Genomic DNA, 72,089 nt, shown 5'->3' with positions numbered 1-72,089 from the left:
CTTCGTGATTTCTGAGAGAGAAATACCACTCCTTTGTCGAAGCGTTGGATCAAACATGCCGGTGTGTGTGAGTGCAGCCAAGAGGTATTCTCTTTTGTTATCTTTGTTGCAGGCACATGAAGAACGTCGTGGTATGGGCGCACATTCCAAACATGAGTTACACAACCTGTCCCTTTGACACGGCCTTCTTTGTGAGTGCATTTCTTCGAATAGTTTCACTATATTTTGTGGTGATAAACCAGAACACGGGTGACGCAAAGGCAAAAACAATTGCAGGGATATGTTGACGCTCCTCCAACGAACGGAGTGAAATGTGCTTAGCATTGAATTAATTAGTGCCGATGTTGAAACCAGCCAACCTTCGACTTCATGGGGACACTGAAGTGAATTTGTCAAGGCACCGCTTTTGCTTGCACTGCGTAGACTGTCTCACAAAAACCGCTTGTCATCGTTTGCCGTAGCCATAAGGGGGTATTTTTTTATAAAGCGTGAAAAACAAAAAAAACTACCATGAGCGGTTTACGGCGGCCGCACCAACTGACAGCCATGACAGCCATTGCTACGTGATTAGATGATGTCCAAGAATAGCATTCAATCAAGTTTCGGTTTCGGTTTTGTGTAAAAACATGCTTCGCATCCGATGTTATCGTTGGATGGGCATTCTCGATATCTCAGTAATCGGCATACCACACTTCTGCCATATTGTTGGCTGTAAAATGCGTCAGATAAGCCTGCCAGGATAGCTTGGAATCGTAGCAATAATTAACTGAGGCGTACGCAGCGAATGAACGCCCTTCACGCCACTGCAGACGCTCAAGTGCGATACGCTTTTGCTCTATCTTTAGAGCTTGCCTGGTTCATTCCTGCACCGTAAAAAGCATGTTCGCACAGGCTAAGGGTCTGAAGATTCGGGACTGTGCCCACTGCCCACAAGCAGTCGGTGCTTATGGTAACAGCACGCCAAAGAGAACTCGCTAGCGCATCAATGCCAGTCTGCGTGCATTTTACGAACTCGCTCGGGGAGCAAGGAACGTCACAGGGCATAAATGAATTCAGTATAGAAAACATCAGCCAAAAACAAAGAAAGCTTAAAAAAAGCATGCACTCTCGGGGATTCGAACTTGCGACTTGCAAAACAACCTATCTAGCGCTCTAGACCACCCTGCCACGTGCGAGCGCTGTCTTAGCGGAAATATAATGTATATATTGTATAGTCAGTTGACAATTTTATTTATTTTTAGAATTTCAAGCAGCTTAGATGACTACTTCTTGTATAGCGCTCGGGATGTAAGCGTCCCCCAAATAACCACCATATCTCACGGCTAGCGACTGCATTTCTCAGACGGAAAAGCGTTCGCACGAGTGCTACTGACCGCTGTGCTTGTTCACCCAGCGCAAAAAAAGGCTTCCTGCACCCTAGTTTTACGCTGTACGATAAAAGGTTTGGGTGATTTTATTTCCTTAGTACCCATATTAACTTCGCCTACTCTTAGCCCGCCTTTAATTGGCCTTGGATTTTCCTACTAGCGTACCAGTCGGCGAAGCGTCGCATGTGCGCTTGTGCATCGCTTGTGTGGACCTGGACTTGGAGCTTGAGAGAGAGAGAGAGAGAAAAAACTATTTAGAACCAAAGGCGGTTCAGACAACCCAATTACAGGTCGTCCTCAGTGAATGCTGAACTCAGCTCTAGTGCGTTTTTGATGTATTGCACTAGAGCTAGCTGCTCCTCGATGGAGGAGGCGAGAGTCAGCCACGTTGGGTCAATAGGATATGGCAGCTGCGTCGGTGTGTGTAAGTGAGGAATGCTGGGAATAGTGTAAGGGCATTCCAATAGGACACGTTGCTGATTAGGATATCCAGCATAGTGTTTGCAGGCTGGTGGTTCTTGTGCTTTTCCTTTAGAGAAAAGATATCGAGAAAAGATTTAGAGAAAAGCTGGGGTGCATGTCCTGTTAGCCTGTGCTTGTCTCAGTAATACTGATTGCTGCCTGTCTAGGTTAGGGTGAGGTGGAGGTAATTTTCTTCTGTTCAGTGTAAGGTCTATTAGTGTATTATTCATTATGCCACGCCAATTGGACTTCTGCAGGGAGATGTTCGGTGCCCGGATACTTAACTCACGGGCGAGCGTGTCTGCCCGAACGTTGCCAAAGATCTCCGCCTGGCCAGGTGTCCAAATAATATCGTAGTGGTGATGGCAGTGACTATTTAATAAATCTGCTGCATCTTTATTCATGTTGTTCAGTATAATTTGCGTGCATGCTTCTTGAGAATCTGTTAAAATGATCACCGGGAGTTCGTTCTGTACCATTTGGACTATGAAGTGTGAAGGTGTCGGGGTATCTAATGGCTCTGGCGATGGCGTGGAGTTCAATGCCTGCTGCATTGATGTTGGCGCCGCTTTTGAGAATACAGGCTACTGCCGGATGTAGGTCTCTGTTCAGCACTACGATGCTGTGGTTGGCTCCGCTGGAACGAATATCTACATAGTATATTGCTTGGCTTGTTGGAGATCTTTTCACAAGATTCTGTAAAAAATGAATTCTTTGCCGTCTTCTGTCCTCATTTTTTTGGGATCCATATTCCTAGGTAAACGGGCGACTTTGAGTAGGTCTCGAGTTTTGCTGTCGAGAAATGCGCCCTTGACTTTCTGTGGCTCGTTTCGAGGTGTGGGATCAAAATTGAGGCTGCTGAGGATGTTCCTGCCGTGCTCTGTTGACCGAAGTCTTTGAACGTGGTTTGCTAAATGAACTGAAACGATCTCATCAATCGTATTGTGAGTACCTGTCCTGAATATACCCTCGTTGCTAGTCGACATTGGTACTACTAAGGCAACCTTGGTAGCCTTTCTGATGAGCGCCTCTAGCTTAAGTTTTTCTGTTTTTGATGGGTTTAGGTAAGGGAGGTGATATTTAAACCTGGAAATTATCAAGGCATCCCTCAGCCACAGGGCTTCCTTCTCCTTCAATCCAATAGTATCGTGTGTGATTCTTTTCATCATGTGAATGATCTGATTGCCTTGCTTCAAAAGTTCTTGAGTTGTTGGATATGACCTGCCATCTTTCTGGGTGCGAAGCTCCAAGGCATAAATTTCCGCTTTTTGTGGGATGGGAATTTCCCCTAAGGTGAGATTCACTTTTCCTTGGGGGTTTCGTTTGATATGCCTCGTTCGGAGAAGAACCTATGATTTGGAAGGTGAGCAATGGAGGCCTTCTCTTTTAGCCTCCTCTTCGATTGTATTTAGTGCTACTTGCAGCGTGCTTTCAATGTGCCCCAAAGAACCCTTAGTTATCCATACTGTAATGTCATCCGCGTATAAGGTGTACTTTGTCTCGAATTTCATCGAGTTTTCTGGCGACTCCACACATGGCTAGGTTGAAAAGCATGGTTGACAGGACCGATCCCTGTGGGGTACCTCTGCTTGGGTGCTTTCTATTTTCTGATGTGTGCGACCCAAGGACAATGCGTAGAGTGCGGACTTTCAAAACATTTCTCACGTAGTTGTAGATACGGTCACCGCAGTCAGTTTTTGCTAGCTCTTCAAGGATGCCGTCATGTTTGACATTATCGAATGCTTTGGCTAAATCGACTGCTAAAATGGCTTTATTTTGAGCTGCGCTTGGATTGTTGATCACGTGTTCTTTAATCTGAAGGAGGGCGTCATGGGTTGAAATATGTTCCCCGAAGCCAATCATCTGAAACGGTAAGCACTTCTCGTTTAAATATTGTTCTAACCGCTTCAAGAATATGCATTCTAATAACTTGCCTTGACATGATGTTAGAGAGATGGGTCTCAGATTTCCGATCTCTATAGGTTTTCCAGGTTAGGGCGAAGGTAACTATGGCACCCTTCCACTCCTGCAGCAATGTTCCACTTTCCCAAGCCTTATTCATCACCTGTCGGAGATACTCATAATCTGATTCATTTAGATTGCCAAGAATAACGTTGCCAATTTGATCTGGCCCCGGAGCTGAGTGCCTGTTAGCTTTAGCAATAGCTTCAGTAAGCTCTGCCCTTGTGATTGGCTGGTTAAGGTAGCACGTGTTGTTTGCCTTGCCGTTGTAGTCTTTGTAGGCCAGATAGTCTCTTTTGGGAAAATAGACATTCGCTAGTTCTTCTAGCTGGTCCTCTACCTTGTTATAGTTAGCTGCTAACGGGTCTAGACGCTTGTTTAGTTCTGTTCTGGAGTTTCCGGGTTGTATCAAATACCGAATTAAAGACCAGGCTTTTTTCAGGTGAAGATTGCCATTTAGTTGGTTGCATATACTGTACCAATTGTTTCTTGCGAGTTGAGAGGCGTAGGGTTGGATTTCTACATTTATGTTTGTTATTCGTTTTTTCAGCTTCCTGTTCAGTTTGTTTCTTTTCCAGCTCTTGGTTTTATCCTCGCCTAGCTTCCAACAGGTGCAAAAGATGAGAGACTATTTCCGGGTAATTATCAGACATTTGTACACTTTTAGAGCACGACTCCACATCTTGTATTATCCGTGCATTCCATTCTGCTAGGCTGGGGCTTTGTAACGTTCTCGGTCTTTTACGGAATTTATCCCAATTCGAGATGCAAACCTTTTTATTTCTGTTTTTAAATTTGGATATGGCAATGTCTCTGTGTATGATCGTGTGATCACTGGTTAGAGTTTCCGCTTTCGTATGCCAATGGCATAGAAGCGATCCCTTGACCAGTGTCAAGTCTGGGCTTGTGTCCTTCGGAACTGAGTTGCCTTCTCGGGTGTTTAAGTAGGGGTCATTTAGCAATGCAAAGTTTTTCCATGTGGATTAAAGATTCCAGCGCTTTACCTTTCAAATCACACTTCTCGTAACCCCACGTTGTGTGCTTTGCGTTAAAATCCCCTGCCACCAGGTGCGTGAAGCGTCATCTTGGTCTTTGGAAAATATTTGGGAAAAATGGCATCCTTTTGCCTTCGGAAAGTTTTATAGGTTGGTAATGTATATTTTCTGTTCATCGTGTGGCTTACTTGTAATTGCAGTTACCACCTCTATGGTCAAAAAATGCCTATGGGTGTCCGTGTTTTCAGCCATTAAACGAATAGCTAGATCATTTCTGACTAAAGTGGCAATTTGTTTGCAGGGATCTTGTGGTTCATAAGTTGTGTATCGAGGAATTGTTGGGGTGCGTCCTGTCTCTTGGAGTAGAACAATATCTGGTTTGAATTGTGCCATCTGAATGTATTGAGTTAGGAGACCTCTCTTGTTACCGAAACCACTACAATTCCACTGCCAGATGTTGAGGCAGCCCGTGGATGTGTTCTTGTTTGAGTTATTCATCGTTGTTGACATAACCTGAGGTTGCAGGGTAGGGTCTGGAGCGCGAGCTGCCCGCTCTCCTTATAGAGGATAGCTCTCCCTCTAGCTTTCTTATGCGTGTCACTAGAGACTCAACCTGTTTGGTTAGTCTCGAGAATCCATTAGTGAGAGCAACTACCTCTTCTGTTACCGGGGGTGATGGCGGGGCTGGAGTAGGGGCGGTTAGTTCAGTTAATCGTTTCAAAATCAGGTCGAAACGCTTTTCACTTTCCTGCCTGAACTGGACGAAGTCGTCAGCTAGTGATGGAGCCGTTTCTTGGGCAAGTTTCGATTTTTTATGGAGGGATTCCCCACTGCCGTTCCCCGTTGTGTTTATACTCCTATCGGCGGTTGAAGCGGTTTGCGGTAGGACTGCGAAGTGCTCCATATCCATGATGTTGCCTGTGCTTCCCTCCTCAGACGTAAAGGTGGGGGGGGGGGGCTACTCGCTAGACCTTTTTGATTTGTATGTGAGTGTGAACTCTGGATTACAGCTTGTCGATAACTGAGCGCTGCTCTGTCTTGCCTTTGTTGTATATCTCATTGATCCAACGTGTTCTGACTCACCTGCGAATTTTTCTTGGATTCCGTGTTTTGCTGTACCCCGGGTCTTCTTCTTGATCTTGTTTTCGCTGCGCCCACGATAGGCTGCCCTGGTCTTGCTTCGACTGTGGTCCCGGCTTGTGTGGCGGTTGCTGACAACACTGCTGCTTCGGCTCTGGCTTCCACCTCGGCACATTCTTCCATTCGCAAACGTGTCGTGTCTTAGTTTCAACTAAGTGAACGAACTGCGTCGACCCGTCGGCTGCCGCGGGACTAAACGCTGGGCCGACTGACTCTGCCGGAGGGTCGGCGAGGCGCCCAGTAGTGCAGTCAAGCCAAGCCACCTCTTTGTGACGTCATACGAAACGCCACAGAAAATGGGCGGGAATGCAGAGAGGACAGCATTTTCGAATAATTTTTCTAGCGAATAAAATTGCTTAAACGCAGCCAGAGTGGTCGAACCATAGCCTAGAGATTCCAGACTACAATTTGCGCTGGTAATGCCGCAATGTTTACAAATGGCTTCAGTGTCCTTTTAATTGTGCTTTTTAAATGACGCGTTAAAAATGATTTTCATCCGTGCTGTTTGCCTCCCACCTCACTAATCCGCGCTTCGAAGCTTAGCCAACCATTTTTAGAACAAGTAGATTACGTTGCAGCGGCATGCGGGCCGGCAGATGAATGCGAACTCCTGAGCCTTGAAGCTACCCGCAGCGCCTCAGTTTGCTAACATGTACATTAACTTTTTATTCGTTTATTTGGTTTTGCAGCATCCCGTTTCCAAGCGCATTATCTGAGCCTGTTAACCTCCGCATGATCTCCCACTTTCTAACCCGCTACTGCGTCACCGCTAAGTAATTACACCAACTGCAACACACCCCAATGAGAACGATTATAAAGCCTAACGTTGTAGCAGATGCATTTGACACGTATGAAAAAGCCTTGCGGTTGGCTTGCGAAGGCACTGGCCGAGCTTGCCGTCGCCTCTCAACGTGCCTTTCAGAAGCGAGGATTGGCGAAGCCTTGCAGGCTATGCGAGTGAAAAATGTGTGCTTTCCACCACAACATTTCATGCTACGGTGCATGAGCTCACTGGCGGCACAAGCAGGAGCTAGAAATTAGGTGTGGTCACAGATTGGTCCGATGCATCTAAGGGAAGGGAGCTGCCCGGTTGTGATTGAATAGTAGGTACTCAATCATTTTGCGTGTATAAACATTTATCAACCCTTCCTAAAGAAAGTTGAAAGACGCGCGAGGGCTTGTTCACATTAAACTGCGTCAGAAGTGTCAAAATTGCGCCGAAATCTTAGCTAAAAGACCGTCCAACTCCAACGTTCGCTGTAGGGAAGCCAGCAAATGGCGGATATAGGTCATTCGTTTTTCTTTTGGTCTTGTTGTTTTCCCTTGACTGTTTTCGGGACCATTTCTAACCCGTTTATGTTTTTCCGGGATTCCAATACATAATGCACGTTAACCATAAGCTCTAATATTGGGACAGGAATACTAAGGTTTTTCGAGAAACAAGTCCATCAACCCTTCCTCAAAAAAGTTGAGAGAAGCGCTAATGATTTCTCACATGAAAACTGCGTCCAATGTACGTCAGAACCTTTTCTAAATGAGCGTCCAATCGATCGTGAAACTTACGTTGATGTAGTCATCTCGTTTTGTACAATATTTTAAAAGAAAATTGATGTGTATTTGCTGCAGCTACAATGAACAAGCTGTTTATGATATGATATGCCCCAATATTACTGTTTAATATCCCTCTGTGTTTGAACTTTGTGTTCTTGTGTATACTTGGGGTGCCAATTGTTAAGTAATACAAATGAAATGTATACTTGCTTTACCTAAAGGTTGTATCAAATTGAGTTCAGGATTTCTGTACTATGTTTTCTGCGGGTGACAACGTTGTACATTGTTACGTCGCGGCTAGATTGTGTGTTAAGGTATGAGGCCAAGTGGTGGTGAAATTTAAAAAAAAAAACAATGTAGAGTTTTGGTCTACATCGTAAACATGTTTTTAGGCCCATGGGATCCTTATATAGTATGCCCTATTTTTATTGATATTTTTATTTAAAAATTGTATTAAATGTGGGTCTCACGCCAACACCCATAACTCTAATTTGACTCCATGAAAACACAATTTTTGGTAGTGGTATAGGGGAGGCTCTGGCCTGTGCAATTAACCAACGGTAATGAGATCGGATGAATCCTCGAAGCATAGTGATGAAATAACCAGAAAAATAGTTTAAATGTGGTTTGCCTTTGTGTAAAAGGTCGCCATATCAACACTTTTGGCTCCAGCTCATTTCTTGGGGTTCATTGCACACCAATAATGTCAGGAAGAGTTGTGCCAAGTTTCACTAAAAATCTTTATTAGGAAAAAAGTTATCACTATTCGCGTAAAACACCAAAAAATAGGATCTGAGAAAATAACCAAAAAAGATTTCAAGTAAGAGCAGCGCTTACATAAGATGACCAGAAGAGCTAAAATTTTCTGAATTTGTAGCTACTTCCTTCTTGGATCTTGCTCGGGTCTGATTTGCACATGTGGCACGTCGCCTTTTTTTAGCTTGCTTTGCAGTATCAGTGTTTTGACGGGATGCCAGTGGGATGCGCACCTGATCATTGGGTTTTGGTATTTGGTTTTTGGTTTTGTGAGTCTTTGCACTCTAAATTTCCCCACACTTTAGCTGCCAGTAAGAAAAAGTAAGCCACAATTTCCGCATACTTTTTCTGCCAGTAAAAAAAGTCAGGGACAGAGAGTAAACACATTGAGCAAACAATCCAAAGCACCTTTGACGTGCGCACGAAGGCTCCAGAACGTAAACAACACGTGCGAAACACCGCTCATCTGCCTAGTTAGAGTTTTGATTTTAATTTATAAATAAAGTGTTGAAAACATTATTAAGGCATTAATACATTTTTGCAACTAGTACAATTGTAAAAACAGAAAGTAAGAACTCCAAACCAAGGCATTTTTGTGTCGCACACAAAACTGGCAGTTTCAGTGTCGGTTGCGTAGACGCCTAGTGGGTTTACATTTTTTATGTATCTTTTGAAAGAAATTGTGTAGGAAGAAACTTTTTCAGCAAAATGATGCTCCATAAATTCCACATCAAACAGACACCTTAAAAACGGGGGAGGAGGAGGATGTCGCTTTTTCAGGTAATTTGTTTCACTTTTTGACATGCCCGAAGACAACCACTTCGGTGGTGTTTACTTTGTGTTGTTTATGATGTTTACTTCTGTAACATCCCACTTGTAATTCTTTTTTTGCTTATCTGAAATAAACATTCACTTCACCTCACTTCATTTCAAAGACCCAAATCGCAGAACAACAAACCCGTGCTACAAATTCTCCCGCACTAAGTAAACACATCTACGGACGATCCGAATGTGGGCCGATACTTGGTGTATGAGATAAAAGTATACCATTTTACCGGGATCGATGCGTGTATCGTCTTACTTAGACGCGTTCCCTTTTCGCCATTTTCTAGTAACGGTTTTGACAAAATGGAATCCCAGTTTCACGCACGCGCCTTGCGTCATAGAGAGATTTTATCGAAGCTTTTTGGTCGACAAACCGGTCTACTATTAGTCTTCTGACAGGACGCCATCGGTTTATATAAGAAAGCTTTCAATTTAATAATTGATCGTGTTACTGGTGTTGCAAAGCGTCTATTCAGAAAAAGAGAGACGGGAGAAGTAGCTAGGGATAGGGGAGCGGCAGGGGCCCGTCCTAGTCTTGTAGAATGGATTTATTTATCTTACAACAATGCGTGCTCAATCCCCTTTCAGGCGCGCTGGTTCGAGTGGCTGAGGAGCAAGCCGCTGTCGGTGGCCAACAAGAGCCTGCTGACTCTCAGCATGGCCCCCCTCCGCTACCCGATGCCAGCGGACAACGAAAACCGCGACTGCTTCCACAGGCCGTCGGAGAAGCACCCGATGAAGACTCCGTTCGCGCAGGTGGGGACCAACAATGACTACACATTGGCTACAACGTCTAGACAAGAGACAGCTCGGGTAACCCGTGTGCTCTGTGCTTTTTTTTTCGAACGGTCGTGCCCGATTGCCACTGCCACGTCCCCATCTTTAAGGCGAACGCGTGACCAGCACTTTTGATGTGACAATGGGGAGAGCATTTTAGGCCTTATTGAAACTCCGTCGTTGCTATGGTTACGCGGTTGTGCCATTGCTATGGTGCGCCGTTGCTATGGTTATGGAGGAGTGACTCGGCTGTATAAACGCTCGAGGTACGCTGGCCAGGAGCGAAGATGGTTCGGATACTAGCGTGTTGCGGCTGTAGAATCAGTTTTGACGGCACCGGAAAGAAGTTCACATCCACGAGGATATGGGCCAACATGGATGCGGTGGTGACAGAGTGAGAAGAGAGGGTGTGTTATACGTAATAAGCCGACCCAAAGACTTCGTCGACCAAACCACGAGGTATTGCTCAGAGAAACTGAAGAACGACACCGATGTTGTTTTATAAGCGCTACTTTATGCAAGTTTTTATGAGCACGAGTTGTTTTATACCAGTATCGTTTACCTGAAAATTAAGAAATTCGTTCTCTTGGCCTACTTTCTTTCTTGTTTCGGGTAAGCAAATGGTCTCAGCGCGTGATCGTTTCGCGACTGGGATAAGTGCGGGTATGTATAGCCTGGATATAAACGTAACACCCGGATAGACACCCTGGAGTAGACACGCTAAAATATTAACGAACGTATCAGAGAGGGAGCAGGGGCTTTTTAGCGCTAATTATTTATTATGCCAATATTTGATGTTTCTGACAATTTTTTGCACTTTAGCGAAATGTTGCATGAAATAATCTAGGAATAGCAGGGGCCTGTTGAGACGAGTTTATTATGTCGGCTCCCAATAGGGCAGTTCGTTTGTAGCACATATTCTTCGATCAGATGCTTTTGCGAACGCTGAAAGAAAAAAAAAATGAAATATATGCGTAATGCGAACAGACGCGATAATTTCTTGCAAAGCAGATTTTACCATCCACCTCAATGCACCCGCGCAGCTATGAACGGACTCTTTGATTGCCTCCGATGAGAAATGTGTGGCATCCTCTTGAAACAGGGCAAATTTTTCTGCAACTGTGCAGTGTCTGGGAAAGCTGAGGAAGTGTTATAACTGCGACTTCTTTTCTTCATTGTTCCACTAATTTATTAGCTTGCACTTGTGGGCACATAAATACACATTCAAATAGATTCTTTTCTACTTCATGTGCGCCTTTGTTAAGCCACAGGTGTTCTCCAGATTGCTCGCTATTCGCTCTATAACTCCCTTACGATTGACACTGATCTGGGAGGGGGGACCAATCAAAACCTTTTTATTGCGTCCGCAGTAGACAGCAATGTCGGCAAAATTTCCGCGTTGCTCTGTCGTCAGAGCGGGCAACAAAATTACCCTAAACAAAATTAGCTCGGCTATGCCAGGATACACGTAGCGTGAGCTAAGGTTCAGCTGGTTATTACCAGGTTCTCTGGTTGTCTAGGATTAGCTGATTATCATGCTTACTGCTGCTAAAACGATTTCCAATCCAATCCAATCCAATACAATTCAATTCAACACAATCCAGTCTAGTCTAGTCCAGTCGTGGCGGCGGCGGCTCCAGCGTGCCAGCTGTGCGGCGCGGGACGTCACTGCTTCTCCCGAATGCGCAACACGGCTCTCCAGGAGTCACGCGAAACTGCTGAACCTCCGCCAGTGTAGCTCACGCTACAATAGAGTGGAGTGGTCGGGTGGAGCGGGCTGTATAAGCGTAGGAAAGGCTAGCCTTCCCGCATGATCCTGGCTTGGGCACTTTCCGACGGTGAGCTCCATACCACTAATAAGAGGTCGAACTAGGCGTCCATACGTTATACACGCGGCGTGGCTTGTGGTGACCTGAGGTCAAAGAGGTGGTCCTCACGTTCAAGCCTGTGTTTGGCGTATCTGTGCTGTTTGTCAACCTTGATTTATACTATGGAACGGGGTGTGCGGCAACTGCAGGGCCGAGTAGACGTCTAAAAAAATATAGAAATATAGAATGTATTTTGAGACGACGGTGGGCCGAAATGGCTGAAAAACGGAGGGAGCATGAATTCCGGTGTCTGAGTTTAGTTTTTTTCTGTAATAACGTAATTACTGTATTTTTCAACGCGTCGTGACTAAATGGAATGTACAATTTCACTCAAAACACTCGTGCACGAAACTCTGTGCTAATAATACTCACATTCCTCTCGTGCCGTCAGTAAAACCAAGCATAGCGAGGAGAGCAGACGGTTGGATTCGCAGATAAATACTACGGCGAAACTCCAAAAGCGTTTAAATCGGTTTAAGTCTTTTATATACTTAGTTATCATAAGCGAAAAGTGAAGCCCACACGCAGATGTCACAGTTGGCGCACCATCCTTGACGACACTGAGGGAGAGGGAGAGAGAGAGATAGATACGTTTTTTTGAGCTTTCTGAAGTGCGAATGGTTCCATAGCTCCGGAATTCACCAGGTGAGCAGAAAGCCTTCGCCCTGGATGCCACGAGTTGCTGGACGACCGGATGGCCGCTGGTCAGCAGGTTCTCCCACAGCTCAGCGGTGGGAAAAGGGGATTGGAGAGACGGAAGTTTGGGATAAAACTCACAATGTATTATGATAAGAGGTAGAGTTCCGGGTTGTGCACGGAACTGGCATTCAGCAGAGTATTGACTTGGAAACATACAATGCACGCGAATTGGGTGAGGAAACGTATTAGTTTGTAGTCTGGGGAGTAGCGATTCTTCTTCCTTGGAGAGTGCAGGGTGACGAGGAGGAAAGTGTTGTCTGTCGGACCGGTAATATTGCGTTATGTCTTGATATGTTACAAGCAGGATTGACGATGTGGTCCCCTCGGAAGCCTGGGGAGACAGGGCGCAGGCTTGCTGATGAGCATAGTTGTTGCCACTCAGTGAGGAGTGGCTAAGAGTCCAGATGATGTTAACTTTCTGTAAGGGTTGATGTGGCAATATAGCTTTAAAGTGGAAGGGGGCTACCTCCATGCTAAGAAGCTTCTGCAGGCCGCTTGGTAATCGGTGATAATGATTGGGTACTTCGTATGTAGGAGGGCTAAGGCGATAGCTAACTCTTCAGCAACCTAGGTTCAGCATGTCTTGATTGATGCACAAGGGATGACTGTTGTAGTGACTGTTGTGGTCACTGTTGACTGTGTCTACTTTGCGTTGACAATTAGGCTAGGCACTGGCATCCGTATAGGCGACTGTTCTTTTTCCATAAATATTTTCATGCACTTTGCTTCGGGCTTGTCGGCGGCGAGGTGGAGGTTAGGGTGCATATGTTTGTATAAAGGGCGAATCAGGAGGTGACTTCTGCCATGGCCAGAGAGGAGCTGGGAGGCAGTCGATTGTGGGCATGCGATATGGAGTCTGTTTAAGCGGGCCAGTCCTGCAGGTGTTTGTGTTAAACGGAGCCGTTTACTTTATACGCGGCCTTCGATAAGCTCGGATGCAGTATTGTGGAGGCCAAGTTGTAGGAGACGGGCCGTTTATGTGTTCATGGGCAGATTTATTACTTGTTTAAAAGCTATGCGGATTAATCGATGAATGTATTCTGTATCACTTTTGGTGAGAGTAAGTTAAGGTGTGACGACATACGCGACTTGTGAATTCAGAAGAGCTTGAACCAGTCTTTTTCACGCCCCGTCAGCGGTTCGAAACGCGTCGAAGCATGTTACCGACTTGGTGAAACGCCTTTGAGAGTTTGAATAAAGTTTTATCATTACATGTGTTGGCCTGGATGATAATGCCTAAAATCCGAAGTGAGGAGCTTGGCCGTATGGTATGGCCGTCGAGGTGGATGCAGGCAAGTTCCGTGTAGAGCAAGGGGATGTTTACGAACGACGATAAGTTCCGATTTTTGTGGCAAGCATTGAAGCCCGTCTAATGAAGCATATTTGTTAGCGGCATAGGTGGCCTGTTGAAGTGAGTCTCGCATGTTTCACATTGAGTCAGTGTCTGTACATATTGTGATTTCATCGGCCTAAAGCGCGTGATGTACGCGCAGGACGGCGTAGAGTTGATGGGGTGAGTCCAGGAGGGCCAGATTGAAAAGTAGTGGAGAGAGGACGGAACCTGGGGGTGCACCCCGATCGCCCAGGGCAATTGACTAGGACTGAACGTCTCCTACCCGGATAATAGCGTGGCGTTGAGTTAGGAAGTCAGCAATGCATGCGTAGGTGCGGTGGCCGCAGCCTGCTTGATTTAGACGGGGTAGTATAGATGAATTCGAATCATTGTCGAATTCCCCTTTCAAATCTAAGGCAGGAACGGCTGGCGGGGTGTGACGGGTGCAGCAAGGACCTCTTCTTTAATTCGAAGTAGAATATCCCGTGTAATGAAATGCTTCCTGGACCCATACCTGGTGTTGGGGATGAGGCCGTTGTTTTCGAGGCAGGTTTGTAGGCGCTTTAGTAGTAATCGTTCAACTAATTTACCCACAGAGGAAGGTAGAGAAATAGGCCGCACTGAGCGACGAAGCGCCGGTGAAGCACCCGTTAAACCGTTGCCTCGTCACGTGGTAGCCCATTGGCGAGGCTTCGACAAAGATCAGCTGTGCCGTCTCTCCGCAACGAATGGCAAGGTGTGTCGACGCAGCCTCCACACTTGCGCTTTATCGGTTCGAGGTCATTAAGACGCGATGAATGACATTGCGAGACAGAGTGCAGTAGAGCTTAAAAAAGGAATTGTGCAGGATGACACAAAAAAGACAAACACAAAAAATTATTCTAGTGACTTTACTCTACAGTACTACTTCCACAACATACAAACGGGTCATCGTACTAACTGTGCTCTGGTATCGGCATGTGCTACTGAACACCCCGCAATGGGCTTACAGGTGTGCTTAAAAGTTGAGGACATGACCGTGGAGGAACCTGGCACAGCGACATCGTGCCGCGTGTACCGTGACAAGCGGGGCTGTTACCTCACTTTCTCAACGAGGGCTCTCAACGCAATCGTGAGTATGGCTCACTACCGCGCCAACTTTGGATTTTACAAATTTATTTCGCAAAAAGTCGCGAAGTTCGGGCTAGGAACAACAAGAGAGCGTGCAACAGCCCTTTTTGTGGTGAGTATCCGTTTCTGTTCGTACTTGGGTGTTCTCCCAATCGCAAGAAATGCACCAAAACTCGAAAACACTGATTCAGTAGCGAATCGGACTAATGTACAAGGGAAACAAGGTTGCAGTATATATATACCACAATGCAAGTCGCAAAGGCTAACAAACACTAGGTGTACAATAATAAAAATGCACTTCAATTGGCATTACTCGAAGGGACGAATAACCTTGCTGTACAGTGCTGTAGCAAAATGGTTTCACTACGCGCTGAAAAAAACTGTTAAACACATGCCTGGTTCCATCAGCGTGGTCACCGTAAGGGAGGAAACAAGACTCGCGGCAGTCCACGGCTCGATCCGGCAAAGAGTCGCGTCTGTTTCCTGAGCTGTAAGGTCTCAACCCCAGTCAGGGAATCAAGTGACAAAGATTCACAGAGACAAGCAGGAAGCAAAACAGCAGAATCCTATTTCTGGACCCCCGGAAGACATTTCTGACGACGTTTCTTGTAGGGGTCACTAAATGTTACTAAGAGAGGTGTCTCATCACCTGCTGTGATATATCGCAGTCTATAGGACCACGTGATATGGGGTGATTTTGCGTGGCTTTGATACAATAATGGGGTTACCTAGGCGGAGCGGTTGCCGGCAGTTTTAGCAAGGCGCAGTGCGCCTCAGCAAACGTAACACACTACTACTGCGGAATACAATTTTTTTTTTATATTTCGTACATTACGGTAAGCAAAACTTCGCGAAGGATGAGAACCAGACCACAAAGAAAGCGACCAGACACACAGGGCGCAGATTAGCAAATAATTCTTTTGGAGTGACCGATGGCGTCCTGTCCGAAAAAGCTGATGCCTTTCCACAAAGACCTATTAGCCGACCGAAACACCTGATAATATCTCTGGACATACGGCGCGTGCTGAAACCGGGATTCGATTGTGTGACAACGGTTACGTGAGAATCGCAAGAATGAACCCTTCCGGATAAAACACTACACACATTGATTCCGAAGAAGGAGTTCAAAGGGTACCTTATCTCATAAACGACATATCGAAATACATTTATATCGTTCGTAGATGCGTTCACTTAGTGCACGAAAAATAGTCGCATGGGTTGGTTTTTAGTTTGAGAAGTTAGTTTTGATGATGGATTGATGATGGAAGGTTTGATGATGGATTGGGCGCACTTTCAGCGAAGGTTTAGCGCACTTTTGACGCAGTTTTGACGTCAGAAAGCGTCTGTGCTTCTGAACTTTCTCTGCTTTTTGAATCAAGAAAAACATCTGAACGAAAATGCGTTCCACACATGTGCGAAAACAAAGGCCAATAAAAGCAGAAAAAACATATGTCTATACTCGGTGACAACTTAAGAACGGCACCGGAAGTTGCCGCTGTGCCTTATCACCGTAGCCGGGTGTTTCTCCGCGCGGCGCAAGTAGGGCGTTACTGGGAATATTTTGAACATTTTTGAGCCGTTCCCGTGATTTTTTTGACTTAATATGCTTATAAACGACTCCAGTGACGACAAACAAACTGCGTGAGACAAGGCAGACGATATGACGCATTCATAGCAAATCCCTTTCAAAACGCGCGCGCGCTGACGTCACGGGTCCGGCGCTTTGGCGGAGTGATACACTACATGAGGTGGTGCTGTTCTTGAGTTGTAACCGAGCATTACCACCTTTCTCCGTCCCCGTCTTCCATGCAGTTTTCTTCCTTGTCCTTCTGCTACAATGCCCTTATCTTTCGGTCGCATTTTACAAAGACTATTACTAGGTTGGTATATGCAGAGCACAGTAGCAAGTGCACCGTCGAACCGTACATTCGGTTTTTATGTGCAGGCCGAGGTTGTGAACAGGCGCTTCCAGAATGGCTTGGCCGTGGTTGACCTCAACTTCGACGATTATCTGGGGGTCTGCGGCGAGCGACACCGGCTCTTCAACGCCCTCTACAACGTCATCGACGCCTCATGATTAGGGAAGGCGCCCGCGCCCTACTCTCGTATATGGCGGTGTGCTTGCAGAAGGCGCCAATAAAACGCCACCCAGGAACACTTCAAAATGGTTTCCTCAGGATTTCGAGAATATATAGGTGAACGCGGTAGGTGGAACGCTCTTGGCTTCAGCGTGCCAGTGTAAAATATCGTCGTTCTTTCGTTTGAAGTATTATCACCTTGGCTCGGTAGGCCTGGCTGGGTTGGCTGGGTGTTAGTAGCAAACTACGGACCACAATAGCGATCCGGTGACACTACATGTAAATTGCCTCAGTGCTTACGGCACCTATATTTTTTGTGGTAGGGTTACCGCGCTAATACAGCGGCAACAGCGGGAGGAATAAGCATCCGCTAGTCAGGCTCACAGAGGTTGCTATGGTTTTAATGACCTCTAAAAACATTTTTTCGTGACCCTATCAAGCTGGTTCGACACCATATAAGTTAAATAAATGTACATTACTGCAGCCACAACAGAGGCAAATCTTTGGGCGCGCAGAAATCCTGGGAATACTTTGATCGCAGTTTCACTTTAGGAACCTCGTAACTTTGTGCGCCTGGTGGTGAACACATCAAACACATTATCATCAACATTGTCCTAATCATGAGTCTGGTTATGCTTGTTATGCCCACTAAAGTACGAAATTGTGTTCTACAGATCTCCCGCCATGTCTAACGAGTCCTGGCTGAGTCCATCCATTCCTCTCAAATCCTGTCTTTGACCAACTGCTATTGTGTTTGCGGTCTATTGGCAGCCCCTCAGTTAAACAAATGGTCCACATGTTGTCTGTCCCTCATGCATAAGAATGAATAATGCACCCGCCCATGCCCATTTTTTCTCTCTCTTGATTTTAGGTATAATGTCAACTGTTGAGCAAACAGTACATTGTAGGAACACTTGCGGAAAACAATTTATTGTTGTTGTTTTAAATCAGAACTGGAAATACAAGAACCAAGAAAGAACCACTAAACGGACAAGGAGTTGTTTTAAAACTTTGCTTCCCGTCTATTTTTTACTAAGCTCAAGCCAAAGCGCTTTCTAATAATCTCATTCGGAAAGAACAGTTCGAGCGCTGTATCGAACCAGCGACGCAATCCACCTTTCCGCTGCACCCCACTGTACGGAAGTGTCTCCGAGTAGCTTCAGGTTTTATAAGCGGTAACTCAGGAGTCCTTGCTACAATATATAGAGACATTCTACGGCGCTGCAATAAAGCCGCATAATGATTCAGTCCCATTTCCACGCCCCCTCTGCACAATCCAAAATGTTTTCGTTCCATGTAAGCGTCCAGAGAGTGAAGCCGTTGCTAGCCGAATCGTGCGCAGAGGTGAGTATTGGGAGGCAGGCAAGGCGATGCTGTTCAACGCGCCCTCCAGAGCTCCCATAGCACGCAGCGCCTTCCCCCGCACCGCACGGGCTCGCAGCAGATGAAGTTTGCGGGGCAGTTGTCGGTGCAGTCAAACACATGGCACGCGTCAGGCTTCGGGAAGAGCGGGGCGCAGCTTAGTCGGGTGAATGTCTGGCAGCGTCGCCCAAACGCTGCTGGAAATGTAGCGAGCATACGGTGTACGAACAAGGCGGCGATCAGGAAGTTAAAAGGAGTGCATATTTAATATGAAAATTATGAAAATACGAGTTCTACGCAAAAAATACGAGTTCTACGCAGCACTGTGTCCGTGTTTCCTTCCTAAGTCCTATCGTTTTTTGTTCAAGCTGAAATTTCAAGTCGAATTGTTTGGGGTCGTACAGCACTGCGGTCTTTGCGCGCTACGTCTCAGCAGCGATAAATTTCACTTCACTTCACAACGAAGAAAGGCAAAGTGAGCAAAGAATGAACTGTGGCTCTCGCCAGCGCTGAGCGAAGGGGATTTTCCCGGCAGGTCGCCGGCAGCGGCAGCGGCTCGCTCCGCCTAAGGACCTTAGCCGCCTTAGCTCCGCCGATCTCGACGGGACGTAAGCGCCGCTGCGGCCGGGGTACGAGTTAGGGCCGCCTCCGACGGCAGAGTTTTCAAACTGGCCTAATCTAGAAACGTTTGTCGTAGCGACTGCGCTGGTTTGTAAGCGTAGCGAGGCAGCCACATACCAAGCGCCTTAAAATTTGTCCATTCTATTTGCCCAAATTTGGCCGCCGCAGTTGTAAACAAGTAAGCAACATTGTCTATAGGCTCAAGAAAAATGACGTCACTTCCTCCACACTTTTCGCAATGCATTGGGATCCTAGGGGCCTCTTCTGAGTATTCTTTCCTCCATGGAACGACCCGATCGTTTGCGCGGAGGCGCTGTGATTTCGTCAGCTCATCGGGCAGCTGGCCACGACCAAAGTTCTACAGCGATTCCAGGCACTCTGCTTCTATTACTTTTTATTTACATTGGGCGAGAAAACGCGCCGGAGACACAAAAAGCCCACTGAGTCGCTGTGCAGGCGGTCGCTGTGCAGGCGGCGGCCACGGCCGCGAAGTGGCCCAGGCCGGCGCAGGTAGCTCGAGTGATAGCTTGTTACCACTGCACGAAATTGTACCCAAGTGGCCGCTTATATGAGAAAGGAGTTAATGATGCGATGGCGGTTTGCATTAAAAATTGTCATCAGCACCGCTTACGAGAGCGGCAATCGAATATCCGCCGCAGTGCTAAGCCGAACACATCTGTAGGCGGACCTGTAGGCAGACCAGCCGGCTGCTCCCAGCGCGCGTCTTGCCACCCACTGTCTCGAGCGTCGCGCGTCGTTCATTAGCCGCGGTAGCATTTGCACTCGCAGCGCCTGCGTCACGTCCACGGTCGCTTTTTATTTAAGTGACTCACGAGATCAGTACGTGGGGGCATTTGCAGAAACTGCCGGCGATGCGGATTCGACAGTGCTACGGCAGCTCGGCTCTGTGATATCCCTCAGACGGTCAGTGGTCAGCTTTGTTCACACAAAATCCACCGGTTCGCGGCACCCGCTGAAACTGAAACCGCAACTGGGCGCATTTAAAATGCCGCTAATTAAATAACCGTCGCACGCTGAAGCAAATGATGTTTCTAGAGTTCAGTGGATAAGTAGGTCACTAGCTACTTATCGCAACAAAAAAAAAAAGAAGATGCAAAATTTTTGTGTCAGTGCCCCTTTAAGCGATGTTGTATTTACTAAGTAAAAGTAGTTACCAGGGAACAAGTTAGACAAAAAGTCGAAAGATGGGTACGTCTCTCTGCACTATTTCTAGCACGCTGGACCGGCATAAACTAGCATCGACTCAGTCAGCCACATTTCGTCTCCTTGCCATTTTGCGCATGCATGGCACGTGTTGCCTAATGCTGGGAATTTCCAATTCGACCACAATGTGTTCGTGTAGATGGTTCGACGCCAAGCAAATGTGCCGCTTTTCCCTGTCGTAAATTTCGGTGTTTATGGTGACCGTGTTGCGATTAATTCAACTTCAAGTCATGCGAAACTGGATACCTGTGATACCGCGAGAATAATTTCATCATACACAAAACTTCAGGGTGAGTGATCTTACGAACTAAAGAGGCTGTATAGTCCGATAAATGCAGGACCTTTTTTTGGTGATCAAGAATGCGTTTTCAAACTACCCTCCACCAAATATGCATTGCAACGTACACAGAAGTGAAGATTTGTCCGCGGCGATGTGACAAAGATGATAATTATTTTTTGCGAACTGAGAAAACTTACACAGAACTAACTCAGCGGACTTGGAATACCTTTTCTGTTATCGCATTGTGTGCGACCGTCTTCATTGTTTTATTAAGAGTGCATTTCCATTTTAGCCGCCGTACTTGCAGCTTTGTGCGTTAAGTATTGAGTGTAATGAACAACTGAGTGCTCTCTTTGCTGTGGAATACCCAGCACCTGTAGGTATTTGTGTCTCGGCGGGCGTCCGCGAGACTGTGCCGTGCAGTGCGGCTGTCGAGCGAGTAACGTAAGCGTGAGCCAGAGTGTTGGAATGCGTGTGCGGTGAGCTTCGATCGGCGTATGTGAACAACCGCTAACAGGCGGCGAAGTGGCGCAGATAGTAGCCCTTTATGCAATGAATTGGGCGAATAAACTCCTTTATTTTACTTTTCTTGAGTGCCTCTGTTTGAGCCTTTTGTGAATGAAAGCTGGCCAAGTGTGGTCAATCGCCACTTTGTACTCCCCCTTTATTGCTTAAGTGTTTACGGAGCACTTATTACAGAATGCAGCTAGGCACACAACCTAAGAAGTACCGCTGAAGAAGTTCCAGAGATACGCAAGACTATATGTCGGCATGGCAGCGTGCTGGTAATTTCTCAGCGGCTGCTATTGTCGCCGTGTTTCAAGTAGCGGTTGTTGTGATCCTCTTCTGGCTGCAGCTCATGCAAATGTATGATATGGTCGGCTATTGAAAATCCTTTTTGCGGTTGTCTTAGCTATTTCGCCTAATTATCTTTAGACGTATCTATGGCTGTCTTTAGCTATTCGTATCGACATTCCTATGGGTGTCTTTAGCTTCTTCTATAGCCATAGAGATGTCGATAAGAAGAGATAAATACAGCCATACAACCCTCCATAGAAGAAGCCAAAGCCACCCATACGAATGTCGATACGAATAGCTAAAGACAACCATAGAACCAGATATAGAAGAAGCTAAAGACACCCATAGGAATGTCGATGCGAATAGCTAAAGACAACCATAGAACCGGCTATAGAAGATGCTAAAAGCTCCCATAGGAATATCGGTACGAATACCTATGACATCCATAGAACCGGCTACAGAGGAACTAAACACAACGATAGAACCCGGAATAAATGAAGCTGAAGACAACCACTGAAATGTCCATACGAATAGCTAAACACACCCGTAGAATCGGTTACATTAGAAACTAAACACAAATATAAAACCGAGAATAAATGATGCTAAAGACACCCATAGGAATGTCCATACGAATAGCTAAAGACAGCCGTAGAACCGCTTATAGAATAAGCTCAAGAAAGGCATAGGAATGTCGATACGAATTTGTAAAGACAGCAATAGAAACGTCTATAGCTAATTGAGCCAAATAGATAAAGACAACCATAAAGATTTGCTTTAGCTGACCTCACGATGGTTTTGTATGGGGTGACCGTTAAAGCACACGTGTACATACACGTACTTGCAGAGCTCAAGGACGTCTGGATAAATCGGTTCCCCGCTACATCGTTCCTTGTAGTCATATCTTCGGCATGTTCTACAACTTAATTTATTATTTTCATGTACTGCATTAAGTTAAATTAAAATTAAAGTACAGTGATTATTATTCTCAACAAAAACACTTTAAAAAAGAAGGACAACTAACATTTGGAAGCGCGTAAAAGTAAACACTGAACATTCTTTTAATGATATTTTATACACTTCACATAGGAAATATTTAGGGCCCATTACCATGGCTTCAAGACCCAGCCTGGCCAGGCCCGCGGCGTCGAGCTCAAGCCTAGCGCGGGGCCCAGGAATTGTGCGCTGCCCGGCTCGAACCCGTCTATAACGATACAGGCCGCTTGGCTCGGCCTGCGAACTGCTCCGGGCTCGGCCATTCGAGTAAACTGGGCCCATGCAGGCCCGGTTGATGAAATTTGGCGCCAAAAGAGAGCTACGTAGCACGCCACAGTGGCTGCGTGCACTTCGCCCCTGCTTCGCCCGACGATGCTTCGTTTAGCCTGTCGACGCGGCAGACAAGAGGAGAAGCGGGGAGAAATGTACCTCGATGTGACTGCAGCGCCACGAGGCACGCGGGCAGGCGGCGGCGGTTCCGCGCCGCGCCGTCACATTTTACAACTGAAACTATTCGAGTAACTTTGGGTCCGGTAGAGTTAGCAAAAAAAAAATACCAAGAGAAAAGCCGTGCGACCTGTAAAGGGTGCACCACCGCAGACAGGGTATTATAACAGTGAAGCGGTCTTTCGCGCAGGCTCGAGTTTGAGCCCAAGGGAATGTGCGCATGCGTACCTCTTAATATACCATTTAAAAGGAGATAGTCTTTCTTGGTCTGCTAAAACGCAAAAAAATTGGCGCAACTTGCCCTAGTGTTAAAAGGCTGGAGAAACCGCGGAGCTGGGGTCGAGCTAGCTTCGTCTCCCATTGGATTCGCTGAACGTGTGGGGGACCAACCGAAAGGGCCTAGCGTAACCCCGCTAATCTTTGCCTCACCACTCAATACTTAGCCTGTACTTAAAAGAATATAGTTAAATCTGACAAACTTAGCAAAGTATAGCAAAACGAAGCAGAACTTAGGAAAAATATAAGGAGCTAGGTTGACCCCCCAGCTCCGCTTTTCTCTTGAGCTTTTCAGCGCTAGTGCGAGCTGCACAAATTCTTGTTTTCTTTTTTCTCAGTCTTGGTCTTTACTATGGCGAAGCGATGACTTCTGCCCCGTGGCCACCTGCCGTAGGTGGCGTAAAAAGCGCGCAGCCCTGCCAGACAGCAAACGACCCTCCTGTCCTTCGACCAGCGGACATCAATTTGCATTCAAAATCGCGCGACAGCGCGCGTGCGAGAGAAAGTCCTAATATCAAGCATTCACGACACACAACCACAGATCCAATAGTAGCACCTATTTCCTGCCGTTTATCAATACCTCTCCTGGAGCCGAAGCCAGTAAAAAATAAGAGAAGATGTAAAAGCAACGTGTTGCCGCACTTCGGTGTCACGGACTGAGGTAAATAATTCATATCTGCGGGTGGGCGTCCCTGGATGGCGCAACATAGCAAGCACCGCTCTTTGAGCATTAGTCATGCCGTCATGGTGGCTCGGAGCCATTTCGTCCGCTTTTAGTAGATATTCTATGGCAATGTCGGGGTTTTCTATTCATGTTCTCAATATATTATGAGGTATTACCTCTTCCTCGAGCGCATCAGTGCCATCACAGCTGTAGCTCTCGGAAGTCACGCGAAAAGTTACCTCGGATGTTCTGAAACTTCTGAACTGTCCACGGTGGGTAATTGCAGTGAAATGAAATTGCTGAGAAATCGCTGCCTATGAGCATACAGAACTCACGGAACCACTAATTTGCTCTACGCGTATCCAGGCAATCGTATTTTATGATTTGAAAGTGAGCGTATAGCGATCGCCCGGAATAGGAAGCGCGATTATATTCTCTTCCCGATTTGTGCGTGCTGCCCAGTGGAAATGTCGGCGCAAACGTTGAGTTGGAAACAGAAGCAAGGTGAAACGAAAAACTGGTACAATAGCGAAAAAATAAGCCGACAATAACGAATAAATTGCTGAGAAAGGTTTACTGAAAAAGCTCTTCGTCTGTAAAGGTAAGGTCACGCTTCCGACATCGATCCAGTCTAATCGCTTATTACTTACATTTTTTTCCTTGCACAATGTCTCTTGCCTGCCTTGTCATAAGCTCTAGTGACTTGAACTTTATTGGATTTGAAGTTTCGCACTCCCACCCGAGTCCTCAAAAGGTTGAGCCGTCTACGGGTTTCGACGCTTGCGTCCAATGCGTGGCGGCCTTTTGTATTGCGCGTAAGAAATTGAATTATAGATGTTAGGTGGTCATAGATGACCCTGTCTTCAGTCTCATACGCTTGTATGCATCTATCGTGAGAGTTGTCAGAAAGCTTCTCCTGCAGCAACATTACATATGGAACAAGCCATTGCACTGGCGTGTTTTTGTGTCTAGAAGTGTTTACAAGTTCGAACGCTGTATTTGGCGGATGCGAGAGAAACTTCCTTTCCACTCCTTACAACACCGTTCATGTCTTCGCATTTATCCACACGCGAGTTTGGTGAAGTCGACTTTTGTGTACCTGAGTTTGCCAAAGCCTACTTTTACTCATGTTCTCATCAAGTAAACAGAAAATCTCAAGGACGCCTGTCCCATCTCAGCAGCTGCCGGCGTTTCCCTTTTGAAGGCTAATAACAAGAACGCCCGCGTGTCGAAATTCCCCAGCGCGTTAAAGATGTCCAGGCGGTCGAAATTAATTGGGAGCCGTCTACTATGGCGCACATCGGCTACGCGTAACGAAAGCGGATTCAACCCTTTAAATTCAAATTTTAACTGCAGGGCTGTGTAAGCTTTTAGTCCCGCCGTATAGAGTTCCCCCCAAAATATCAAGAAAAACTACCAAGCGCACGTGAGCATGCGCCTCGTGAGGAGCCCCGGCCGTCAGCCACGTTTGCTCGTATACTTGCGCCATTGAAGGAGCCTGCAAGAAATGGCAAAAAGAAGGAGTGTGCGTGCGCGTGCGCCTCGTCAAAAGCGCCCACTCGACCTTCGAGAACACTCCGGGGAGCATTCGTACCGTGACTCTCGCTTGCTGTTCTCCTCGCCAGATCACGCACGTTCGCGCCTGAAGTGGGGAGCACAGACGAAGTGTTCGCCAAGCCGGTTGCCGCGGGTTCTAGCACCTGCTAAGGCGGTCTTCTTTAGGAGAGATGGGAAGGACTCCAGACAACACCATCTGGGCCTGCCAGTCATGGAGAACTCTGAGCGTTAAGTTGGGAAATCTATGTGAGGTGCAACAGCCGGGTCTCCGCTGAAGGATGAGGAGCCTACAGTTCTGCTGTTCCTCTGCCTTGCACCACAATTGGAAGTTGCGCCAATTTTTTCGAAACGATAAAAGAATTTTGGGCCTTTTTACGCGTCGAAAGCACTTCTTGGCTACAAGGCGCCCCTAGCTGAAAGCTCCCTATTTATATAGACCCCCAGGCATCTTTAACATGTGCCCAAAACCTCGCGACACACGAGCGTTGTCGTTTTTCGCGTACATCGAAAAAATGACCAACACAGTCGGGACAAAACCTGCATACTTCGGCTCAACAGCACAACGCCTTAGCTACACAGCCACAGTGTCAGGCATGCAAGTATTGCAGCAACTTTGCGGACATTAAAAATTTGGTTGTAGAATGCAAAAATACAGTCAACTCCTGTTAAGGCGAACTTGATGGTTAAGACGAAGAACACATTTTTTGTCTTTTAACGTAAACAATGCAAAAGTCTCCGCGCACGGTAATTTTCCGATAGTACAAACAAATTTTCATGGTCCCTTCGAGTTCCTCTGTAGCGGAGTCAAATGTACAGCATATCATCATACAAGAAATCAGTCAGACCTAAGACATGATATCAACATACAAAACACCATCATACAACATACCACAGAGACACCGGTAGTGCAAACGTTGATGTTCCGAGGATAAAACGTAAGTACTTCGTTACAATTGCATCATTATTGCGGTGATAATATGACACTGGTTAGATGTTTTAAGAGGATTTTGAATAACGCGCTCACCGGCATATGGTGCTAGCTTCATAGTGCATTTTCATGGACACTCTCTTCGGGGACAATACCCACAGCGTCTGGCTGCACTGGTATGAAAAGGTATAGTAGCTGACGAATTTTTCGGACCTAGAGAAGAACGAAAAATAGTCCGAATTAAGAGAGGTCAGAGAAACCCGCATGTCGCAAAAACTAAATTTATTTCATTGAACCAGGGCTGAACAAGTCCCGAATGGTTCAGTACAAACCTTATGATGATGTTACTTAGACGTCAGCCTCACCTGCACCCTCAAAAAAGCGGTGTCTAAAAAAAACAGTGGTCACGTCAGACCCGTTTCCGGACCTCGAAATTTCCACCGCTGCAGACTAAATGCAAAATTATGGAACCCAAGACCAAAGTTTCTTACAATGGTAGGCGTGGTGGTAGTGGTGGCTAGAACTTGAGAATTTCGTCGCAACCACGAGACAGGCGCCTGAGACACCCTATGGCGACGTAGACGAAGATGAACATTTATATGGACGAGACGAGTTAACGAGACGAACGTACAGTTACAAACAGAATGATATAAGGGCCGCTATCCAAAGGACACAAAGTTTGGCTAGGGCCTAACAACTAGCACATCCAAGTTCAGTTCAAAAACGAGACTGCAAATGAACGAAGCGTCTCACATGCTCTGGCGCACTTGATGCTGTCGATGAAATATCATCGATGCGGCGGCTGTTGGTAGATCGCCACGATATCCCCACGTTGCCCAGTCGAGACCGGCGATAAGAATGCACGGTCATCGTGAAGCCAGCAGAAATGCGGAGCTGCAGCCTGGCACGGTAACTGCACGTCACTCAGGCGATGCCGGCGATTTAATGCGCGGTCGTCGAGCAGCAACTAGATGTGGCTGGCGCTGTGAACTGACTGGGTCTCCGGGCGTCCTTGATGACGGCCTCGGAAGACCATGGCTGCCGCACCTTGCGGATAGCCCTAGGAAGACTTCCTCCTGTGATTCCGCTACTCCGTCACCAACCCATCTCCCCTTCCTCTCCATCACAGAAATCACTTTGGGGACATTAGTCGTCTCAGCGTTGCTGAGGCGCGGAGGAGTTTAATCTGGGGTTTCAGAAGTGTCTTCAGTTTCATTTGAATGACGCTGCCAGTTTTGGTCAGAATTGTTCGCATCTCTGACACCGGGTACATTACCTAACACTAGCTCATAGAGAGGGTCTGGCATACAGTTGGCGAAGACTCTTCCCGAGAAGTAGGGCATTCGTGCTGTAATATATGACTCTTCAAACGGAAGTATGAACTGTTGATTTCTTTTACGCACTTACAGAGCTCGGTGTCTGTAAGATTGACTTTAGAGTCGCAGTCTATCTGCAGCGGTAGCGTACTGCCATATCGTTAGCTCTCCTCGTCTCGATAAATGTCCATCTTCATCTTATGCGCCCGTTTAAAGCTGCTGTCTGGTATGTGCGACGCAAGTCTCAGTTCTAGCCACTAATACCATTACAGTAGGAGTCAACAGAATCCCTATCAAATCCGAAGTTAGCCAGGTGGCTGAGGATTCAAACTGGTTTTCTTCAATGGCTCTGTTACGAAAATGTTGCCCGGAAAATCATACTTTTGGCATTATGTTGTCGGAAAATTTCGTTGTCCGTATGCGTTACTCATATGGTAGAACTGGCGGTTCCACAGGAAAGTCAAGATTACGCAGAACGTCCGAATTTTTGGTGCCCGAAACAACAGTCGGCTACTGTTGACGACCCTAAGGTGATGACAGCCAGTTTGGTTCCGCTCTATTCTCGGTCCGACTAGCGCTTCTCACTGTAAGTAAATGCATCTGCTGGTTAATTGAGAATTGTTGTTCTAGAGACCCACTAGTAGAGGTATACGTACAGACTCCAACCTCCAGATTGTGAAGATTTTCTTGAATGGAACACGGCCTATTCAAACAGTGTCCAGTATATGTGTTATCGCTCTCGGAATGCAGGCCAGTGGACCTAACTCAAAAATTCTCATCGCGTTCCTAAAAACCGTGCATCGGATAACTCGACTCATATTGCGAATCGCTAACCGGCATCGCGCTGTGAAGGAGCACAATCTTGCTCGATTAGGTGAAGCCTTCGTGTTCAGTAGGATAACCTACGTCACCCCTTTTCTGCATATCTGAAAGGTCGTAGAACTCGAAATTGACGCCCTTATTAGACGGGCTTACGAGCAGGCCAGGATCTTGATCACTGCACTGACCGAACGTTTCGAGGCGCTGGGGCGTCACAACACACTCAGTGAACTAATAGAGAGGCTGAACGGCTGGCTCAACGAGAGCGACTTAGCTACAGCCAGATGCGTCGGCATAGTCTCGGCTTCCTGGACATCAACCACCCGCGAACCGGCACTCACATGGTACTCTTGGCGCCCGAAGTGCGCGAACAAATTCACATCCACGAGCACTAAAAACATGCACTCGGTTCACAATCTGGAACTCAGGCAGTTCAGGGAGAGAGCCCTGCACAACCGATTCGGAAATTCAGATGACGTGGTATGCGTGGACACGGCCGATTACCTTGGTCGCGATGCCAAGGCCATTGCAATAGTCAATCACCAGGACAATTCCATAACCTCCAAGTCGGTCCGCACGAGCGAACCGGAGGTGGCCGAAGAGCGGCCATTGAAATGGCCATGACGGCCTCGAAATAATGAAATATGTGGAGGGCGACTCCAAATCCGCTATTATAAATTCCGCACAGGGGCGCATTTCACCAGACGCGTCAATAATACGAAGAACTGGACTCAACAACATTCAGCGTTCGGGCAAAATATTGTCACGAAGCCAAAGACGACGCAGTTGTCTTGAAGGGAAAAAAAAAAGTTTATTGGAGCGAACTTGTGTTCCCCTAAACACTCAAAGAATAAAGAGGCGGCGAAGCAGCAGTCTACAAAGTGACATGCGCAGTCGGGTGTCGGGGAATCGAATACCGTGTCGTCTGCTCTGCGGGAATTGATCTCTTGGCGCGAGTGTTTCTCGAAAAGTGGAATTGCATCTAGAAGAACACTGTAGATCAAAGAAGCTTATTGTAGGCTGGTAATGTAAGTTCGAAAGACTCTTCCTATCAAAGGAGATAACACGTGCGACGTAAAGAATGGAACACGCGCTTCACTTGCCGCAAAGATAACACAGATAACACAGCCCGGTGCAGGCGATCGGGAAAAACAAAACATAAATAAACAAACCCAATGCTCTATTCTCGGCATTACCCCCGCTCCCCTCTAGTAGTGCATCGACCCGATGGTAAAATTAAAGACAGTTAGAACAAGCACAAAAAGCCCGTAAGCTTGTAAGGTTTCATGTGAACCACGTGGATGACTTCGTGCCGCGTGCGTCATCATGATGTAACGGAATCAACATCGGGGATCACCTTGTAGGTGAGTTGGCCCACACGTTGTACAATGCGGTAGGGTCCGAACTAACGTCGGAGATGCTTCTCACTGAGTCCACGCCGTCAGATGGGAGTCCAAACCACACACGATCCTCTGGGAATACTCGATGTCTCGGCGTCGGAGTTTATAGCGTCCGGCACCCACTAGCTGCTGGTCCGTTAATCGAACTCAAGCGACCTGGTGGGCCTCCTCCGCATGCTGAAGGCATCCTTAAACGTCGACGTTGAGGTCGTCGTCTTCTATGTTCGGAAGCATGGCTACAAGCATCGTAGTCGGGAACCTTCCGTAGACGAGCTCGAACGCTTTCATCTCAGTAGTCTCCTCGATAGCCGTGTTGTACGCAAACGTGACATACGGAAGGACTTCGCCCCAAGTCTATGTTCTACGTCGATGTACAGCCGGTAAAAGGCTTGTCTATAACACAGCGTTCTTACTCTCAGCCCTATACTGCCCCGCCGGAGCGGGGTTTGAATAAAACTACTGTGGAATTCTGAAGTCTTAGCCCTTCGCTTTTGCCTCCGACATGTTTGGAACGAGTATGTCTCGGCAGTTTTCGGTTGTAGCTGGTTGAAGTCAAAATCGCTGTTATAGAAAAGCGTTTTACCGGCTGTACATAGACAGCATATTCGTGATCGTCTTGCTCAGACGTTCCGTTAGTCCGCTCATTTGGGGGTGGTATGCCGTCGTTCTGCGGTGATCCGGGTTCCTGTACCGCAAGATTTCATGCATAAGTTCCCTGTGAAGGCCATTCCCTAGTCCGTGATTAGGACTGCAAGGGCTCCATGTCACAGCACAACTTGGTTTATGAAGAACTTGGCGACATCATGTGCAGTCCCTCTCTCAAGAAAGGCTGTCTCTGCGTAGCTCGTCATGTGGTTTGTCGCTATGGCAATCCACTTGTTCTGGAATTGTGACGTAGGGAACGGGCCCAGAAGGTCCATTCCAATTAGCTGGAAGGGCTTCGATGGGACGGCGATCGGCTGCAGCAGTCCGGCGGGTCTCGTCGGCGGCGTTTTTTGTCGCTGGCAGTCACGGCAGCACCTGACGTAGTTGGTGCCGTCAGATGTAAGGCGGGGCCAGTACTACTTCGCTCTGATTTTTCAAATACTGCGAGCTGTGCCGAGATGTCCAGAAGACGGGTTGTCGGGGCCCCCTTCCAAATTTTTGTCGTGAAAGTCCGCGGGGATGACAAGAAGATAATTCGTTCTTGTTCCGGGGCTAAAATTTTTCTTCATGAGGATGGAGTGTTTCAGGCTGAATGCTGGTAGTTCTGTTTAAACGATCCAACCACAGCGACGTTGCATCCTACAAGGTAGTCGATCATGACGCGTAAGTCGAGGTCGGCACACTGCCGGGCGGCTATGTCGCTCTCAGTCCCGACTCCGAAGAGGGGGCTGTCTTCATCGGAGTCAAGTGGGGGTGGGTCGACGGGAGCGCGGGACAGGCAGACGGCGCGGAGCGTTTTTTTCGGATTTATAGACGACTGCAACGTCGAACTCATGCAGGCGCAAGCTCCGCCGACCAAGACGGCCAGAGGGGTCCTTTAGATTAAAGAGGCAACACAGCGCATGGTGGCCTGTCACAACCTTGAATGGTCTACCATAGACGTATGGGCGAAATTTTCAAACTGAAAATGCCGAAATTACGCTCCTTCTCAGAGACTGGGTAGTTTTTCTTCTCCTTCGACAGACCACGGCTGGCATTGGCGATTACTTTTTCGCAACCGCTTTGCTATCGGAGGAGGACGGCACCCAAGACTATATCACTGGCGTCCGTGCGCATTTCCGTTTCAGCGTTTTCGTCGAAATGAGGGAGCACGGGTGGGTTTTGCAGGCGTTGTTACATCTCACAGAAGGTTTTTTCTTGAGCGTTTTTCCAGCTGAAGGTGTGCTATCTTTCATCAAGCGCGTAAACGGTAGTGAAATGCGGGAGAAAGTTTCGAAAAAGTGTCGGTACTATGCGCGCAGTCCGAAAAATCTTCGCACGCCCTTCTTTTTTTTTCGGTGTTAGATAGTTAGCTTTGGCTGAAGTTTTCGCCGGGAGAGTCAGGACTCCCGAGAGGTTGACGACTGGGCCGGGAAACATGAGTTCCTTGTACGCGAATCGGCACTTTTTAGGCTTCATTGTTAGCCTCGACAAGAGAACAGCCTCGAGTACAGACTCCAACCTTTTAAGGTGTTCGTAGAAAGTTCGGGCGAATACCACAACCTCGTCGAGGTACACGAGACAGTAGTGCTACATCAGGCCAGCTAGCCCGATGTCCATGACTCTTTGAAACGTTGCTGGTGGCGTGCACAGCCGGAACGGCATCGCCTTGTACTCGTAAAGGCTGTCCGGGGTTACAGACTCCAGCCTTTTAAGGTGTTCGTAGAAAGTTCGGGCGAATACCACAACCTCGTCGAGGTGCACGAGACAGTAGTGCTACTTCAGGCCAGCTAGCCCGATGTCCATGACTCTTTGAAACGTTGCTGGTGGCGTGCACAGCCGGAACGGCATCGCCCTGTACTCGTAAAGGCTGTCCGGGGTTATGAATGCAGTCTTCTCTCCGTCTCTCTCGTCCACTTCTGTTTGCCAGTAGCCTGTCTTAAATCCATCTATGAGAAATACTTCGCGTGGCAGAGGTGGTCGAGGGTGTCGTCGATACGTGGGAGAGGGTACAGGTCCTTTTTGGTGCTTTTGTTCGGTTACCGGTAGTCAACGCAAAACATTAATATACCTTTTTTGTAGCGTAAACTACACTGGCCGAGGTTGAGCACTTTAGCGGTTACCCTGAAGGGCCGCGCTGCGGAACCGCGAGGGCCATTGGATTGGATTGAAATAAATTGGATTGGGTTGGATTGTATTGGAAATCCAATAAAATTAGAGTACAGGTGTGTAGAGAATTGGGTGTGCCCATTCACCGGTCTCTGCATTCCAGAGGAGTGGGCGTCATAGCCATGGCAGACGCACTGTCGCCGGTGCGTGCAAAGCTGTGCGCCTCCGTTGCGCATTAGCCAAGTCTGCCGCTTCGCCGGAGCCACTTGATAGCCGTTTCGCGTGGCTCCTGGAGAGCCGTGCTGCGCATGCGCGAGGAGCAGTGACTGGACTGGACTGGACCGGACTGGACTGGACGGGACCGCACCTGACTGGACTGGATTGAACAGGAGTGGAGTGGAATGGACAAACCCCTCGTGTATAAACATTGCCTAACGCGTCGCCCGTTTTTCAATTGGAGGGTAGGGACGCTTAGTTCAGGCACTTATCCACTACGTGGCGCGCGCCGGCGGACATCTCGGCTTACGTCACTGCTCGCGAGTGGCGAACGCTGCACCCACTTCTACGACGTGTGTCTGTCAGCTTTTCTGTTGCTTTTCAAGATACGTTTCGCTCACATCTTAGCCGCGACGGGGCGCACGTTCTTGGGCACACTGGGGATCTCATTTAACGTGTCGCTCGCTTCATACATGCTGCATTTTTCCAAAGATAATTGTCTGAGGCTGAACTGGAGTAGTTTAGGATCCTATTAATTGTCGGGTAGAAAAATAGCGAATAGAAAAACGATATTGTCGGATGGTGCAGCCATTATTTTACTGATATTTTTCTCTCTGGAGGATTTGAGGTAGAAAAAATTGATTGTACATGTTTTGTTCGGGCGCTCACTTCTTCCGTTATTTCCCAAAAAAAAAAAAAACAGCACGTGTTTGTAGATTTCAGAAGATTACAGAAAAAAACTTACGCCCACCTCCCCTCGCGGGAACCCTGGTGTGATGCGACGCTGAAGGGGGTTCCGTTGGGTGTTTCCGTTGGGTCGATTAGTCGAATTGCGTGAAACGCGTAGTGAACGTGAATTGCGTTTCAATCACATCGTTGGGTTCCACGCGAGGGGATGCGGGCGTAATTTTGAGCATAATGAGAGACGTTGTTGTTGTCGTTTAGACGGAGGCTTTATTAAAGGAACCGTCGCATCAAGCAATCGTCGGTACTGCGAGAGAGCAAGCGCAAGCGCGGGCGACCGTCGACTGAGAAACCGGCGGGAGCGCGGCACTCCAGCGCACACGAAGGAGAGGAGACCGCGGAGAGAGTAGTGCACATGCGCCCAGCGCGCAGCGCCGCCTACCGGCGGAGTGAGAGTGCGCTGCGCCACGCGCCCGCAGATGTTGGGCGAGAGTGTTCGCTATCGGAGAGAGAAGAGGGGGTGAGCGGAGGAGAGACGCAGCTGTGCGGACGCGGACGAAAACGACGACGGACGCAGGACAGGGCCGCCGGCAAGAGATGCTCCTCTCAGGGCGCATCTAAAAAACGATAAGCAGCCGAGTGTTCCGCCACTCTGTCCGGGCGCTTCTCAATACAGTCCTTAATTTAAAAAAGTGCCTACCGAAGCGGAGTGCGAACAGCGAGGGCAAAAAGAAACCGAAATAGGGAGGATAGGGAGGGGGCATGCCTCACTCAGAAAATTTTGGAACCCGTAATCCAAGTAGATAAGTACGCAAAGCTGGCATCAGTCTGCGGCAGCACAAGGGATCTAGCTTCGTGGCAAATGCGGTTTTATCAGGGACAGACCAAGACAGACAGGCATGGTGAAAAACAAGAAGGCGTAGGGGCCCCGCCCCGCCTGGGGAACGCTAAACAAACATTCAACTATTTTACATAGTTTCCGAGAAGCGGCGCCGACCGGCAGACATGAAAGCCCGCAGGAAGGCTACGGAGCGGGAAAGGGTAGGAGAGAGCAACAGGAGAGTGGCTGTTTGGCCATTTTTCGCTCACGCTTTACGCAATGATTATACAGGCGGCGTTGACTGGACAGGATTGGATTAGATTGGATTGCTGAAGCTTAGCTCACGCTACGTATATCCTGGCATAGCTGAGCTAAGCCACTGCTAATTTTTTTCTATACGAGTATGACCGGCGCAGCCCAGGGTTTTTCGGTGGCTGTATAATGTTGTCGGTGGGCATGTCTAGGACTTGTGTACGAATAGCTTCCCGCTCGTGTGAGGACACGCGGTACGATGACTCTCGGGTTGTTCGGGCTCCATCTTGGGTTCTCTTTCGGTGCTTCGTTAGGGTGTCTGACTTTTTTTTTTTTGAGTTACACGAAAAGCGCTCGCGGTAGCGACGAAGAAAGGCAATACTTAGTTCCGTTCTTTTTGCGGCAGCGCCAGATTCACGTCGAAAGAATGCGGAAGCTTGAAGGTATCTTAGGGTTCGCGTTCAAAGTCGGCGACATCGATAACTTTACTTGCTTCTTGAGTTTCTTCGAAGAACGCATTTGCACCGGCCTTGTGTAATTTCTGGTATTCTTCTGTGAAATTAGTGACCAAAACGTAAGCGTTCAACACGACTGAACGTTTGTTCTGTTTCTTTCACTGCAGGTCAGTGTCTTGGCAAGTTCCAATTTTTCTATGTTGTCATCGCTGCTGCCAAATGCGTTTTTCTTGTCTCACGTTTGTCAGCATAGCCTGCCTTTTGTTCTTTGCTTTGAGTATGGCTAAGGATGTCGAAAAGATTAAGGAGGAGATGAAGGCTTAAATTTGCTCAGTTGAAAGAACACCTCAAGCACGAGATGAAGTCGTATTGGGAAGGCATAGAATGTGAGTTACGAAACCAAATTGTATATCCGGCCCACAAACTTAATATCCGGCTCCAATCATCCGGCTTAAATATTTTAATTACAACACCTACCCGATTTACAGTCACAACGTCATCCGCACTTGATCTACTAATTACCGCAGTAGAAACTCCTTGATTGATTGTAGGGTTTAACGCGCCGACGCAACGCAGGCGATGAGGCGCGCCGTAGTGGAGGGCTCCGGATTAATTTTGACCACCTGGGGATCTTTAACGTGCGCCGAAATCTCGTACACACGGGCGTTTTTGCTTTTCGCCTCCATCAGAAAAGCGGCCGCCGCGGCCGGGAATCGAACCCGCGACCTCGTGCTAGTAGAAACTCCTGTCTACAGCGCAGGTACTATTGCAAATGATATTAGAGATCCCTGCCCGGTTTTTATGTGAAAGCAAAATCAATCGTATAAATGTCCAGCGTAAGCCTTTCACGTTACAATATATCTTTGACAAAGCATTGCAAACATTTAAGGAGGACGTCCGAACTCATGCCTCAAGGGATCTGCTTGCTAGATATAATGTCGATACAGCGTACTTTAAATTGATGGAAGTTTTTACGCGTATATACTATAGTTATTTTCCTATGGAGACAAGCTGTCGATCTAAGAAGATAAGAAAGCAGTGGTTCACGGCGGAACACGTTAAGTTGATAAGAAATAAGAATCGTTCTTACTTGAATTTCTTGAAAACTCGATCGGAACAAAAATTAAAGCAATAAAGAACTTTAACGAATAAAGTTAAGGTCGCATTGAAACAGGCAAAAGATCTATACTGTCATCAACTGTTCTCCGACATGCAAAAAACAGCCTGACGCCATATGGAAGACAATAGATAACGTACTAGGAAAAAATAAAATTTCCATGTGCCCTGATGTAATTAATGTGAACAATAAAAGGTAAGTGGTAGAGCACTTGCTGACTTCTTTAACAATTATTTTGTAAACGTTGCCATACCCCATAATGTTGTCTCGACGACTTCAAGCGTATTTATTATGGCATAATGGATAGTATTTTCCTTCACCCTACGCGCGAAGCTGAAGTTCTGACTACGATCATGAACCTGTGCAACAGTAAAGCCCTAGACGCTGAATATTTAAAAATGAAACAAATAGTTTGTCATTGAATATATTACACCACTACTAACACACAAATATAATCTTGCTTTAGAATCTGGTATATGTTCGTCTACAATGAAAAGGGCTAAGGTATCTGTATTTTACAAAGGAGGGGATAAAAACCTATCTACTAATTATAGACCAATATCAATACTACCGGTGTTTTCTAAGGGGTTATAAAAAATTATATTTACGCGCATGTCAACTTTCATGGAAAAAATAATGCTTTGACTGATGCCCAGTTTGGTGTCAGAAAGGCGCAATCTACTGAGACAGCATTACTTGCAATGAAGGAAAATATAGTTTTAAAGATCTGATGATTTAAGGAGTCAAACGCCTTACAGAAGTCCACGAAAAGGCCAAGTGTAAAGTCGCCATTTTTTGTTGTTAACTATACTCTCATCATTTGGAATTCGTGGAACATCACTTTGCCTAATTAAATCGTACTTGAGTAACAGGAGTCAGTTTGCATACCATACAACACGGAATCTCCTCCACTACCGATTCCTCGCGGCGTCCCCCAGGGAAGTGTTTTGGGGCCCCTTCTATTTATGTATATATTAATGACATTGTTTTTGTTGGAGGAGGTGTGAAATGTTTCATCCAGACGACAGTACTTTTCTTGTTTCAGGCAAAGATGCCAATAATCTAATAGTAAGGTGCAATTCTCTCCTTGATAGGTTGGCGATGGGGTCAGAGGCAAATTGCCTGAGAAATAATGTAATAAAACAAAAGCCGTATTTTTTCGGGCTAGAAATAAGGCATTCAAACTAAGAAATAGCCTAATTCCTAATACCATTATTAAAATTATTAATGAACACAAAATTCTTGTTGTCTGGTTTTCGTGTCACCAAAGTTGGGAGTCGCATGTGAGATATGTCGCCCATAAACTCTCTTCGATAGCAGGAGCTTTATCTCGCTGTCGGATGGTTATGCCAGTGAATGTTAAACTGCGAATATATTATTCTTTGTTTGCCTCCGGAATTAACTATTGCAGCTTATTTTGGAGAACGACAACCAAGCAAAACAATAATAAAATATTGCTTTTGCAAAAAAGAATCTCACGACACTTACAAATGTTTACAGGTTATTCCCCGCTGGAAATTTATTGTTGCAATATATTATTGTTCGATTTGAACACAACTACGAAATTCGCACAGAGCAATCAATGTGTTTTTGCGGAAGTGAACGTGAAACTTTCTTACACACTTTAGCCGCTCTTATGCCCCGCGACAGTTCAGTTACGAGCAGAAATAGCGATTACTTCTAACAAAAATTACGGGAGTAATTTGTCAATGTGAGTGTAAATAATTAATTTACAGAAATGAATGCAGATGGTGACAACGCATGCAAGACAAATTCTTATGTGTGCAATCAATGTGTATACGCAAAAATTTCGCGTGTTTTGAGTGGTATCATTTGTTATCGTGTATATGAAAGTGACTCAAATTGTGCTATGATTTCGGTACAGTTTCATTTGCAATGCATTCTACGTTCATCTGTGTACTGCAGGTCCTGCGAAATTGTACACGCGACTTATTTTTGCAATTTCTGTTTTGCGCAACTTTTAATTTCTATACGATAATTGTATCATTTGTAGAACTTGTATTATTTATATGATTTGTAGAACTTGCAATAGGTTTGTTTTTTCATAGCCTGAAAGAGCTACTTTTTGCGGTATTGTTGCTTGTTGTTTTGTTGTACACTGTTGTTATGTACAAACGGCTCCTGGGCCTAGTCAACCTGCACCTCGCAGCTAAGGAGACAGTCCAGCAGTTCTGTAAAATATGGAAAATCGAAATGAAATTAGTGACCAAAACAAGGTTGTGGGACAGTGGACGGCGGTATGGCGGGGCCTCTTGACGACGGGTTCAAACAGGGCGGGGTCGACGAACAGCTGCGGAGTAGGTCATAGCTTGTGGCTCGCGGAATGCTGCGGATGGGAGCAGTGCCTGTTGGACTTCTCGAATAACGTCAGTCAGGGAAGTGACTTGAGATTGCGGCGTCGTTGGAAAAAGTTTCCGAAGCTCCTCTCTGCCAACTGCGCTCATTGTTTCGCGTAGTTTATCGGACCCAAAAGCCCCGGCACCGATCGGCTCCGAAACAATTGCATTGATGGGGTGGTCGTACTGTCTAGTGCGAATTTCCAGCGTCTCTTCCTATGCGGCAACCTCAGACGTGATTTCGGCCACTGTTTTAGGGGGGTTGCGGACAAGGCAAGCAAAGAGTTCTTGCGTCACTCCTCGCATCAGAAACCCTAGTTTCTTTTCTTGCGTCATTTAGGGGTGCGTGCGGTGAAATAGTCGCTTCATCTCCACGACGAAGAACGCGACCCCTTTGCTTGTGTGTTGAGCGCGGGTTACCAGCGAAAGTGCGGCTCGTCCTTTCCGCACAACGGTGGCGTGTGTTGTAAAGAACTCGCTTTTCAACAGCATCCAGTGGGTTACGGAGCTTTCATGGATATCAAAGCACATTCAGGCTGTATCTTCTAAATACAAGGAAACATAGCGGAAAGTTTCATCGTCATCCCACCTGTTAAAAATTCGGACGCGTGCCGCTTCCTCCAGCCAGTCCTCAGGGTCTTCACTGGGGGATCCGCGTAATGATGGCGGGTCCCGGGGCTGTTGCAGGACGATGGGAAGAGTGGCTTGTTGCACCATCTTCTCAGTTGGAGCGGTCTTTCTCTTGGTTTTTTCAGTTAGAAGGTCAACTTCGGCTGGAAAACCTTGTAGTCGGAAGGTGGCTCGGCTGGGCTGGCTTGTCTTTCGGAAACTGTAGGGAGCATACACGGTGAGTATCCAGCCCCTACGAGATGTTATGAAGCCAAAGACGACGCAGTTGTGTTGGAGTAACAAAAAATTATTGCCCTTCCGCTCTGTGAAGAAGGCTGACCTGCAAAGCTGGGCGCAGTCAACGGAGTGCACGAAACAAGAGATGTTTATCGTAATTTGCGGTAAAAGTGTTCTCCGATACCCATGTAATTTCGACATTTAAATCTCCCACCAGCAGAACCGTAGCGGCATGAAGCCTAGCTGTGCTTGCACGACCCCTTCTTCTTCCCGCGAACCGTGAACGCATAAACCGGCCACTGGTGATGGCGCATACTTAGACGTGAAACACACCGTCCAAAATGTCGCTCGGAATGACTTTCAAACTGAAAAAGAAATATGGGTTCAAGCCAGCGTACCAACTGGGGAAGTTTCTCTTCTACTGGGAGGGATTTGCATCTACTTGGAGCAGTGGATTTCAGCCGAAAGGGCGACGGCGGGTTCGGGTAGTTCTAGGGGGCAGCCCTTTGGCAGCCGTTACCTGGGCTTCGCGAGAGGGGCGTCTGTTTTTGTCCGCGTAACCGAGAGAGTGAACGCAGCAGCGACGAAAGAAAGAAAACGGAGAGGAGCGTCTAGCGAACGGTGTAGTGGAGTGCGACACGTGCGGCTACGGTGTCATTTCTCTCACTGCCTTTCCCTCACACATGTCTTATCCGTCGACACCAACGAGCGCCCTCCCCCGGACACTTTCCGCACATGCTGTTCCTCACTCCGTTATTCCAAACCTCGCGACGTTTGCGCGGGCGGTTTAAATACGATATGCAACAACATGCTCGCTGCTCCCTTGTGCGGGACTGATCCGAACCACGTGACATTTGCGTGGAAGGTTCAAGCATGATTTGGAACATGCTGGCCGGCGGTCGAGGCGCACTGAGAGGAAGCAGCAGAGTCGCGCACGCCGCCGTACGTTCGATGGTCACGCGAACACTTCCGGAGACGCAACAGAAATGCGCCGTGACCGAGAAGACTCCAGCTCGTGCTGTGCACAAATTTCATGTAAGGGAGTGTAGCAATCGCCAGTGCATTTTTACACCCATCCGTGCTTCTGTTTATTCTTCGCAATCATCTGATAACCACACTACCACCGTTAGCTTCCAACAACTGGGCAAATTCCCAAAAGGGCATCGGGGGAAGCGAGGGGGAAAATGGTAGTGAAAGAGGTGTCAGCGGGTGTCAGAAGGAACTCCGGAACGGCGCCGAGTAAATCGATGACACCGGAATGAAAACGGGGGGGGGGGGGGGGGGGTTAGACATATACTGCTCTACCGTAAAAACGTTTATTGGAGCGGGCTTGTGCCCCCTAACAACTAAAAGAATACAGAGGCGGCGAAGAGGAAGTCAACAAAAAAAACGTGCGCATTCGAGTGTCGGCGAATCGAATACCGCGACGTCTGCTCTGCGGGCAATTATCTCCTCGCGGGAGTGTTTCTCGAACCGTCGATTTGCATCCGGAACACTGTCGATCAAAGAAAAATATTGTAGGCTGGTAACGTTAGTTAGAAACCCTGTCCCTATCAAAGGAGGTAACCCGTGCGGCATAAAGAATGGAACACGAGTTTTACTTGGCCCTCGGATAACACAGATAACACTATCCGGCGCAGCCGGTCGGCAAAAACAAAACGTAAAAAACAAACCCAGTGCTGGTTCGCGACATATGTCTGACATAGGCACCTGCATGCCTCGGACCTACCTGGGAACGACACCGCTCCTTGAGCGCATGACACCGCTCAAGGATGTTATTTCCAAGCAGGTAACGACAATAGCGCTAATTCACTTCGCTGTTTGGGCACAGAGTGGCTCATATCCTACAGGAACAAGACTTATCACTACATGATAGATCGGACCCGCTTCCCCCCAGCTAATCCTACACTCAGTAACTGGCAGTCCGTGACAGTTCATTTGCGACTTCTGCAAACAAACTCTTATGTTAACCCGGTTACGCAGAGGCACTGTTGCCCCGGGCAGTATTCTGACAAGTGCTACCGTGTAAGGACAGGACAGGCTTAGCACACCGCTGCCGTGGACCTGTCCACAGGCGACAATGTTGGGTCGGAACATCGCCAGAGTAGACCAGTTGGAGACCCTGTTGCTCAGCTGCGACACAGCGGATCAAGTCAGGGCCATTCAGCTGACCGAACGTGCCCCTAGAGCCTAAGGGATCTTGGCAGACGTCTAGGCTGTTATGCAAGTAAGTTTTCTTTCTCTCTGCCCGCTTTTGAGCATAAAAACATTAAAAATGGACGGCGATTGCATTTCCGATACTTTATTTCGATTTTATTTTATTTCGCGGCATTACTACGGGCCGTGTCGTATCTCCATGAAGGGGGCCACGTCTCCCATAGGTAGTGTCTATTCTCAAGGGAGGCGTGAGAATTACCGTCCAGAATTGCTCACGGCAGTAGCCTCTGATTGGATAAGAACTCCCCCGAATCTTGCTTGGGAGAAATATTCCGGGAAGAGTTACTCGTACGGCTGCTTCCGTGGCGCTCTGGTAGAGCTTCGTTGATCTGGGTTTTGTCAGTAAACGTTTACGCGCTTGTTACTCCTGCTACGCTATGTACGCCCAGGAATTTTCGATTAGGTAAAGTTCAAGATAGGTTGGGTTCTGTTCAGTGTAGTACTGCTGGGTTAGGTCAAGTTAGGTTCACCCTCCGCGGTGGCTGAGTCGCTAAGGCGCGTTGCTGCTGAGACTAAAACGCGTTTTCGATTCTGGGAGGCGGCGGCCGCTTTCCTGATGGAAGCGACAAGCGAAAATGCCCGCACGTTAGGGATTCCCGGGCAGTCGGAATTATTCTGGAGTATCCATGCACTGGGGCGAGCATCATCGCCTGTGTGGCGTTAGCGATTTAAACCTCATAATAAAAGAAGCAATCCACCAAATAATCAATCATTAAATTAGGTTGGATTCGTTGCAGTTTGGTTGGGTAGGGCTTCATTAGATTAAGTTACGTTGGGTGGGTTCAATTACTTTACAGGTTCGGCTATGTTCGGTGAGGCCAGGTTGTTAGGCAACGTTACGTTAAAGCTAACCCCCGCGATGTCACCTAAAATATGAGGTTGTCGAGCTGCGGGAGTATCAGTGGGTACCCGTTGAAAACAGGGGTAAATTACGGTCTGGTAAAATTGAAGGTAATTTTAGCCCTACCAGGTTCTGGTGGGAACTGCCGTAAAATGTTTCCGACGGTAATTGTCACGGCTGCCGTGAGGATAAACACAGCCTCTCCTTTACGTATCTCTCCTTGGGTGAATCTCTTTTGAGCACCGATCGCCAATTATTTCACTATCCTTACTCGCTCGCATACCGAAACCAGTTTATGGGTTGGCTCCACTACCGACATTTGCGTAGTCGCTTGCGCACAGCAGCGCCTTTCACAGCTGAGTGACGCTCGCTTTATACGGTGCTCACCACATTCCCCATTCCGCGAACGTGACTCCGTACGCTGAATAAAATATACCAGGAATAAATTCTGTGCTAAACTTTCCGTGACCTAAACTTTCCGTGATGCTAAACTTTCCGTGAATTGAAGCAAATGTTTCGATTTATACTAAGGATTCGCAGCAAAATTGCACTTTAGCCGCTGTTATAGTTTCCAGAGCTCTAAATGTACACAATCTCGAAAAGTCGGATTTGAGACACATCCCTACATATCAACGAATCGATAAATGCGTTGCCTCAAAGGGAATTTTAATAACAAGTTAATAGCGGAAAAAGAAGGACGCAAGAAAAGAAGAAATGAAAGAAGGGAGGGAGGGAGGGTGTAAGAGTAGGAAGGAAGAAAGAAAAGAATAATATTGGGCGTGACATGTAGTAAGGAGGAATTATAAAAGGGCCCCTGCCAAAATGCGGACTCAGGAGAACATGCTACCGCAATCTTCATGGAGGAGTTCAGGTAAGAACGGAAACGTCGGAAAGAATGTGAAGACAGCAACAAAGGAGTATTCTTCATAAGACATCAAAAAGGAATGAGTGCGCACAAACCAAAGAAGTCTTCTTCACAAGAAATCAAAAAGGCAGAAGCGCGCACAAACTTTAATTCTCCATCGAACAGCAATTACTGCGCACGTGTGTCACCAAGAAAAAACCCGAAACTATGCGATCCTCTATACTGAAGACATACTACAAAACACCTCCGCTGACAGAACGCATTTTGCCAGGAGCCACCCTTGACAGGGAATGCATCCATTTCACGAATTTCCGCTTCCGATACGACAAAAGCGCTGGATAACAAAAAGGGCACCGAAGCCTCACAGACACGCCTTTCACGACGGCGACAAGGGGTGTTCCCGGCGTCGCGAAACTGTGTTGCCAACGTGGCACAGAGTGCCGACAACGATCGGGACATTATTATATCCCTCTTAACGGTAAGGCCAGTATTGCGAGAGGCTGGTCAAACCTCTCAAACTAACCCAGCCCCCTCTAAACGTGTACCCTCCCCCTGCTATTTTCACCTCCATTACTACTACATTCGCACTTTGAGTGCGCGATCCTACACGTCTCACAGCGAATCCGACACCTTGGTAACGAGGCCTCGTGCCTACTTTCCACCCCTCTGTCATTGTTGTGGGACTGTTAGGCTGTGCTTGTACATCTGACAGTGCCTTTTCGTATTTTGTAACTCAGATGGCCATCCAGTTGGCGATTTTCAAGCCCGCGACGGTTCGAGCGTTACCCAGACGTTTTGACCTCAGAGTTGTAGCCGAACCCTGCCGACAAATTCAGAAGCGTTATGTTCAGCGGATTCGTCACAGTATGTTTTACCGTTGCTCACACGAAGAATGGGCACCCAGCGGGTGAGAGTACCGGTACAGGGATCGCTAATACACTGGGAGGGTCTTCCTAATGCTTTCTTTTATTCTCGTGGATCTGTATAGTGGGGGTAGAGAAATGGAGAAAAACGGTAGCAGGCGGGGGGTGCGGATGAAGGGGGACAGTGAGGGGAGGGGGAGCAAGGCGTGAGAGCGGGGTGTTGAAGCGCGTGGTCGACCATTGTCCGTCCGCTCGAGGAGCCCGTTGGGGGGTCGAACACCGAAATCTATACCCGAAGCCATTAGGTTCTGATCTACGCCGTATGGGCCCGTACTCACCAGGCCGAGTGAAGAACGATTGCTTTGCGACACCTCCCCTTCTTTTATATGCGAAGCATCTCATGCTCGGAGCTGTATCCCTCCCTCCCTTGTTGTTGTCCGCCGCCCGCACCCCCACTGCGCATGCCTGGCCAGACACCGCTGATGATGATTGTGGCAGGATGTCCCTAGGGATTGGCCAACCAAAGAATCCATCACGATATAACTTCGCATTCAACCACCGTCGTCATCTTCCCGTGGGGGAACCCGGAGTACAACACCCCCACTGCGCATGCCTGGCCAGAAACGCTGCTGATGATTGTGGTAGGATGACCCTAGGGATTGTCCAACCAAAGCATCTATCACGAGATAGCTTCGCGTTCAACCACCGTCGTAATCTTCCGTAGGGGAAGCCTGAGTACCACACCCCCACTGCGCATGCCTGGCCAGGCACCGCTGGTGATGATTGTGGCAGGATGCCCCTAGGGATTGGCCAACCAAGGAATCCATCACGAGATAGCTTCGCGTTCAACCACCGTCATCTCTCCGTAGGGGAACCCTGAGTAATATGCTAGGCATTCCTCCTCTCCTCTTCGACACTCCTGTCCTCTCCGGCATTCCTCCTCTCAACCCCTAAGCTCCTCTTACCCGCCGCGGTGGCTTAGTGGCTAAGGCGTTGTGCTGCTGAGCACGAGGTCGCGGGCTCGATTCCCAGCCGCGGCGATCGCTTTTCTGATGGAGGCGAAAAGCAAAAATGCCCGTGTGTACGAGATTTCGGCCCACGTTAAAGATCCCCAGGTGGTCAAAATTATTCCGGAGCCCTCCACTCTGAAAACAAAATTCTCAGTGTCTCACTAGGCGGTGTCCGCATATAAATGACGCGGGATCATGGCCCCATCTCAACAGGTAAAGACACAGCGTTGACAAAAATGTACGTACAAACATTCGCACCCGAAGAGAACAAAGCGTTAAACGCCCGCAAAAAATGCCATCCGGTTCCCACAAGCTACCAGGGATGTGTGATACGCATGATTGCTCTTATTGGCGGCCACTCAAAGGCACGTGTCGTCTACGCGAGTGCGTGTAAGTATACAGTGCAAGGCGTTTTACAGCGAGTGGATCCACGACGCCACGTTGGAGAGTGGTTTTAAGTGTCGTTTTTTTCCCTAGAAAACGGCTCCGGCACACGCTCTTGCTAGCTTTATGTCGCGCGCCGAGGAATGCGGGAAGGTGTGATGTGAACTTTTGAATGACCGGACTCCGGCCACGTTTCAACCGCGCGTGGAAGAGCCGGGAGTTTTTGGCGGAATGGAGTTGCCGTTGAAAGCGGCCCGCACGATGCGTGGATAAGCGCCTCTGTCGAAAGGGAAAGGTGCCGGGGGCCATTGTCGTTGAGCCCCGTAATAGACTCGGAGGAGTTGGCGGTGTTGTGGCAACCGATTCGGTGGGATCGCCAGGTCTCTCTACGTTCGCCCCGCGGCTATAAAGAACGTGCAAGCACTCGGGGTTTAGTCGTATGTGCATGTGCGGACAGATGACAGATTAGACGTTAGATTGCACAGCTTTGGTTGCTGACCACGCCGTGGCCGATTAGACTGTCTTTAAAGTTATATTACCTTATTTACATCATTATACCCGCATTCGTTTCCTTGTATTTACGTTTACTGTGCCCGCGCGCGAAAGGTTCATATGAACCGGTTGTATGCTAACCAATGTTTTCCAAATGAGACGCTAGTTGGCCTCTTAGACCATTTCTATGGCCACTAGACTAGGAAGTATCCTGTATATAAACATAGCCGCTATGTCTAACCTCAAAACGGCGACATTTCGTTACAGCCAAGTGTCTATCTTTCTTCACATTTAATACGCAATCAAATCTCGCGCGCCTTGTGCTTTTACCACGTTGTTTTACAAAGTCTCACAGCTGCCTTATACCGCACACCTCGTTAGGCGAAATTAAAATCTCTTTCATAAACGTTCAACGCAGAATAAGGTGCAAAACAAGGGGCTTCGAGTACACCACGACGACGACCACATGGCCGACAATATGATCTAGGGACGTGGTTGTCATAGCTAGAGAAGGATACTTCGGACATTGTGTCTGTGTCCAACGTGGGGAGTACCATGTGGCAGACATTTTTTATACACTCTCCGGAACGTGCGATTAACCTGTCAGACGTGTGTGAACAATTTCGAAGAAGATCCTCCCTGCGCGAATCTTTGGAGGGGGTGGAGGACATCATTTCCCCAAATGGGCACTGGATTCCCAAGCGAGACATCTTGCGCCTCCTCCTTCAGTTTGGGAAAAGGCGCAAGCCTCTGTGACACCACAGCATATTTTGGACACTGCAAGAAGAGATGTTCCGTGTCGCTTGTTACACCACGCGTATGGCTGATAAGGTAAGCTTCACCTTGTAAAGCCACGCTGGAGTCCGTACTGCATTGTTCCGGATACGTTCAAGCCATGACGCCTCAGCCCTTTTCATTCTCTTAGTAACGCATTGCTAAAAGCGTGCGAGGAAAAGGGTCTTGAAATGATCTGTTAATGACTGTTCTAAACTACCCTGTTTGTCCGGCACCACTTATAATCCACGATGTTTTCAAAGAGCTTCTCGAGCCCCCTTGTCCGGGGCTTCATTTTGTGAAACCCCTACATGTCAAGGAAGCCTCTGAAGGCGAACAGAAAGGTCGTTATCCTTGACGTTCCGGACCAGAACTACGGGGCGTTGGCACGCTTTCTTTACCTGCAGCACATGAGAAAAAATTTCAAGTCGAATTACCGCATTAGAATTGACTTGACAGAAAGAGTTGTAATTTGGGGAGTAGGATACCGTGAGCTCTATTTTGTAAAAAGAAGCTTGGGATGGTCAGATGTGGCTCACTATATGGAAGCTTCACAGGTAAAGTTGCTTAGCGAGTTAAGTGTCTCCTTACCGTCGGTTCACGGCCAAAACGCACCAGTCTTCGTAGGGACACCACCACAAGCACGTTTACATGCTTTTAGGGGACGGCCTTTAGGTACTGGCTCCACTAAACGAGGTTATGCGCGCTAACAGTCACTTCTCGGGCGCATGCGCAGCACTTTATGGGTGCTGTCTTTTTCACTGCAAGAAATAAAGATATTCGTGTTCAACGTGCAGGAGCTACCCCTGAGCTATGAGGCAAGCCGTAGTGGAGGGATCCGGCAAATTTCAAGTACCAGGGTCCTTGAACGGGGCCTTATATCTCGAAACACGGGCGTTTTCAATTTTTGCCTCCATCAGAAAACCAGCCACCATGGCCGCGATTGAACCCGCAATGTCTTTGGGCTCAGTAGCCCAACGCATTATTAGCCACTGAACCACCCCACCAAGAAGAAATTTCAATTTCAGACTTTACGCTATCATGCACCGATGCCTGCTTCCGTGGCAAGGACGGTGACGTCGACAGCTACACGGTTATGATTTATCTCACTGGGTGGCCCCTAGCACCGACAAACACAAGTAACACGTGGTGTCGGAGGAAGTACTGCTCGGACTTTGGCCAGACGCGCAGCGTTCCCACAAGGCATTTAAAGCTGTACTGACATTTATGAGCAGCAGCGGCCTCTCAGCGATATTGTAGTTGAGGCCCATCCAGCTGAACTTTCACACATGCTTAGTATATGTAGAGGCAACCTCTGTACATATCCATTTAATCATTTCTCCGTCATCTTCATCTCGCTCGTCCTCTATCCATGACTTTGCTGTCCTTCCCCTTCCAACACAAAGAATAGCTGTCCAGATATACTACCATCAGACCAACCTTTCTGTGTTTTTTCATTTCAATAAAATTCCCCTCTCTCTCTCTCATTATCACTACTTTTTTTCTTTCCTCGGCCCCTCCGCCACACTAGGTGAGTATCTTGTCAGCCTGTACACCTCGCACACAAAATTGCATGGTGTTTACAGCTCTGACCCCCACATAAATAATGTATTCAAGAACGCCATTTATTCTCAACACTGATTGAATAAGGCCACCAAAAAGCAAATTACATTGTCCTCAATGCTGGATTGATGTTCTTCCGCATAAGCTGTACCCTGCTGTTTTTACTGCAAGCGAATTGGTAGGTAGACAAACTATTTTTCTTTTCTGGATGCCTTATCTTCGGATATATTTGCCAGATTACGCAGGGCCTGACGGAAACGGTTTAAAGCAGTCAGCTTTACTAACACCATAGAACACTGTGGTGTTTGAAGCAGTGAACATTTGTTTTACTGCGTTTTAAACTGATGACGCAATCCTTAACACGTTGTAGCCTAGTGCGCCGAGAGTAAACATATCAATTGTTTTTCTTAAAAAGAGTCCTGAGGGCGGCCTCCTCATTCCGGGCGTCTATTGGTATGGGCCACGTCTTCTGCACTCTCCAGCAACTCGCGCTGGACGTCGAGGCAAAACCGGTCCAAGGCGCTCTCCCAAAGCCTATAAGTGTGGAAGGAATTGGGCCGGTCAAGTGACCTTTGTGTACAGCCGCCGACCATATGACAAAGTGTCCCGGAATCCCGGATTCCCCACAAAAGCGGTACAAGAAGGATACCACAAGATGGGGGTACGTGTTTGTAGGGCACGAAGTATTTTCTCGTGGCCCTTCGGTTGTTTTGGCCCCCTCCCTTCGGCCAAAAGATGGGAGGGGGAAATATGTAGGCAAGGTTTCTTGCGCGTTGTTTTTCAAACGAAGCTTGAAATAACTGATTTCAACATGCTACTTGTGTAAGCTGAACGCTAACAGTGAAGCCCACCTTAAGGAGCTTAGATGATGATGATGATGGTAGTGATGATGATGATTTAAATTCCCGTTCGCCTGTCTATCGATAGGCCACGGGTGATTCATTCATCCGCTAAGCAGGCGGTTATGCGGTCACGCGCTCGTGAGCGTGATCATGAGTGTGCTCGTGAGTGGCGCGCGGTCCCCGAAGTTCGCCAGGCGGAAGTGGAGAAAGAGAGAGAGTAAATGTTTATTGAAAAAGGAGAAGAGGTCGGCCTGAGAAATTGATCTTGGGCCTGCTACTTCCCTCTGGGGGGAGGGTACTGGGGACAGAAAGAGAAAGGAATGAATATGGAAGGTATGGGGAATGACAATGAAAGCGACAAATGAACTATGTACAAGCAGTAAACCAATAAACGTCTCACGTACAACGGGGCGCTGAATCAGATGACTACAGTTCACTTTTAAGCACATGACTATCATCCATGAAAAAAAAAAGAAACTGCTCAGACATTATTTCGCAGTCTGTTCAATTTTGTCGCAACCTAGAGGCGAGAATCCAAAGAGGAGTCACCAAGAAATGTAAGAAGGGCTTTAACGGCTAGGCTTTGCTTCCTGTTGTCAGCCCACGTGCCCAAGATCTTTTGTTCGGACAGAGGGCGAGTGTCCAAGCGTAGTAAAACTGTCTCAAGGTTCATTCGCTCACTCAAGTACTTTGGACAAGCACTAAGCAAATGTTCGATAGTCTCAGGACAACCGCATAGAAGGCAGTCTGGGCTGTCCTCTCGCCCGATTGTGTGAAGATACTTCCGAGTCAATGCTACTCCAAGACGCAGCCTGTGTAGCAATGTCTCTTGACTTCGGCGAAGACGAGGAGCATGACTGACCCAGAACGTCCGCTCTGGATCGAGCTTGTGAAGGCGTTCATGTCGATTCTGCGGGTCCGACGAATGCAAGGCTGCAGCTTGTTTACGCGCTCCGTTGAGTATCGCGTTAGCATCCTGCCTTGTGATGGGTATAGACAGGAGAGTTCCATTGTGGTGTGCCTGCTGTGCTTCTGCATCCGCCAACTCATTTCCAGCGATGCCACAGTGACTTGGTATCCACTGAAACACCACCGTGTGGCCCTTTTCATTCAACTCTTTAAACAGGATAGCGACATCAGTGGTCAGCTGATCGTACGCGCCTCTCTTCATTGGGTACCTTAGTACCTGCAGCACTTGTTTGCAGTCGCAAAAGATAATCCACTGCTGTGGCCTTTCAGCAAAAATGGTGCGGAGCGCTTCGCGTAAACCGACCAGTTCTGCTGCGGTAGACGACGTCCTGTAAGCAATCTTGAAACGTTTGGTCAGGTCCTTCCCAGGCATAACCACTGCCGCTGCCGACGAAGACGCCGTGACCGAGCCGTCAACAAAAACATGCGACGCCTCTCCGTACATTTCACTGATGTAAAATAGTGAAAGTTGTCTTAGCACCGAAGACGCTATGTGGGATTTTTTACCGATTCCAAAAATCGACAACCGCACCTGTAGATCAGGTACAATCCATAGAGGCACTTCTGATATTTTGGCGACTGAAAATCTGAATGGAATCAAATGTTGCTGCGCCGAAATATTTCGGGAGTAGTTTGAATTCGGCCGGTACCTGAAAACACTCGACAGTGAATGGCACTCATGTCTTGTCAGATGTCGGAGGTGCACACGAAGAGGTTCTTGCGCGAGGTAGACTTGAATTGGGCAGACTTGCGCTTCTGCGATCGTTCCACGTGTTGATGTGCATCGAGGCAACCCCAAACAGATTCGTAGGGCTTGTGCCTGTGCACTTTGAAGCACGCGTAATGACGATCGCCGAAGGTTACACAGTATACGTTTAGCGGGCGATTTTCTTCGCTTGGCCACACTGAAAGCCGCCATGTCTGTGGCCACTATGCTAGCGCATGCGCTGTGCGCCCACATCTCGAGAAAAAAAAACACCGGTGTCCCGTTTGTCGTCTGCCGCGTTTCAACCCAATTATCGGTAGTGGCGTCAAGAGATATATTATTAACCGCATTCACATTATGTGGTGGCGCTCTACCTGCCATCGATAACTTCGTATCACCGGAGGATGAAACCGCGGCAGCGAACGGCCGGAACGGCCGGAACGGCGCGCAAAAGTCCAACACTGCTGTTGGCTGCCGCCGTGGATGCCGACGCAAGTGCACCCGCACCGTATCCACGACTTTGTCTGGTAAGTTCCCTCTAATACATGGTTGATTACAAAAACCGAATAATTTCTTTGGAGAGCTGTTTCACGCGTACGCCGAGTTAGCGATGGTAGCGAATGTGAGGCCGCTTCCCGAGCCGAGCTGTAACCCGAGCGCTGACGGATCGCAAGCGCCCTTTGAACAAATCCCTCGAGTTTGGCTTCCGTACGGCAACATTTTCTGCATATGCCTTCGGGCGATCGCTTTTCCGCGAGCATACGCGTGACTTATCGCGACGCAGTCGCACGCATACGTGGGCTCTAACGTTTTTATCGCTCTACCTACTCGTGCACGCCCCCGTGTGCCAACGTGTTTTCAAATAAATTGGAATGAAAACTTAGGCAGGCAGCAATGCGCCACCATCAGCTTCGCAGACACCAGTCGCGGTCGCACGCTGGATGCCTTGTCGGTTGTTCGTACGAGGGATAAAAACAGGCGTGTTCTTGTTTTTTATTTAAATCGCGGCAATCACTGACACTGACAATCACTGACATCACTGAGATTTTCTTCAGACTCCAATTCCAGAGAAAATCTGCTGTTGCAGTGACCAACCCGTTCCGCTGGTGCCGTGCAGATTCAATGCGCAAGTCTTGACGCAGAAAAATTACTAGGACCCAGATTTCGGAAGTGTAGTGGACGCGCATTTCACGGCGCGTTGAAGGTAAGTTTCTCACGCTCGCTCGGGCGACGGTTCGCGTTACCGCACCCGCCGGATGTGTGACGCGTGAGCTATCGTTTTCCACGCCTGCGCCGCCGCGCCATCGGGGACCGGGGGGGGGGGGTTATTTCTCTTCGCTTGATAAGGCACTTGAGTTCCAGCAACCGGTCGGTGTGGTCGCTTTCATCGTCGCTCGTCAGCCGACGAGACATGGTGTCAGATACGATCAATTATTAATAGCAATCAGTCTAAGGTGCGTAGCCTGCAAAACACGCTATGGCGGATGGAGATCCTTCTATCCAGTTCAGCGGCACCGGGCTTCAACCGCCACCGAAATTCGATTTTGGGAACCCAAGCTCTTGGAAAAATGGGTCTACCAGTTCGACGACTATTGCTATGCATCTGGGCTCTACCAAGCGCCGGGAGAAGTACGGGTCAGAACGCTTCTTTACGACATGGGCTCCCAAGACGCCTGCCGCGTTCTCGACACTCTAGCATTGTCCAGCGAAGACTGGAGCTCGCTAGAAGAAGTTCACCGATCACTTCATCCACCCGGTCAACGAGGTCTACGAAAGTGTCCGCTTCCACCGTCGAACCCAGGGCGAAGGCGAGACCGTAGACGAGTTCTACACTGCGCTGCGTACACTTGTCAAAAAGTGCAACTACGCCTCAGCGGAAGTGGAAGAACGACTCGTTCGAGACAGGTTCGTCGTGGGTCTCCGGGACTGTAACCTTGTGGACAAACTGTGCCGAACACAAAAGCTTACCCTTGAAGAAGCAAGACTACAGGCTCGCATCAACGAAGATGCCGTGAAAGCCTGTGCAGCAGTGTTCCAAAAAGAGCCGAATCCTGCTCACGCTGTGGCCGAGGCCAAAGTTCAAAAGCGCTTCCAAAAGCCACGACATGGCTCGAATTCTCAAGGGAGCTCCGGCAAGCGTGTTACGAAGTCCAACACAAGCGACGCTACCACGAGCTGCAGATACTGCGGTCGACCAACGCATCTTCGAGCAGATTGCCCAGCTAGGCAAGCCAAGTGCAAAGGGTGTAATCGGATTGGACACTTCGAAGCAGTCTGCGAAAAGAAAAGCAAGAAGAACATGGGAGCTCTCACAGTGCACTCCGTAGCAGCCATCACCAGAGCCAAGTTCTTAAAAGTGGCCGTCAACGGACTACGCTAACTTCAAGGTCGACTCGGGTGCGGAGGTGACAGTGGTACCGGACTCGTTTCCAAGCATACCGAAACAGCTGCAAAAGCCAGAAGGTGAGCTTACGGGCCCAGGAAATTACTCCCTCACCGTTCTCGGAACATTCAAAGCGAAACTGAGCTGGAAAGGCAGGTCTACAGTGCAAACAGTGTATGTTGTGCCTTCGCAAGACCCGCCGCTTCTTGGATTCCCTGCGATACAGGCTCTCGGAGTTATACGGTTCGTGGACAGTGTAACGGATTCTACCGTCACTTTGAAGGACAGTCTCTTCGATGGCTTGGGCGAGCTGCAAGACGAAGACGTGATACGTCTCCAACCAGGCGCCAAACCGTTCTCACTCAGCGTGCCGAGAAGAGTACCGATTCCGCTTCACAAACCAGTTCGAGAGGAGCTCACCAAGCTCGAATCCCAGGGAGTCATCCAACGGGTGGACCGTCCCACATCATGGTGTTCCGGTATGGTGGCTGTTCCAAAAGCAGGAGGAGGCTACCGAATATGCGTTGACCTCACCCGACTCAACGAAGTCATGCTTCGGGAGCGTCACATACTACCCTCAGTCGAGAACATCCTGGGACGCCTCGGATCAGCAAAGGTATTCTCTAAGCTCGATGCTACCGCTAGCTTTCACCAGGTGAAGCTTTCAGAAGAAAGTCAAGAACTCACTACGTTCATAACACCAATGGGAAGATTCTGTTTCCAAAGGCTACCTTTTGGAATCTGCTCAGCGCCAGAATATTTTTAGCGACAGATGAGCAGAATTCTGGAAGGCCTCGAAGGAGTTGTGAGCATGATTGACGACATTCTTGTCTTCGGAGCACCGCAGCAAGAGCATGACCAACGTCTCAAGCAGGTGTTATAGCGCTTGGAAGAAGCGGGAATCAAGCTGAACCGCAAGAAATGCACGTTCTATGCAAACCAAGTCAAGTTTCTTGTAGTCGTGGTTAGCGCACAAGGAATCAGTCCCGATCCAGAAAAGGTCGAGGTCTTGGCCAAGCTACCAACCCCATCGGATGTCAGCGGTGTCCGAAGACTGCTGGGAATGGTGAACCATGTGGGCCGCTTCATTCGTCATCTTTCCGACATCACAGCACCGATCAGGGCATTGCTTCAAAAGAGAAACTCATGGCTTTGGGGACCGTGCCAGCAAGCTGCTTTCGACAAGCTCAAAAGCTTGCTCAGTTCAGAGGTCTGCATGGTTAAATATGACCCATCGTACCCCACGGTTGTGTCAGCTGACGCAAGCTCATACGGTCTCGGAGCTGTATTGCTTCAAGATCAACCATCGGGAGAACGACGAGCGGTTGCTTACGCCTCACGATCCCTAACGGACACTGAAAGCCGCTACAGTCAAACAGAAAAAGAAGCTTTGGCTGTGACGTGGGCTGTCAAGAGGTTCGACCAGTTTCTGAGGGGCATCGCATTTCAAGTCGAAACGGATCATCGTCCTTTAGTCACGCTCCTGGGATCAGCAGAACTCGACATGATTCCGCCCAGAATCCAGCGCTTGCGAATCCGTCTTATGCGCCATCAGTTCACTGTTCTCTACGTCACTGGCAAGCTGATTGCCACGGCAGACACGCTGTCAAGGGCTCCTATTCAGGGACACGATCCTGAGCGAAGTCAATGGCAGACAGACTCCATCGAGTTATTCATCGGGGAAGTCGTTACAGCAGCTGCCAACCTCATGTCCTGCCGCAAGGATGCCTTACGCAAGCACCAAGCGGAAGACGGCATCTGTTCTGGGCTACTCCGCTTCTGTGAGAAAGGATGGCCAGAAAACGTCTCAAAGGTTCCAGTTCATCTAAGGGAGTACTGGAAGGAAAGAGGCAACATCACAGTGTGCGATTGCTTCTTGCTCAAAGATCGCCGCATCATTATTCCAAGCCTGATGCGCCGTGAGGTACTTCAGCAAATCCACGAAGGCCACCAGGGCATTGGACGGTGCAAGGCAAGGGCAAGGGACGCAGTATGGTGGCCTACCCTTAAAGGGACACTGAAGTGATATGTAAACATTGCGGGATTACTAGCGGAAATTGTAGTCCGGAGTCCCCAGGCCATGTTTCGACCACTCTAGGCGCGTTTACGCGATTTTATTTAGTAAAAAAACTAATTCGAAAACGCTGTCCTCCTCTCTTTACGCTCGCCCATTTTCTGTGGCGTTTTCGTGTGACGTCAGGAGGGGATGAGCTGGCAATTGGCTGCGCCACGGCTGCGCTACTGCACGGCTCCCCGGCCGACAGAGTCAGTCGGCCCAGCGTTTCGTCCGCCGGCCGCCGGCGGGTCGTCGCAATCAAGGAGGTTAAAAAATAATTGCTTGGTCGCAATTCGTCCGCTTAGTTGAAACGAAGCCAGGACACGTTTGTGAATGGAAGAATGTGCCTTTCTTTACTTGGTTTGTTTGTACACTGTATCTAGCTCCAAGTCAAGGTCGCTTCACACAAGCGCTGCACATGCGACGCTTCGCTGACTGGTACGCCAGTAGGAAAATATAAGGCCTCTTGAAGGCGGGAGAAGAGTCAGCGAAGTCAATATAGGTACTAAGCAAATAAAATCAACTGATATTTTTACCGTACAGCATAAAACTAGGGCGCGGGAAGCACTTTTTTGCGCTGGGCGAACAAGCACAGCGGTCAGCAGCACGACTACGCATCTGCGAACGCTTTTCCGTCTACGAAATGCAATTGCTAGACGTGAGCTACTGTGGAAATTCGGGCTACGCTTACTGCACGATCGCAGTACAACAAATAGTCACCTAAGCGGCTTGAAATGCCAAAACTAAATAAAAGTGTAAACCGGTTGTACAATATATACCATATATTAGCAAGACATTCGCGTCCCGCTCCGTGGCCTAGCAGTCTGGGGCGCTAGGAATGCACCGCAAATGTTTTGCGAGTCACGAGTTCGAATCCCCGCCGGTGCGTGCTTCTTTTTTTTTGTAAGTTAACTTTTTTGTTTTCCGCCGATGTTTTCTATATTGAGTTCACCTTTTTTGGGGCCGCAACGTTCATGGCTACACGAACTAGTTCACAAAACGCGCGCAGGCTGGCACTGGCGCGCTAGCGAGTTCTCGTTGGCGTGCTGTTGCCATAAGCACCGACTGCTTGCAGACAGTGGGCACAGGCCAGAATGAACAGACCCTTGGCCTGGTGCGAACACGCTTTTTACGATACAGGCATGAGGGAGGCAAGCTCCAAATATGGGGGAAAAGCGCATGACATTTGGGCGTCTGCGGGTACACGGAGGGCGTTCATGCACTGCGTAGGTCTCGGCTAGTGAATGCTACGACTACAAGCCGTCCTGGGAGGCTTATCTTGTGCATTTTACAGCCGACAACATGGCAGAAGCGCGGTACGATGATTACTGAGATATTGAGAATGCCCATCCAACAAAGCCATTGGTTATGTTTTACAGAACCGAAACCGAAACCGAAACTTGTGTGATTGCTAACCTTGGGCATCGTCCAATCACGGCGCCCCTCCTCTCAACGTCACAGCCTTAGTTGGTGCGGCCGCCGCAAACCGCGCATGGTAGTTTTTCTTCTTTCGCGCTTTGTAAAATAATTACCGATTTGTCAACCGGATAAACGATGAAAAGTGTGCTAATTTGAGCCAGTCTACGCAGTGCAAGCAAAAACGGGAGCTTGACAAATTCACTTCAGTGTCCCTTTAACAGCGAAATTGAGCAGCTCGTAACATCGTGTGAGAAATGCGCTCAGACGAGAGTTCAGCGTTCGGAGCCACTAATCGCAACACCGACTCCAAATCGGCCATGGCAGCGTGTAGGCGCCGACTTGTTTGAACTTGATGGAACTCACTACATAATCGTGGTGGACTACTACTCTCGTTTTTCGGAAGTAATCAGCTTGTTGTCGACCACCTCCACAGCTGTCATTGCGGCTGTCAAGAGCACGTTCGCGCGACATGGAATACCTGATGTGTTCGTGTCCGACAACGGCCCGCAATTTTCGTCACGGGTGTTCGCCGAGTTCGCGCAGACCTACGGATTTCATCACATCACGAGCAGCCCGGGCTACCCACAGTCAAACGGCGAGGCAGAACACATGGTGCGGACCATGAAGGATCTTTTCACAAAATCCAAGGACCCACACATGGCGCTTCTGGTGTACCGCGACACGCCAGGAGAGAGCGGATACAGCCCGTCGCAGCTCCTAATGGGCCGACGTCTGCAAACGACAGTGCCGAAGATGCCAGACACCCTGCAACCGGAGTGGCCACCACACGACGAAGTTGCAGCTAAGGATAAAGCTAACCAAACAAAACAAAGTCAAGACTTCAACCGTCGTCACGCCGCCCACCAACTCCGCCCACTCGCTGACGGGGAGGATGTGTGGGTGCAGGATATGTCATGCGCAGCAAAGGTGCTCAGCCCAGCAAGAAGACCACGCTCATATGTGGTGGAAACACCGACATGCATCATTCAGCGCAACCGTCGGCATTTGGTGCCGTTCAACGGTGCAGGCATGCCTGATGGCCTTGCGTCTGACAGTTATTCAAGCACAGACGAAACACCAGCAGTGACGGTTGAAAGCTCCGCGGATCAAACCCGCCGGATGTGTGACGCGTGAGCTATCGTGTTCCACGCCTGCGCCGCCGCGCCATCGGGGACCGGGGGGGTTTATTTCTCTCCGCTTAATAAAGGCACTTGAGTTCCAGCAACCGGTTGGTGTGGTCGCTTTCATCGTCACTCGTCAGCCGACGAGACAGGAAGTACCTTAATTTGAGGAATGAAAAAAAAATTGGGCGTTTTAATTAGTGAACAAAGCGGAGTAACGCTAGTTCCATATTTGCCTCGTTCCTTTTAACTGCGCTATTTTTACTGTGCACCTTAAAACACCCGGTTATTCCTCCCTCCCCCTCTGTGGTTTTACTACATAGCTGCATTTATTACATGGAATGGCGAGTTGATTTTAAGCGTTGCCTTGGGCACACATGGTATCTAGCAGGTTATTTTATGCACCATTCTTTTTTTAAGCAACCAACCTTCCCAACCGGCAAGCAGACTATTCATATGCTTGCAGGCTCTGTTCTCACCATCCATGCGTCTGCACATATGTATATTTGTTAAACGTTGCCTGCATACCTTCTAGTCCAGACTTCATATTTGAAAAGCGGCAACTGGCCACAGTTGCCGCTTTTCTAATGGAGGCGAAAAGCAGAAATGCCCATGTTCGAGATTTTGGCACACGTTAAAACGTCCCCAAGTGGTCAAAATTAACCTTAGTCCCTCACTACAGTGTGCCCCATCGCCTGTGTAGTGTCAGTGTGTTAAACCTCATAGTCAATCAAAGTGTTCGTACAAACCTTCTACAAAGTTAAGCACAAGCCGTTTTCAACTTTATGTGGTCACTGGTGAACTGACTGTTGTAAAACTGTGCATCGCAGCATGTTTAAGTTCACATGTTACTACTCACTCTTGCAGGTCTGAAGCATGAGATCAACCACTGGCTCTCAACAGCCACTCCCCCAGTCCGGCGAGGTCAACAAAAAGCCGTCCAGCCACCACTAGGCACACAAGGCTGCAGAAAAAACTTGGCATAGCGTATGCATGTTTCTGTATGTTTCTGTTACGTATGTTACGTATGTTTCTGGCCTATTTTTGCTTCTCTTAAGAAGGTAAAGTTTATGCAGCCTGTGTTGCTTTTCAGTTTCAGTTGTACAACTTTTTTTTTATGTTGATTATGCATTTTCGTGTTGAAACGTATAAAAATGTGCAGTGCCAAAGAGACACTGCACCTCCAAGGCAAACTTCATTTTAGATTTTTTTATCCTTCACCTCCATAAATGCTGGCATCATTACAGGAGTACTTGTCGAACGTTTTGATGTGTGGGTGTTTGCGTCTGTCCCGAATGCAAGATGGTGTGCCACGGTCCCTGAAAGGGGCTGGACCTACCCCACTTCTGATAGTGATGAAAAGCATGTCATAGTCTTCACATAAGCCATATTATGGCCAATTCTTTAGATACGTGTGAACATCCACTGCCTGACTACTCTTTATGTCACAACTTTCAGCCTCTCATCAGTGCTAGTAAACATCCTACGCGAGGCTGACCCCTTTGCTAAGCTGCACAGAAAAAAGGTCAACCCAACAGCTCAGCCATTATCAGCAGCTGACAATCCTTGTGAATCCTCAGGTGCTGTCAAGTGCACAAATAACTCCGCCATGTGCTCACCTTTGTGAGAGAGAAACGAGCCAAGAATGCCCCAGCAACACATCAGTGATGGCCTCCCAGATGGCCGATAGGATTCTCCAGGTACAGCGCAGAGGGGTTTTGAACCCCCTCCCCCCAACATTTTACTATGCTGCACATAAGCAAGTGCTCGCATTCATTTTGGCAAGGCTCCTTCCATTCTCCCATACCTCCATACACTCCCAACCCCTAAAAGTATTTCTGGCTGTACCAACAGCTTATGGACTGTGAAGAATGAGCACCCAGGAAAGAACTAAAGGAGGTGTTTCAGGTGTGCATTTGGAGGTTGTCAGGTGACACACTGTCGAGTCGAGTTGATACGTGCAGCATACCACGGTAGCAATGCACCAAGCATGTGTGATCCTGCATTCAAGGCCAGTGCACTGCAGGTGTATTAGTAACTGCACTTGCATTGGGTCAAATTAAACTACGCAGCTGTTGAGAAAAACAATGGGGTGTACTCACGGGAGCAAAACTCTAGATTGATGCAAGCAGCAGCTGAAAGGCATTACATGCTGCCACGTGAATAAGTGCCTCCTGCCAAGAAGACACTGGCTGTACGGCCTAGTTTAACAGTACGATGTTCATTTCGTGCTTGTTGCTTTGGCTACATGTGGCTTCGGCCTTGTTGAAGCGTTTTAGCGATTAGCGGTCAGTAATGCATTGAACGTTTTTTTCTTGACCTCTGATTTTCTGGAGCTTAAGCACGCGACAGGCTTCATTAAAATCAAGTCCTAGCACTTCGGGATTTACACTCTATGCGCAGATTGTGACTATTCGTGAAGGACGAGGACAATAGAAAGGAGCAGTAAAAAATTCTTTAGGGCCTCATCTGGGGAGAGTGACCATTTGGGCTCCTTTCCTTGGTTGCAGCAAAGCCAAGGGAATGCGAGCTGTGGACCGGCGACCAAGGACAACTCCACCCGGAGCTGGGATTGTGTGCGCTGGACGTTGCGTCGTCGGCTGTCGAGCACTGAGGGCCAAAACCATCGAGAACTGGCGGCCATATCCATGCCAACAGAATCAACCTAAACAACAAGGTGAGCTGGGCAGCTACGGTCTCCCACGGCAAACACACTCAGAGACACATGGTCCCCCAGAGTCAATACACTTACGGCAGACATTCCGATTCATGCTCAGAAATTAACAAAATCCATCACATGCTTGAGTCCATTATCGTTGGAAAAAAAAGTTCTAAAAGCAGCCGTAACTGAACTTAAGGGAGTCGACACCACTGTGAACCCCACCTCTTCCAAAACGTCAGACCAGCATCTCCGGCCATCGTTGACTCCAGCCACAGCAGGTTACCGACCTTGGGGTCCTCAGAAATTGGGTCCGCAGATGCAATGGACAATTCTCCATCTGGCTCTACTCAGTTAAAACACTGGGACAAGAAAATTGGCCTTGGCAATCCCCCCTTGCTTCGGGGTCAGATGATTAGTACGTTACGGAAGGTGTGCTTCAAAATTTTGGAGAACAGATCATGGAAACTCTCGTGCGACATTCAAAGCCATGTTAGTGCAATTTGAGGATAAGATTGGTGCTGAAATCACCGGTCTCAACATTTGCATCACCGGTTCTTTGAGGACGCTGCGTGAAGGGGAATAGGCCCCATAAAATCGACTGCACGTGCGTCTGGCCTCCGTCAGCGGACAGTTCGAAAGTGCTCACCAATCGTCTAAAGGCACATTCCCACTGGCGACTTGGCACATTGCGTGACGTCGCAAGTGATGAGCCAGGCATCGCTTTTTCTCGCTTTGCGAGGGAGGACAAGATCGCTCTAGGACTGAATCCCCTCGTTGCGCCTCGGCAATGCAAAACCGGATAGCCCATCATGGCTAAGGAGTCAGCTGACGTAGCTGCAAAGGAAAGATTTGTTTACATCCAGCAATGCAAACAATGGTGAGCCGCTGCTGCCGCACAGGGCTGACTGTGCCTGTCGGGTCAGGGGTCAGGCCGGCAAGGAATTTTTCATGCGCTTCAGTTCTTAGGTCAGTGACTTCAGGGTATGTGTGTACTAATCAACAAACAGTGTAGAACTCATCAGTGTGGAAAGTCTTTTCAAATGGCAAACACGGTGTAGAACTTGGAGCGTTCGGAGGCGTCAAAACTTCTGCGTCTGTGAAAAGAAGTGAAATTTGCCGGCCGGGATGCGAGTATTGTTGCATCGAATTAATTACTAAATGCAAAACATGGCTCACCGGCACGTTTCTCCTAAACGTATGGAGCCCTTCTCGCAACACCTCCAAATTGACCAAGCTTTTTTAGAAAACTCTTGAAATTTTCCATTTCGACACATTACTCATTGTCGGTGATTTTAACGCAAATCACGCTAAGTGGGGATTGCAAGCATGACACCATTAAAAAGCGAAAACCTTTGGCTTGATGCCCAACAAGAAGGCCTCACCCTTACCACTGACCATACGCATCCCACTCGCACCAGAAGTAGTGTGAGCAGTGATGAGCAGCAGTGTGAGCAGCCTTGCCTCACTTATACAGAACACACGTAAAGGAAGACCACTTTGCGCAACACATAAGAGAATCTCGGCAGCGATTACCCGGCAACATCAAACGAAGGTCTGGTAGGCCCGCTTATCCTCATTTACTGAGATGCATTTCAAGGGCTCTGAGTGGTGCAGCGGGATTCCTCACACTCGGTGATTGGTCCACATATCTGAGAAATAACTAACATCAAGGCAAAGGCGGATCAACTGGGCCGAGATGCTGAGCAGGCAACTAATTATACATTTGAAGCAGGGAACCAATGCTAGGTTGACTTGCAGCTTCCCCACATGTGGGAGGCCAAGAGTGGTTTGCAACAGCAACTCCGCAAGAACAAAGTCAGTTGCAACGTGTTTTGTCGCCTGGATTGGCTTGACCAACACATTGAAGAATACTCAGTTATTGCGACAAAATTGGCATGCAGCTTGCGATTGCACCGTGAGAAGCAACTACCCAAGACATGAAACGTCGTCTGATGCTTAATCGATCTCGGTAAGAGCCAAGCCATACATTGATGCAACCTAATGGGGAATTCCATTGAGAGAACAGGAGCAGTGGCATCGTGCAGTCAGGAGTAGGTGACAGAACACTTGGGGGCACGCGGGAGCAGGGCCACTGCACCTGCCATGAGTGCGGCACGCACCCGGAGAGCAGGTGGGAGAGGAAAAAACGACGAGGAGAAAACACGGTCCCGACCGGCTGTATGGGCTTACATGATAGCATTTATCAGGTTAAATAAGGGCGATCCGGCTACATTAGTTGCAGTAGCAGCAATATGAGGCCTGTCTGCAAGATTGGCGAGTGAGGAACAGGCGGTATCACTACGAGGGCGTCTCAAATACGACAAAAACCAGTAACAGAAGCTATTTTGCTCATATGCACCATCTCTCGGGGTGAAGTAGAGGTTAAACTGCCGGCTACTTGTTCTTGTAGTCGTTCATGCGAATCTCCCCGGTGCCGTTCGTTTTTCTCTCTCTCTCTCTCTCTTCAGCTTTTAGCATTTTTGAGAACTGAGAACGAATATTTCAGTAGAAGAAACACCCCCGCCCCACGCAGAATCGTTAAATGATGTACAACCAAAGTGGGAAGCTCCTTCACTGGGTCTGTTTACTGAACAGCACCGTTGATTCTGGGCATGGAGTTCAGTGAGAGTAAAGCCCCTCCTATGGGCAGGGCCGCGGCGGAGGGGCTTTAATTTAGAGCAGCCCAGCGGCAGCGCGGCGGCGCGCGCCATGTCGTCGCTCCATGTACCGTAATTACCCGATTCTAACGCGCGCCCTTTTTCCGGAAAAATAGGCCGAAAAATCACATGCGCGTTAGCATCGGATTCGAAACCGAAACCGAAACAGCAGAAATTTCGTCCCACCCATCGCCATCACCATGTCAAGATGGCGCTAAAGCTTTTAGCAACGATTTTTCGGACGCAGGAACCATATGCGCCTAGACTTTTCTATCGGCGTTCACACAAATCGTCAAATTGTTCCACTTGCGCGCTTGATAACAGCAATGGCAGCAGCGGCTCTCACGCGTTCAAAACGAGCGGTCGGCTGAAGCGTGCGGCTCTGGAGAAGCTCGCGGGATGGGCGTGCGAGGCGTGGGCCACGATCCCATCGACCATGGTTGAATGTTCGTTCAGAAGTGTGGCATCGCGAAGGCTCTTGGTGGCACCGAGGACGAGATGTTCTGGTCAGCGGAAAGCGACGAGGAGTGAGATAAGCGAAATTACTTTGGGGAATAAATCGCCCATTTCTCCCGCATTCGTTTGTCTGGGTTATAAAGTTCCGTGCGCGTTACAAACGGAGGTGCGAGTTTTTTGGTTTTTTTGTCAGAAAAATCGGTTGCGCGTTAGAATCGGGGGCGCGTTAGAATTGGATAAGTACGGTAGCTCAGAGATTTTCCGCCGCGCGAACTTTGTCGTGAAAGTTCGCTCCACGTATTCCAGCCTTTAGGCATCCTAGCAATCTCTGCGGAAAAGCATGTGTGAGCAAAGCCGGGCAAAGCACGTGTGGCGGTGTGAAGCATTCGCATGTTCGTAGGGCTCGCTGCCCATTCCACAAAGTTGCAAATGCACAATGGATACTGCCGCGCTCCCCGATACAAGGGAGCAAAACACACACACACACACACACACACACACACAAAGGGGAGGATATGACGTTAAAGGTCATGTGACTTCCTTCGTATCGTACTGTGCTCACTCCGACTTTTCAAGCGGGAGCAGATCGAACTGCTCCCAACTGCTCTCAGAGCACCGAAAGTGGTCTCGCACTACCACTCGATGACAGTGCTCCTACTTCTGTTCGACCACTGAAACACGCCTGCTCAGGAGAGAGCACTTTCAGAGTGCTTTTGAGTGCTCCTGCTCTCCCAATGGAATTCGCCATAAGTGTCATTCCCTATCAGTTTGGTAGCAGGGACAAAGAACTACTGAAGGTTATTCAGGATCTTCATATTGCAAGCTGTGCTGCCAAGGTACTGCCCCCTACTCGAGCCGGAATAATGCCCTCCTCAACATTACTTCGGGCAAGGTACGCGGCTGCCATTATGGCCCTTTGCACAAAACAAAATGTGCTTTTAGGCAAAACGACATCAGGAACAAATGCTTGTAATCTAGGTTATGACTTTTTGGAAGCCCTCACTCATTAGCTCAATATGTGTTGGGATAGTGGCCACATTCTGAAACAGTGGAAAAGAGCTAAAAATATTTTAATCCCTAAACCTGAAAAAAAGCTTACGATTGAAATTCTCCAGCCATTATCTCTCATTCCATGCATGGGAAAGGTTCTTGAACATGGAGGAAAACTGTTTTTCTGCATACCATGATCAGTTTCAGACGTACACTTTCTACAAAGGTTAAGGCAGCATGAGCTTTAGCTAACAGCCAAACAAGGAGTCGCATTTTAAGCACATTGGACATTACCCTTCCTTGCAGCACGACTTTACAAGTAGCTATTCCAACAACGCTGAGATTGCATCCTCATTCCCCCTCTTCTCGTGAAACGCACCCCAATTACAACGACGAGCGTCGATAGGACAGGGCGCAAGCTCTGCGCAAACGCTAAGCTAAATGTGAGGACGTGGTTTACAGGGACGCAGCCAACTATTTTCGTCTCGACGTAATATTAGTTGCTGTAGTCAATAACCAGGGAAACTCCATTGCCTCTGGCCCGCTTCTACCCCAGTGGTGTATGAAGCAGCAGCCATTGCACTGGCAATGGTGGCCTTCACAAAAATCAGAACAGTAAAAAAAATTCAGGGAAGCTTGTGCTCACGTGCAAGACTTGATCATTGACGGACACAAAGTTGAGTTTTATTGTCGTGGTGCCGTGGTTGATGTCGGCGGGATGGCATTTCATTACCTTACGTTGAGCAACGCCAGAGTGAGCTCGTCGTTTTGGTCGACGTTTTCTTGTGCCGCCTGGTAAGCATGACTTATCGTCTCTAGCAGATGCTTTGCACGCCGAGCCTGTCGAAGCACACCGGCCTCTTCCTTTCCTCGGCCATGCCAACTATCTGTGGCCTATCCACTATCCGCGACAAACTATGCACACGTATCAAGGCACGCGAGCATGAATGGTGTGCATTTTCGTAGTATTTTAAAAGCTGCGGACACCATACAGAAATGATTTGCTCAACATCATCGCTGTTAATTAAAACCTCCAAGTCTGCAATCCTAAATTTCTCCCGAGGGCAGATCTCCGAAGAGGTGTCCGTACCTCTAACGTTTGGCTTCGACCCGGAAAAACGAACCGGCAAGTTCTGGACCGCTAATTCTGGATCTAATCTGGACCGCTGTCCTCTTTGGCATGGCCAGGAGTGAATCCGCACACAACGACGCTTGCGGCTTCACCGACCTAGCGCACGTCAATCTGGATGGTGGCTTCATCTCACTGTCAGGCAGGAACAGAGTAGTGTCCTACACGGATATCCCCAACCACTGTCAGCTGACCTGAGCCTGTATCCCTCCCAGGAATCTGTGGTTTGGAGACACCTCCAGACAAATTCGTGTCGGAGCTTAATTGTCTACAGCTACTGTTACCCAGGACAGGTAACAGTAGCTGTCCCCCCACCCCCCCTGCAGAGTGCCACAGGTGCCAGGAAGGAGCAGGCCTAGCACACATGCTATGTCAGCGTCCTCACACAGCCACACCAAGTTGCAGTGTTAATAGCAGTGGGAGACCGTACTGCACAGCTCCTACTTGGGGAGAGTAGAACAAGGGTAGGAGCAGTAAGCACCCTGGAACTATCATCACATCTGTCTCTGGCCCTCCAACACCTTTCAGTGACTTTCACCATATGAATTGTTCCAATTTTTACTGCCGCATTTGCTCAATTCTTAGTTCCTACCCCATTGTAATAAAAGGTGTATTTAATGTTAAATACTCCAAATCTTTGTGCATCAACCATAAGTGCATCTATCGCAAGTGCAAGGGGCATGAATAAAAGGGGATGCTTAGAATAAAAAAAAATTACAATGTAGCAGTGAGTGTGAATTTTAGCATGTTTTAGCTATGATGGGCATGTAAATTGCTTTTCAGTGATGCTGTGTGCCAGATACTAAGTTCCCTTCTATGTACACAATGACGAGTTTTTCCCAGCAGAGTCCTGGGTATAGCGTTTACTATAGTGAAAATTCACTATCTGGTACTTATTTTTTTTTAGGTCTTTAAGCAAAGCCTGCAAAGCTGTTAGTGGGCAACAACAGAAAAAGTTTATTCAGCACACAGTATGTCATTTGTGATGTCACTGCTTAAAATGATATTTGCATTTTCCTCGTGTTAAAAAAATCACAGCAACTGGACAGTATCACAGTAACATACACAGAAAAGTGTTGAAACAGTTCAAAGAAATAGGGATTTAAAGGCATTATACAGACAGGTAATAGTTTTCTGGTAAATACACAAAGTAATGCCACACTCTTAAACTAAAAAGATAATTGAGATTGATGTGATTTCTCTAACATAGCACGTTAATAACAACTGAACAAGACGACGAGCTGCAGGCTTACAAAATTGCTTCACCGATGCAGTTGTTGGAGTCAGGAAAGAAATCTGTAAATACAGGATGTGTTGAGTACAAATGACCATCAATACCAGACGTGCCCAGTAAGTGCAGTCTTCTGCTGAATGGCAAACACGCAAAAAAATGACTTGATACACTTAATTTACAACTAAAAACAAACTGCAAAAAATGTGAGTATAATCAGATTGCAAGGTAAAACTGACAGGACTAAATTCCTTGGCAAGTTGCAGTATTTCAAAATGGTTTTACCAATGCTGCAAATATAACCCGCCGCGGTGTCTCAGTGGCTAAGGCGTTGCGCTGCAAAGCACGAGGTGCAGTCACTTTCATTTCCGAGGGTTGGGGTGGTCGGACCAGCGACAAGCGCCTTACCGAGTCTTGCGGCATCTTAAATAACCTTGTACCAAGTGACACAGTGTTGGCTGACAGAGGATTCACAATAGGTGATGCTGTTGGCATCCACTCAGCCAAGCTAGAAATGCCGGCTTTCACTAGGGGGAAATCGCAGTTATCGGCTTGGGACGTCCAAAAAACTCAAAAATTGGCTAATGTCCGCATTCATGTAGAACGGGTGATTGGGCTACTTAGAGGACGATACTGAATCCTGTCAAGCATTATTCCAATTGATCTTGTGACTGTGAAGCACAACGAGAGGCTCACCCAGCTAGACAAAATTGTAGCTGTCTGCGCAGCTCTAGCAAATCTGAGCCAGTCAGTTGTGCCATTCGAATAGGCATTTTCCAGCAAGCCGTGTGCATCAGTTTGGCTGAGACAACAATGTCTAGCAGTTTCCCTTATTGTGTGGGAAATAGGTGGGTGAGGCACGCCGTAGTGGAAGGCTCCGGATTAATTTTGGCCACCTGGGGCAAGAAGGGTATGGGGGGGGGGATCTTTAACGTGCGCCGAAATCTCGCAGACACGGGCGTTTTTGCTTTTCGCCTCTGTCAGAAAAGTGGCTGGGAATCGAACCTGCAATGTCCTTGGGCCCAGCAGCACAACACCTTAGCCACACAGAAGAGGATGGAATGGGAATGGCCGCAATGAAATGCCAATACTGGGCAACAGTGAAAAGAGCAGCAGGCATCCAATGCCACTGGTTAGAAGGCGAACATGACCATTAAGACAGCCAGGATGCAACGCATGGTTAGTGTGGTGTGTAATGGGTGTGCAAAAAATGTTGTGTGATGGGCATCTAAAATCGCCGCAAACCATGTGTATTTATTGGAAGTATGATTTAGGGACTACCCAGCGATGGGCATAACAGCACAATGCACAGGCTACTGTACCAGGTATTGCAATTCCTGATGATTGACTTATTGATGCAATTTTTTGTTTCGCTGTAGTATCTAAATGCACAGATGTTGTGGTTTTCATTGTGTGATTTGCAGTTATGTTCTGTCATGAAGATTTTAGCCCTGGTCATCTGTATGAATGCACTCTTCTGTTCAAACAGAACATTATGAGGATTTAGCTCCTGTAGACATGAAAAGCTGTTTCCTGGACTGTTGACCGACGATTTACCTAATTTCTTGGCGGTGAAAGTTTTGATGTGCCGTAATGTGTAAAATAAGCCCTCCGAATTTTCCATAATGTGAAATGCTATTCCACTCAGTGAATGGCAGCACCCATTGCGAGCCTAAAGCAATGGAGTCTAGATGAAGACATCAAGCCCAATTTTGAACTGTTACGCTCGTGATTTTGATTCCAATGGTTTAGGTAGGTTATTTTTTGTCAGTTGTTACACCACTGTCCATTTTATGCTGCTGCTGCTGCTCTAGTAAACATCCTTCAGCTTAGTTCTGTGTCTTCACAAAAATACAGGGTGTTTGTAATGCTGCCCAATGTCAGTATTTCTTTCCCTTTTTTGTCCAAGCTGACATTGATGATTGTTGTCGTAGTATGCAAGTTTTTAAGAGTTGTTAATGTTTTGTGCAAAAAAAATTGTGCATCTTAGTTAGTGAGCCAGCAAGCCACAGTCAAGAAGTTCAGTCCCACGTGGGAAGGTTGCAATGCAAGAAAGGCAGGGGGGAGGGGGGTGTAACAAATTGTCACCTAATGCTGCCGTTCAAACGAAACAAGTCCTTTCCCACACATTGTAAATATGCTTGGTCATTTCTGTATGGAATTTGGTGTCACCATTCGAGAAACATATCAGTACTGATCTCCAGGATGACTAAAATACAGGCACTGATATTTGTTTTACGGTGATCCTTTAATACATCAAAAGGTCAAAAAAAAAATCAAAAGGTCTGCAGGCCACATGTGGCCCGGGTGTTTTACACCCTTGCTTTAGATTAACTGTGCACAATAGGGCATGGCTATGTGTATCAACCGTAACACAGAGAATGGAAGGTTACAAGTGGAAGCACCCACACACAAAAGCCGAATGGAATGGGAAAAAATGGTGTTTCCGTGTTCTAGATGTGGAGTGTCTTATGCTCGGGGGTATGTCACTTGTTGACCGGTGGCGACCGTCCGCACACCATCTGTGCATGCGCTCCTCTCCTCCTTTCCAAACAGCTGCGTACTCTCCTCCCCTCTCCTACCGTCTGCGCGCGCTCCTCCTCCGTTCGCTTCAGCTCTCTCGCGCGCATGCGCGGCTCTTCCTTCATAGTCCCAGGTGGCACAGAAAGTGTGCCCCAAGACCGGCCCGTCTATGGCCGCTTTCTGGCATGTCCGGCCAGCATCCAGGTTCTGGCAGCCACTGATCATGCGTTGAACGGCCAACATTCGGCAACCAGCGCTTCGGCATTTTTCCGTCCGCCCGTGTCCGGACGCACAACGGCAGCTAACCGGCTGCCAGATATTCAGTTCTCTTACGGCTGCCGATGTTGAGAAAGAGAACGGCCGAAGTACGGCCTTAGGACATCCGTTTTTTCTTCGGGAAGCGGTAATCGGCCGAAGCACGGCAAGCGACCGGCCACAGAATATGCGTATTCTTGCGGCAGTTGGTGTTCGAAAGGAGACCGGCCGGAGCGCGGCTGCCGTGCATTCGTTGTTTCAACGGTGAACCGCGCGTCCGGCGGACGTACGGCCCCAGAATATACGTTTTGCATTCGGTTAGCTGTCTTCGGCCGAATTCCGGCCAGCGAATGGCCACAGAATATTTGGCAACCGGTGTTCAAGAGGAGACCGGCCTACGTAAGGTATCTGGTTATACGTCCTTTTTTCGGCAAACGGCATCCAGCCGAACAAAGGCTCGCGCCTGGGCGCCGAGAATTCATGCACAGACGTGTTTGGAAGGAGACCGACCGGTTTTTTCCTGGGGGGACAAAGAGCCGTTAGGGAGCCGAACGACGGGGACGCGTTTTTCATCCGCTCCGTGTTTCTACGTTTTAAATGAACGAACATCGTTTGTCAAACAGTAATGAGTGTTCTCGGTGAACGGGCAAGGTACAGGACTCACTGGACATTAGCAGGGAACCTTTTAGGCCATCGAAATGTCATTTAATGCCACAAGAAGACTGTGCCACACCGACGGGTGAGCTAAGCCTCGCCAGTCATCGCTGCTACCACGCTTCTGCCTCCGGCTTCGTCGACGCATCATCTCGAGGCTATTCGCCCGCTCAAGAAATGGAGAGCATTGGAGACATCGATCCACCAGAGATGTCCGATCCGAGATGGAGATGGTTCACCAAAATAACTGGCCTTCAAGGGCGTCGAGCAAGCGGCAACCACGCAAGAGCGAAACCGCCACCATGTCAAGGACTCCCCACCAAAGAAAGGCAAGTGCGACCAAAAGCGCAAGTTATTCTGCTTACAATTAAACTGCGCAAGCAATGTTGCACTATGTTGTTGGTGATAAACGTAGAATAGACTCGCTCGTGCATTGGTAGGATCAACTTCATGCCCTGCACTATGTTACTTCATGGGATTTTACGACTGCCTATTTAGAAAAAAAAATTATTTTAAATTTGCGATAACAACAGAGCCTTGTCACTGACGAAGACTAGCTCTTAATTTGGTTCCGATGTTTGAAGGTGAGCTTAGCTACTCTTGGGACATGACTCATTTGGGTAAACATAATCGCCAGCATCCTAGCAAACACTGATTTTGTCAGGATTTTCTTGCTCACCGCAGATTGTTGAGTTCACGCAAGATTTGGCTCTTGCAATAGATAAGCTTAAAGTGGTTGACTGTATATTCTTGGACTGCAGTAAAGCAAATGATGGTGTTGAATATCACCTTCTGCGTAGTACATTTCATCCTATGAACTGAATGAATCGGTTTTTGCATTGTTATTACTATTGGCCCTATTGCTTTGTTCAAAAGTACTGTGTAGTTAACCGGACTATAGCGAATGAACGTGATTCCGTATACCTGCAGCTTTATTCGCATTTTATAACATCCTGGTGTGCTGATTCAGAAAAGTTTTTGGATGTTAAACAGTGTGTTAACGGCACCTTTACAAGAAAACCTTCATTCCAATTGGATACGTATACCGTAAATTATGCTGCTGTGACAACGGCCGAGGAATATAAATACCTAGGAGTTTATTTAGGGAGTGGTTAGAGGTTAAATAGGCAGGTTCACACCATAAAAGTTACGGCTGCATATGTTTTTGGCTTTCTGAGACGAAATTTCAGTGAACCTCCATCTAACTGAAAAGAACAACCGTATTTCACTCATGTGCGCTCAATCTTGGAGTACGCATGTGTTTTCGTGGATCCCTACACCAAAGAGCTCGTTGATACGCTCGAAAACATACAGAATATGTCAGTGCAATTCGTATTAGGCAATTGGCACGCTCAACTTAGCATGAGCGAAAGTAAAAGTAAACTGAAATGGCAGGACGTGAAAGATCACAGACGAAACCACAGGTTTAACTTTTTTCGTAATATCTATCATGCGAAAACTGTTGTAGAAGGGGAGAAGTATGTCCAAGCGCCATTCTACATATCTCAAAGTGGGACCGCTAGCTTAAAGCAAATTATTAACTTTTCTTTAAAGGTGACTCCTTGCGCGATTCCTTTCATTTTACATCAATGCTGCAGTGTAATTATCTTCGACGTATGATTGCATTAACTGTTTATATTGACGATTTTCAGCGCGCTTTGTAGAATTATTTTGTTATTTTGTCTCATATTTAATGCTTAGTGTTATGTATCTCCCTTCTGTAATGCATGCAAAGGAAAGCAGGTATCAAATAAATAAATAAATAAATAAATAAATAAATAAATAAATAAATAAATAAATAAATAAATAAATAAACTTCCAGAGGCGCAAGTTTGCCTCTCACGGGTTGAGAACCCTACGCATTCAACCTTGACCAATAAAATATTTATTGCCCTATTCGTTGCAGTATGCAAGGTTTCCTGTATACATGCTACCATTG

The 72,089-nt window shown here is 47.9% G+C and overlaps 1 protein-coding gene and 1 long non-coding RNA gene across 2 annotated transcripts in view; both read left to right on the top strand.

Annotated features, from left to right (window-relative positions):
• LOC144148300 (uncharacterized) overlaps positions 1-16,955 on the top strand; it is a 47,930-nt gene extending 30,975 nt beyond the window's left edge. The window contains exons 7-10 of the mRNA XM_077679856.1: positions 113-191; positions 9,647-9,814; positions 14,727-14,846; positions 16,791-16,955. Coding sequence (XP_077535982.1) covers positions 113-191; positions 9,647-9,814; positions 14,727-14,846; positions 16,791-16,922 — 499 coding nt within the window. The 3' untranslated portion in view covers positions 16,923-16,955. The remainder of the gene's footprint in view (positions 1-112; positions 192-9,646; positions 9,815-14,726; positions 14,847-16,790) is intronic.
• Positions 16,956-51,043: 34,088 nt separating this feature from the next.
• On the top strand, positions 51,044-60,523 carry LOC144148696 (uncharacterized). Its single transcript, XR_013318029.1, has 3 exons — positions 51,044-51,141; positions 58,461-58,580; positions 60,104-60,523. It is a non-coding gene; the product is annotated as an uncharacterized LOC144148696 (long non-coding RNA).
• Positions 60,524-72,089: the final 11,566 nt, after the last annotated feature.

This window comes from Haemaphysalis longicornis, unplaced genomic scaffold (genome assembly GCF_048455015.1).
Source record: "Haemaphysalis longicornis isolate Haplotype H1 unplaced genomic scaffold, Haemaphysalis longicornis Haplotype H1 scaffold_8, whole genome shotgun sequence".
Taxonomy (NCBI): domain Eukaryota; kingdom Metazoa; phylum Arthropoda; class Arachnida; order Ixodida; family Ixodidae; genus Haemaphysalis; species Haemaphysalis longicornis.
The sequence above is the reverse complement of the archived record's forward strand: the minus strand, read 5'-3'. Positions and strand labels throughout refer to the sequence as shown.